This window comes from Drosophila kikkawai, chromosome 2L, assembly GCF_030179895.1.
Source record: "Drosophila kikkawai strain 14028-0561.14 chromosome 2L, DkikHiC1v2, whole genome shotgun sequence".
Classification (NCBI taxonomy): Eukaryota; Metazoa; Arthropoda; class Insecta; order Diptera; family Drosophilidae; genus Drosophila; species Drosophila kikkawai.
The window spans coordinates 28,643,149-28,709,574 of record NC_091728.1 but is presented as its reverse complement, the minus strand read 5'-3'; the positions used below and the strand labels follow the sequence as shown (position 1 = coordinate 28,709,574).

At 41.8% G+C, this 66,426-nt stretch overlaps 18 protein-coding genes and 1 pseudogene across 18 annotated transcripts; 12 read left to right on the top strand and 7 right to left on the bottom strand.

Annotated features, from left to right (window-relative positions):
* The first annotated feature begins 303 nt into the window (after nucleotides 1-303).
* On the top strand, nucleotides 304-1,053 carry LOC121502467 (histone H1-like). Its single transcript, XM_041776097.2, has one exon. The coding sequence runs from the start codon at nucleotides 304-306 to the stop codon at nucleotides 1,051-1,053; it is 750 nt and encodes a 249-aa protein (XP_041632031.1).
* An 827-nt stretch (nucleotides 1,054-1,880) lies between these two features.
* Nucleotides 1,881-2,348, bottom strand: LOC108071382 (histone H2B). Its single transcript, XM_017162125.3, has one exon. The coding sequence runs from the start codon at nucleotides 2,298-2,300 to the stop codon at nucleotides 1,929-1,931; it is 372 nt and encodes a 123-aa protein (XP_017017614.2). The 5' UTR covers nucleotides 2,301-2,348; the 3' UTR covers nucleotides 1,881-1,928.
* A 160-nt stretch (nucleotides 2,349-2,508) lies between these two features.
* On the top strand, nucleotides 2,509-2,930 carry LOC121502888 (histone H2A). The gene has a single exon (XM_041776933.2). The coding sequence runs from the start codon at nucleotides 2,525-2,527 to the stop codon at nucleotides 2,897-2,899; it is 375 nt and encodes a 124-aa protein (XP_041632867.1). The 5' UTR covers nucleotides 2,509-2,524; the 3' UTR covers nucleotides 2,900-2,930.
* Nucleotides 2,931-3,349: 419 nt separating this feature from the next.
* On the bottom strand, nucleotides 3,350-3,714 carry LOC138929660 (histone H4). Its single transcript, XM_070289100.1, has one exon. It carries the CDS (start codon nucleotides 3,681-3,683, stop codon nucleotides 3,372-3,374), a length of 312 nt encoding a protein of 103 aa, XP_070145201.1. The 5' UTR covers nucleotides 3,684-3,714; the 3' UTR covers nucleotides 3,350-3,371.
* A 259-nt stretch (nucleotides 3,715-3,973) lies between these two features.
* On the top strand, nucleotides 3,974-4,411 carry LOC138929630 (histone H3). The gene has a single exon (XM_070289035.1). The coding sequence runs from the start codon at nucleotides 3,974-3,976 to the stop codon at nucleotides 4,382-4,384; it is 411 nt and encodes a 136-aa protein (XP_070145136.1). The 3' UTR covers nucleotides 4,385-4,411.
* Nucleotides 4,412-6,215: 1,804 nt separating this feature from the next.
* On the top strand, nucleotides 6,216-7,042 carry LOC121502468 (histone H1-like). Its single transcript, XM_041776098.2, has one exon. It carries the CDS (start codon nucleotides 6,216-6,218, stop codon nucleotides 6,963-6,965), a length of 750 nt encoding a protein of 249 aa, XP_041632032.1. The 3' UTR covers nucleotides 6,966-7,042.
* A 411-nt stretch (nucleotides 7,043-7,453) lies between these two features.
* On the bottom strand, nucleotides 7,454-7,902 carry LOC121502459 (histone H2B). Its single transcript, XM_041776089.2, has one exon. The coding sequence runs from the start codon at nucleotides 7,873-7,875 to the stop codon at nucleotides 7,504-7,506; it is 372 nt and encodes a 123-aa protein (XP_041632023.1). The 5' UTR covers nucleotides 7,876-7,902; the 3' UTR covers nucleotides 7,454-7,503.
* Nucleotides 7,903-8,082: 180 nt separating this feature from the next.
* On the top strand, nucleotides 8,083-8,508 carry LOC121502453 (histone H2A). The gene has a single exon (XM_041776081.2). The coding sequence runs from the start codon at nucleotides 8,100-8,102 to the stop codon at nucleotides 8,472-8,474; it is 375 nt and encodes a 124-aa protein (XP_041632015.1). The 5' UTR covers nucleotides 8,083-8,099; the 3' UTR covers nucleotides 8,475-8,508.
* Nucleotides 8,509-8,923: 415 nt separating this feature from the next.
* On the bottom strand, nucleotides 8,924-9,289 carry LOC121502464 (histone H4). Its single transcript, XM_041776094.2, has one exon. The coding sequence runs from the start codon at nucleotides 9,256-9,258 to the stop codon at nucleotides 8,947-8,949; it is 312 nt and encodes a 103-aa protein (XP_041632028.1). The 5' UTR covers nucleotides 9,259-9,289; the 3' UTR covers nucleotides 8,924-8,946.
* A 222-nt stretch (nucleotides 9,290-9,511) lies between these two features.
* On the top strand, nucleotides 9,512-9,986 carry LOC138929625 (histone H3). Its single transcript, XM_070289028.1, has one exon. It carries the CDS (start codon nucleotides 9,549-9,551, stop codon nucleotides 9,957-9,959), a length of 411 nt encoding a protein of 136 aa, XP_070145129.1. The 5' UTR covers nucleotides 9,512-9,548; the 3' UTR covers nucleotides 9,960-9,986.
* A 1,804-nt stretch (nucleotides 9,987-11,790) lies between these two features.
* On the top strand, nucleotides 11,791-12,617 carry LOC121502450 (histone H1-like). The gene has a single exon (XM_041776078.2). The coding sequence runs from the start codon at nucleotides 11,791-11,793 to the stop codon at nucleotides 12,538-12,540; it is 750 nt and encodes a 249-aa protein (XP_041632012.1). The 3' UTR covers nucleotides 12,541-12,617.
* A 413-nt stretch (nucleotides 12,618-13,030) lies between these two features.
* LOC121502461 (histone H2B) lies at nucleotides 13,031-13,460 on the bottom strand. The gene has a single exon (XM_041776091.2). It carries the CDS (start codon nucleotides 13,448-13,450, stop codon nucleotides 13,079-13,081), a length of 372 nt encoding a protein of 123 aa, XP_041632025.1. The 5' UTR covers nucleotides 13,451-13,460; the 3' UTR covers nucleotides 13,031-13,078.
* Nucleotides 13,461-13,679: 219 nt separating this feature from the next.
* On the top strand, nucleotides 13,680-13,997 carry LOC121502484 (histone H2A-like; annotated as a pseudogene).
* A 441-nt stretch (nucleotides 13,998-14,438) lies between these two features.
* On the bottom strand, nucleotides 14,439-14,802 carry LOC108076493 (histone H4). Its single transcript, XM_017169388.3, has one exon. The coding sequence runs from the start codon at nucleotides 14,771-14,773 to the stop codon at nucleotides 14,462-14,464; it is 312 nt and encodes a 103-aa protein (XP_017024877.1). The 5' UTR covers nucleotides 14,774-14,802; the 3' UTR covers nucleotides 14,439-14,461.
* Nucleotides 14,803-20,228: 5,426 nt separating this feature from the next.
* On the top strand, nucleotides 20,229-20,702 carry LOC108076484 (histone H3). Its single transcript, XM_017169376.3, has one exon. It carries the CDS (start codon nucleotides 20,267-20,269, stop codon nucleotides 20,675-20,677), a length of 411 nt encoding a protein of 136 aa, XP_017024865.1. The 5' UTR covers nucleotides 20,229-20,266; the 3' UTR covers nucleotides 20,678-20,702.
* An 11,190-nt stretch (nucleotides 20,703-31,892) lies between these two features.
* LOC121502485 (uncharacterized) lies at nucleotides 31,893-33,167 on the bottom strand. The gene has a single exon (XM_041776162.1). The coding sequence runs from the start codon at nucleotides 33,165-33,167 to the stop codon at nucleotides 31,893-31,895; it is 1,275 nt and encodes a 424-aa protein (XP_041632096.1).
* Nucleotides 33,168-40,538: 7,371 nt separating this feature from the next.
* LOC108074114 (uncharacterized) lies at nucleotides 40,539-41,596 on the top strand. The gene is made up of 4 exons (XM_070289101.1): nucleotides 40,539-40,714; nucleotides 40,774-40,982; nucleotides 41,038-41,101; nucleotides 41,191-41,596. The coding sequence occupies exons 1-4, from the start codon at nucleotides 40,626-40,628 to the stop codon at nucleotides 41,234-41,236; spliced, it is 408 nt and encodes a 135-aa protein (XP_070145202.1). The 5' UTR covers nucleotides 40,539-40,625; the 3' UTR covers nucleotides 41,237-41,596.
* Nucleotides 41,597-51,765: 10,169 nt separating this feature from the next.
* LOC121502486 (uncharacterized) lies at nucleotides 51,766-52,661 on the top strand. The gene is made up of 2 exons (XM_070285690.1): nucleotides 51,766-52,480; nucleotides 52,606-52,661. Exons 1-2 carry the CDS (start codon nucleotides 51,766-51,768, stop codon nucleotides 52,659-52,661), a joined length of 771 nt encoding a protein of 256 aa, XP_070141791.1.
* Nucleotides 52,591-56,959, top strand: LOC121502488 (uncharacterized). The gene is made up of 2 exons (XM_070285688.1): nucleotides 52,591-52,719; nucleotides 56,490-56,959. Exons 1-2 carry the CDS (start codon nucleotides 52,686-52,688, stop codon nucleotides 56,957-56,959), a joined length of 504 nt encoding a protein of 167 aa, XP_070141789.1. The 5' UTR covers nucleotides 52,591-52,685.
* Nucleotides 56,960-66,426: the final 9,467 nt, after the last annotated feature.

Genomic DNA, 66,426 nt, shown 5'->3' with positions numbered 1-66,426 from the left:
CAAAATGATCCAAAGAATAATTTCACATTAAAATAACTAAACATGTTTTATGAAACATTTAAGTGCTTAAAATAATTAAAACATTCTACCATTTAAAAATATAACATTGAGAAAAGAAGAAAATAAAACTGCACATCGATCAAACATAGGCAACGTAAATGAGCGCTGCCGAACACATAGTTATACTGCTCTCCTCCTCGATTCTCATATCAACGAGGGACGTCGGGTCTAGACCGCTCGCGCCATTTCTATACAAATAAAAGTGTTTTTCGTTAGCTTTCGAAAATAATTAGTGAAGCAAAAATGTCCGACTTTGCAGTGGCAACATCCGCGTCCCCAGTGGCTGCCCCACCAGCGCCAGTTGAGAAGAAGGTGGCCGCCAAAAAGGCATCTGGTTCAGGAGCTACCAAGGCCAAGAAGGCAGCAGTTCCACCATCACATCCGCCAACTCAACAAATGGTGGATGCTTCCATCAAGAACTTGAAGGAGCGTGGTGGCTCATCGCTTCTGGCAATCAAGAAATATATCACTGCCACCTACAAATGCGACGCCCAGAAACTGGCTCCATTCATCAAGAAGTACTTGAAGTCGGCAGTGGCTAATGGAAAGCTGATCCAAACAAAGGGAAAGGGTGCGTCTGGTTCCTTCAAACTGTCGGCCTCCGCAAAAAAGGAGCCCAAGCCAAAGGTTGCGGCTGCTGAGAAAAAAGTCAAAAGCAAGAAGGTAGTCACCAAGAAAGCCGGAGCCACCGCAAAGAAAGCCGCCGGAGCTGCTGACAAGAAACCCAAGGCTAAGAAGGCCGTTGCCACCAAGAAGACTGCCGAGAAGAAGAAAACTGAGAAGGCAAAGGCCAAGGATGCCAAGAAAACTGGAGTCGTAAAGGCAAAGCCAGCAGCAGCAAAGGCTAAGCCGGCCGCCGCGAAGCCAAAGGCAGCCAAGGCACCGAAGGCCAAGGCAGCAGCGTCCGCCAAGCCTAAGAAGGCAGTGAAGAAAGCAACTGCTCCGGCTACCGCTAAGAAGCCGAAAGCCAAGACCACGGCGTCGAAGAAGTAAATTAAGATAATCTTAATTATCGCAATTTTAGATTTCGAAATCTGAAATTTGAAATTGATTTAAACAAGCCCTTTTCAGGGCTACAAAACTTTTTTAAAAGAGAGCAAAATTATCATATTTTTAAAATTACAAATAGTGTTCCCGTTGAAATGGACCCGCTTCCTTTTAAACCCAGAAATATTTATTTATTTGTTAATAAATAATAATACTAATAAATTAATTTTCGGAGGAAAATAGCGTATCGCTGTCATGTCAGACCCTATAAACCATATTAATTTTTGGTCAGCATATCGATCTAAGTCGATTTTTTGGTAGAATTACTTTTTTTTTTCCAAATTTTTTAAAGGGGTCACATTTAAATTGTACAATTCCAGGAAAATTTTAATTCGAAATAGATTTTATATTTTACAGGACTAGAGGTTTACGCCGATGGTTAAAGGCATCGGCGGCGGCGTAGAGGTCAAAATGACTCGGCGGCGGCGGCGGCGTAGTAGTCAGAAAGAACCGGCGGCGGCGGCGCGTCAAATAAGGCAAAAAAGCCATTTTAATGAGTTATTTATTTTTTTTTAAGTTTTATAAAGAACAATGACACTGAAGGCCGCGCCGGTGCTGCGTCGATGCCGCACCAGCGGCGCGCCGCTGCGCGCCGTTATTTTCATAATTTGGCGGCGGAGCGTCAAATAAGGCAAAAATCGGCGGCGGCGGCGGCGTGGCGCGGCGGCGTATATGTCTATACAGGACAGCTTTTGGTTTTAAAATGGAAGCTTTATATATTTAAAGAAAAATTAGGCTTTTGAAAATTCAGATTCTTTGGTAAAACTTTTTGTGGCCCTGAAAAGGGCCTTTTTAATGCTTCTCCGCATCCGCGGGGAAATTTACTTGGAGCTGGTGTACTTGGTGACAGCCTTGGTTCCCTCACTGACGGCGTGCTTTGCCAACTCTCCGGGCAGGAGCAGACGAACAGCAGTTTGGATTTCCCGACTGGTGATGGTCGAGCGCTTGTTGTAGTGCGCCAGACGAGAAGCCTCGGCAGCAATGCGCTCGAAGATGTCATTCACAAAGCTGTTCATGATGCTCATCGCCTTCGAGGAAATGCCAGTGTCGGGATGGACCTGCTTCAGGACCTTGTAGATGTAGATAGCATAGCTCTCCTTCCTCTTCCGCTTCTTCTTCTTGTCGTTCTTAGTGATGTTCTTCTGGGCCTTGCCAGCCTTCTTGGCTGCCTTTCCACTGGTTTTAGGCGGCATTATTTTTTCACTTCACTTCACTTTGCGATTAACTCACTTTTCATAGCAGTCGGGCTTGGGTGTTCGCTCTTATACTTTTTTTCAAGCAATGTTTTCAGGTCTAAGGCGACCCACCCCTAACTGAACGCACAGGCAGAACTAAAAGTATAAATTCGTGACAAGCTGGGCAGCCGGCAACATTCGTTCTTCGTGTGTGTGCAGTGAATAAAGTGAAATAAGAGAAAATGTCTGGTCGTGGAAAAGGTGGCAAAGTTAAGGGAAAGGCAAAGTCCCGGTCCAACCGTGCCGGACTTCAGTTCCCTGTCGGCCGTATCCATCGTCTGCTCCGCAAGGGCAACTACGCCGAGCGCGTCGGTGCCGGCGCTCCAGTTTACCTGGCTGCCGTGATGGAATATCTGGCCGCTGAGGTTCTCGAGTTGGCTGGCAATGCTGCTCGTGACAACAAGAAGACGAGGATCATCCCGCGTCATCTGCAGCTGGCCATCCGCAACGACGAAGAGTTGAACAAGCTGCTCTCCGGCGTCACCATTGCCCAGGGAGGTGTGTTGCCCAACATCCAGGCTGTTCTGTTGCCCAAGAAGACCGAGAAGAAGGCTTAAGCGTTCAAAAAGCGTGCCAGCAACCTTGTACATAAAAACAAACTCAAACCCAAACGTCCTTTTCAGGACGACCAAACTATTTTAAAAGAAACTTACATTTTCAAATATGCCTAGCTAAGTTTAAACAATATTAATAATTATATAATAAATAAATTTATATATATATAATATACATATAATATTTATATTTTTGGTTATCGCTATGCAGAAACCAATAGTACAGTCGTCAGAGAAATTCCAGGACATGGACAATGAAGATTGTCATTGCAAGACAGTTTACGCTACCTAAAGATGTGATTGTCTTCCTACGGAAACCCCGACCAATTCAAATAAAGATATTTCCATTCTTGGGCTAGAATATTGAATGTTAAGATATATGCGAAATATAACTTGATAATTTTTCTCTTTTATGAAATTAAGTGGTGGTCCTGAAAAGGACCGATTGTTGAGAAGTACAGACTGTACTGATTTTTTAACCGCCGAAACCGTACAGGGTGCGGCCTTGTCTCTTCAGGGCGTAGACGACGTCCATGGCTGTGACGGTCTTCCTCTTGGCGTGTTCAGTGTAGGTGACGGCATCACGGATCACGTTCTCCAAAAACACCTTCAGAACACCACGGGTTTCCTCGTAAATGAGTCCCGAAATGCGCTTCACGCCGCCACGCCGAGCCAGACGACGGATGGCTGGCTTTGTGATACCCTGGATGTTATCACGCAGCACTTTGCGATGACGCTTGGCGCCACCTTTTCCCAAGCCTTTGCCTCCTTTACCGCGACCAGTCATTTTTCACTATTTTATTTTTACACTTCGAAAGTCACCACTGAACTAATGTAGAAGCCGCGTCGGCCGCTCCTATTTATACCTAAACTCTGCTCTGCACGAGCGAGCCCGAACGCTATGGCCTTCTCGCTCTGTGCTCGACAAACGAAATGGCATGTGCTTCGACTAGCTCTCTCTTTTCCACCCTCCACGTTTTGCTATATAAGAGGGTAGGCAATGCGCAGCTCGTTTATTGTGTTTTCAGACTCGTGAAGTAAACAGTGAACAGACAGTGAAAATAAGAAGAATCTAAAATGGCCCGTACCAAGCAGACCGCTCGCAAATCGACTGGTGGCAAGGCGCCACGCAAACAACTGGCAACCAAGGCCGCTCGCAAGAGTGCCCCAGCCACCGGTGGTGTGAAGAAGCCCCATCGCTATCGCCCCGGAACTGTGGCTCTGCGTGAGATCCGTCGCTACCAGAAGAGTACCGAGCTGCTGATCCGCAAGCTGCCTTTCCAGCGCTTGGTGCGTGAAATCGCTCAGGACTTCAAGACTGACCTGCGCTTCCAGAGCTCGGCCGTGATGGCTCTGCAGGAAGCTAGCGAAGCCTACCTGGTTGGTCTCTTTGAAGATACCAACTTGTGTGCCATCCACGCCAAGCGAGTCACAATCATGCCCAAGGACATCCAGCTGGCCCGTCGTATCCGTGGCGAGCGTGCTTAAGTTGAGATTGCTTCGACTAGCAAATAGCGTCAATACATTTTGTACAAATCGGTCCTTTTCAGGACCACAAACATATTTATAATAGAGATTATACATTTTCATATATAATTTACATACTACAAATAAAACATTCCCGGTTTTGCGTTTTTATGGTTAAATATCTTATAGTCAGAGATCGATCTTAAAATATATAAATACAAATATTTACAATTATTTAGATAGTGCGATACTCTATTGGTATCTACGGAATGTAGGGACATTTATATTATTTTAATTCAGGGAATTTTTAAAAGATTAAAAAGGTATATTAAAAAACCAAATTGTACCGTGTTTGATCAAATTGATGTGGTTTTAATCAAACACAATCCAGTATATTTACTTTAATTAGCTTAATGGGGGATATACATGTAAACCAAAATTTTTTTTGGTTTAAAAAATAGTTTGTTACTTAAAGAATATACTGTGTAAGTTTCGTTATCGAATTCCAACTCCAAGTGCCTCAAATCAACTATATACGCAAGGTATATAAGTGTTAAACGTATTTTTCTCTGCTTAAAATTTTTGCATTTTTACCTATGCTATGGGCACGATTCACAAAAAAACTATGTAACATATCGGAGTGAATCAAAAATTATTATGATCAGCATGAAATTATCTTCTATTTGAACCTAAATGCGGGTAATACAAATGAATATTACTATTTTTTAAGAGGGTGGGAAGTGAAATCTGATTACCTGAAAATGGCATTTTTTCTTAGGAAATTAATTCCTACATTAAAAAATTCACAAAAAATGTCTACATTTTGACCGTTTACATGTATATCCCCCTTAAGGCCTGAAGTTGGTATAGCTAAACTAAAATTTCGCGCAATTTGAATTACGCGTTAATTTCATAATAAATAAATAAATAATTAAAATATTTACTTAAGTTATTAAGTTCGAAAAAAAATGTATTCAAACTGCTTGATTTGAACATTTTATTTAAGTAATAAAAAACAAATCAATTTGTTTTTTCTATTTTTCTTAAGATATTAATATTACACTTATAAACTAAAAATCCATCAAATTAAATGCTTAAAAGATTTCATTTCCCGTCTCCTTGGGTACTGTGCTCAAGAAAACTCGAATATAAACGTTGTATGGGGAACATAATAGGCCATTTCCAAGAAACAAATGCATAAATTCAGTTTAAACTTTTATTAACTAAAACATGTGTCCTATATATTTTACAAAATTGACAAAAACTAATATATTTTAAAATATTAATATTTTTTAGGTAGCCAAAACCATACCCGAAAGTACCAAGAAAGCCGACAATTTATGTATGAAAGGGCCAATTTGAAAGTGGTCAAAAAATACCATAATTTGTTTAAAACGAAAATATTTTGAGTGTTCCCGCAAGTAAAAGGTTCAAATTTCACTCTTTCTAAAAAATATTCATAATATTCATAAATTTTAATATTTTAACAGATGATTTTTCACGAAATGCTTTGGTCAAAAATGCAAATCTTGAACTTCAGACACTTTTACAAAATGATCCAAAGAATAATTTCACATTAAAATAACTAAACATGTTTTATGAAACATTTAAGTGCTTAAAATAATTAAAACATTCTACCATTTAAAAATATAACATTGAGAAAAGAAGAAAATAAAACTGCACATCGATCAAACATAGGCAACGTAAATGAGCGCTGCCGAACACATAGTTATACTGCTCTCCTCCTCGATTCTCATATCAACGAGGGACGTCGGGTCTAGACCGCTCGCGCCATTTCTATACAAATAAAAGTGTTTTTCGTTAGCTTTCGAAAATAATTAGTGAAGCAAAAATGTCCGACTTTGCAGTGGCAACATCCGCGTCCCCAGTGGCTGCCCCACCAGCGCCAGTTGAGAAGAAGGTGGCCGCCAAAAAGGCATCTGGTTCAGGAGCTACCAAGGCCAAGAAGGCAGCAGTTCCACCATCACATCCGCCAACTCAACAAATGGTGGATGCTTCCATCAAGAACTTGAAGGAGCGTGGTGGCTCATCGCTTCTGGCAATCAACAAATATATCACTGCCACCTACAAATGCGACGCCCAGAAACTGGCTCCATTCATCAAGAAGTACTTGAAGTCGGCAGTGGCTAATGGAAAGCTGATCCAAACAAAGGGAAAGGGTGCGTCTGGTTCCTTCAAACTGTCGGCCTCCGCAAAAAAGGAGCCCAAGCCAAAGGTTGCGGCTGCTGAGAAAAAAGTCAAAAGCAAGAAGGTAGTCACCAAGAAAGCCGGAGCCACCGCAAAGAAAGCCGCCGGAGCTGCTGACAAGAAACCCAAGGCTAAGAAGGCCGTTGCCACCAAGAAGACTGCCGAGAAGAAGAAAACTGAGAAGGCAAAGGCCAAGGATGCCAAGAAAACTGGAGTCGTAAAGGCAAAGCCAGCAGCAGCAAAGGCTAAGCCGGCCGCCGCGAAGCCAAAGGCAGCCAAGGCACCGAAGGCCAAGGCAGCAGCGTCCGCCAAGCCTAAGAAGGCAGTGAAGAAAGCAACTGCTCCGGCTACCGCTAAGAAGCCGAAAGCCAAGACCACGGCGTCGAAGAAGTAAATTAAGATAATCTTAATTATGGCAATTTTAGATTTCGAAATCTGAAATTTGAAATTGATTTAAACAAGCCCTTTTCAGGGCTACAAAACTTGTTTAAAAGAGAGCTAAATTATCAATTTTTTAAAATTACAAATAGTGTTCCCGCTTCCTTTAAAACCCAGAAGTATTTATATATTTGATAATAAATAATAATACTAATAAATTAATTTTCGGAGGAAAATAGCGTATCGCAGTCAAGAGTCATGTCCGACCCTATAAACCATATTAATTTTTGGTCAGCATATCGATCTAAGTCGATTTTTTGGTAGAATTACTTTTTTTCCAAATTTTTTTAAGGGGTCACATTTAAATTGTACTATTCCAGGAACATTTTAATTCGAAATAGATTTTATATTTTACAGGACAGCTTTTGGTTTTAAAATGGAAGCTTTATATATTTAAAGAAAAATTAGGCTTTTGAAAATTCAGATTCTTTGGTAAAACTTTTTGTGGCCCTGAAAAGGGCCTTTTTAATGCTTCTCCGCATCCGCGGGGAAATTTACTTGGAGCTGGTGTACTTGGTGACAGCCTTGGTTCCCTCACTGACGGCGTGCTTTGCCAACTCTCCGGGCAGGAGCAGACGAACAGCAGTTTGGATTTCCCGACTGGTGATGGTCGAGCGCTTGTTGTAGTGCGCCAGACGAGAAGCCTCGGCAGCAATGCGCTCGAAGATGTCATTCACAAAGCTGTTCATGATGCTCATCGCCTTCGAGGAAATGCCAGTGTCGGGATGGACCTGCTTCAGGACCTTGTAGATGTAGATAGCATAGCTCTCCTTCCTCTTCCGCTTCTTCTTCTTGTCGTTCTTAGTGATGTTCTTCTGGGCCTTGCCAGCCTTCTTGGCTGCCTTTCCACTGGTTTTAGGCGGCATTATTTTTTCACTTCACTTCACTTTGCGATTAACTCACTTTTCATAGCAGTCGGGCTTGGGTGTTCGCTCTTATACTTTTTTTCAAGCAATGTTTTCAGGTCTAAGGCGACCCACCCCTAACTGAACGCACAGGCAGAACTAAAAGTATAAATTCGTGACAAGCTGGGCAGCCGGCAACATTCGTTCTTCGTGTGTGTGCAGTGAATAAAGTGAAATAAGAGAAAATGTCTGGTCGTGGAAAAGGTGGCAAAGTTAAGGGAAAGGCAAAGTCCCGGTCCAACCGTGCCGGACTTCAGTTCCCTGTCGGCCGTATCCATCGTCTGCTCCGCAAGGGCAACTACGCCGAGCGCGTCGGTGCCGGCGCTCCAGTTTACCTGGCTGCCGTGATGGAATATCTGGCCGCTGAGGTTCTCGAGTTGGCTGGCAATGCTGCTCGTGACAACAAGAAGACGAGGATCATCCCGCGTCATCTGCAGCTGGCCATCCGCAACGACGAAGAGTTGAACAAGCTGCTCTCCGGCGTCACCATTGCCCAGGGAGGTGTGTTGCCCAACATCCAGGCTGTTCTGTTGCCCAAGAAGACCGAGAAGAAGGCTTAAGCGTTCAAAAAGCGTGCCAGCAACCTTGTACATAAAAACAAACTCAAACCCAAACGTCCTTTTCAGGACGACCAAACTATTTTAAAAGAAACTTACATTTTCAAATATGCCTAGCTAAGTTTAAACAATATTAATAATTATATAATAAATAAATTTATATATATATAATATACATATAATATTTATATTTTTGGTTATCGCTATGCAGAAACCAATAGTACAGTCGTCAGAGAAATTCCAGGACATGGACAATGAAGATTGTCATTGCAAGACAGTTTACGCTACCTAAAGATGTGATTGTCTTCCTACGGAAACCCCGACCAATTCAAATAAAGATATTTCCATTCTTGGGCTAGAATATTGAATGTTAAGATATATGCGAAATATAACTTGATAATTTTTCTCTTTTATGAAATTAAGTGGTGGTCCTGAAAAGGACCGATTGTTGAGAAGTACAGACTGTACTGATTTTTTAACCGCCGAAACCGTACAGGGTGCGGCCTTGTCTCTTCAGGGCGTAGACGACGTCCATGGCTGTGACGGTCTTCCTCTTGGCGTGTTCAGTGTAGGTGACGGCATCACGGATCACGTTCTCCAAAAACACCTTCAGAACACCACGGGTTTCCTCGTAAATGAGTCCCGAAATGCGCTTCACGCCGCCACGCCGAGCCAGACGACGGATGGCTGGCTTTGTGATACCCTGGATGTTATCACGCAGCACTTTGCGATGACGCTTGGCGCCACCTTTTCCCAAGCCTTTGCCTCCTTTACCGCGACCAGTCATTTTTCACTATTTTATTTTTACACTTCGAAAGTCACCACTGAACTAATGTAGAAGCCGCGTCGGCCGCTCCTATTTATACCTAAACTGTGCTCTGCACGAGCGAGCCCGAACGCTATGGCCTTCTCGCTCTGTGCTCGACAAACGAAATGGCATGTGCTTCGACTAGCTCTCTCTTTTCCACCCTCCACGTTTTGCTATATAAGAGGGTAGGCAATGCGCAGCTCGTTTATTGTGTTTTCAGACTCGTGAAGTAAACAGTGGACAGACAGTGAAAATAAGAAGAATATAAAATGGCCCGTACCAAGCAGACCGCTCGCAAATCGACTGGTGGCAAGGCGCCACGCAAACAACTGGCAACCAAGGCCGCTCGCAAGAGTGCCCCAGCCACCGGTGGTGTGAAGAAGCCCCATCGCTATCGCCCCGGAACTGTGGCTCTGCGTGAGATCCGTCGCTACCAGAAGAGTACCGAGCTGCTGATCCGCAAGCTGCCTTTCCAGCGCTTGGTGCGTGAAATCGCTCAGGACTTCAAGACTGACCTGCGCTTCCAGAGCTCGGCCGTGATGGCTCTGCAGGAAGCTAGCGAAGCCTACCTGGTTGGTCTCTTTGAAGATACCAACTTGTGTGCCATCCACGCCAAGCGAGTCACAATCATGCCCAAGGACATCCAGCTGGCCCGTCGTATCCGTGGCGAGCGTGCTTAAGTTGAGATTGCTTCGACTAGCAAATAGCGTCAATACATTTTGTACAAATCGGTCCTTTTCAGGACCACAAACATATTTATAATAGAGATTATACATTTTCATATATAATTTACATACTACAAATAAAACATTCCCGGTTTTGCGTTTTTATGGTTAAATATCTTATAGTCAGAGATCGATCTTAAAATATATAAATACAAATATTTACAATTATTTAGATAGTGCGATACTCTATTGGTATCTACGGAATGTAGGGACATTTATATTATTTTAATTCAGGGAATTTTTAAAAGATTAAAAAGGTATATTAAAAAACCAAATTGTACCGTGTTTGATCAAATTGATGTGGTTTTAATCAAACACAATCCAGTATATTTACTTTAATTAGCTTAAGGGGGGATATACATGTAAACCAAAATTTTTTTTGGTTTAAAAAATAGTTTGTTACTTAAAGAATATACTGTGTAAGTTTCGTTATCGAATTCCAACTCCAAGTGCCTCAAATCAACTATATACGCAAGGTATATAAGTGTTAAACGTATTTTTCTCTGCTTAAAATTTTTGCATTTTTACCTATGCTATGGGCACGATTCACAAAAAAACTATGTAACATATCGGAGTGAATCAAAAATTATTATGATCAGCATGAAATTATCTTCTATTTGAACCTAAATGCGGGTAATACAAATGAATATTACTATTTTTTAAGAGGGTGGGAAGTGAAATCTGATTACCTGAAAATGGCATTTTTTCTTAGGAAATTATTTCCTACATTAAAAAATTCACGAAAAATGTCTACATTTTGACCGTTTACATGTATATCCCCCTTAAGGCCTGAAGTTGGTATAGCTAAACTAAAATTTCGCGCAATTTGAATTACGCGTTAATTTCATAATAAATAAATAAATAATTAAAATATTTACTTAAGTTATTAAGTTCAAAAAAAAATGTATTCAAACTGCTTGATTTGAACATTTTATTTAAGTAATAAAAAACAAATCAATTTGTTTTTTCTATTTTTCTTAAGATATTAATATTACACTTATAAACTAAAAATCCATCAAATTAAATGCTTAAAAGATTTCATTTCCCGTCTCCTTGGGTACTGTGCTCAAGAAAACTCGAATATAAACGTTGTATGGGGAACATAATAGGCCATTTCCAAGAAACAAATGCATAAATTCAGTTTAAACTTTTATTAACTAAAACATGTGTCCTATATATTTTACAAAATTGACAAAAACTAATATATTTTAAAATATTAATATTTTTTAGGTAGCCAAAACCATACCCGAAAGTACCAAGAAAGCCGACAATTTATGTATGAAAGGGCCAATTTGAAAGTGGTCAAAAAATACCATAATTTGTTTAAAACGAAAATATTTTGAGTGTTCCCGCAAGTAAAAGGTTCAAATTTCACTCTTTCTAAAAAATATTCATAATATTCATAAATTTTAATATTTTAACAGATGATTTTTCACGAAATGCTTTGGTCAAAAATGCAAATCTTGAACTTCAGACACTTTTACAAAATGATCCAAAGAATAATTTCACATTAAAATAACTAAACATGTTTTATGAAACATTTAAGTGCTTAAAATAATTAAAACATTCTACCATTTAAAAATATAACATTGAGAAAAGAAGAAAATAAAACTGCACATCGATCAAACATAGGCAACGTAAATGAGCGCTGCCGAACACATAGTTATACTGCTCTCCTCCTCGATTCTCATATCAACGAGGGACGTCGGGTCTAGACCGCTCGCGCCATTTCTATACAAATAAAAGTGTTTTTCGTTAGCTTTCGAAAATAATTAGTGAAGCAAAAATGTCCGACTTTGCAGTGGCAACATCCGCGTCCCCAGTGGCTGCCCCACCAGCGCCAGTTGAGAAGAAGGTGGCCGCCAAAAAGGCATCTGGTTCAGGAGCTACCAAGGCCAAGAAGGCAGCAGTTCCACCATCACATCCGCCAACTCAACAAATGGTGGATGCTTCCATCAAGAACTTGAAGGAGCGTGGTGGCTCATCGCTTCTGGCAATCAAGAAATATATCACTGCCACCTACAAATGCGACGCCCAGAAACTGGCTCCATTCATCAAGAAGTACTTGAAGTCGGCAGTGGCTAATGGAAAGCTGATCCAAACAAAGGGAAAGGGTGCGTCTGGTTCCTTCAAACTGTCGGCCTCCGCAAAAAAGGAGCCCAAGCCAAAGGTTGCGGCTGCTGAGAAAAAAGTCAAAAGCAAGAAGGTAGTCACCAAGAAAGCCGGAGCCACCGCAAAGAAAGCCGCCGGAGCTGCTGACAAGAAACCCAAGGCTAAGAAGGCCGTTGCCACCAAGAAGACTGCCGAGAAGAAGAAAACTGAGAAGGCAAAGGCCAAGGATGCCAAGAAAACTGGAGTCGTAAAGGCAAAGCCAGCAGCAGCAAAGGCTAAGCCGGCCGCCGCGAAGCCAAAGGCAGCCAAGGCACCGAAGGCCAAGGCAGCAGCGTCCGCCAAGCCTAAGAAGGCAGTGAAGAAAGCAACTGCTCCGGCTACCGCTAAGAAGCCGAAAGCCAAGACCACGGCGTCGAAGAAGTAAATTAAGATAATCTTAATTATGGCAATTTTAGATTTCGAAATCTGAAATTTGAAATTGATTTAAACAAGCCCTTTTCAGGGCTACAAAACTTGTTTAAAAGAGAGCTAAATTATCAATTTTTTAAAATTACAAATAGTGTTCCCGCTTCCTTTAAAACCCAGAAGTATTTATATATTTGATAATAAATAATAATACTAATAAATTAATTTTCGGAGGAAAATAGCGTATCGCAGTCAAGAGTCATGTCCGACCCTATAAACCATATTAATTTTTGGTCAACATATCGATCTAAGTCGATTTTTTGGTAGAATTACTTTTTTTCCAAATTTTTTTAAGGGGTCACATTTAAATTGTACTATTCCAGGAACATTTTAATTCGAAATAGATTTTATATTTTACAGGACAGCTTTTGGTTTTAAAATGGAAGCTTTATATATTTAAAGAAAAATTAGGCTTTTGAAAATTCAGATTCTTTGGTAAAACTTTTTGTGGCCCTGAAAAGGGCCTTTTTAATGCTTCTCCGCATCCGCGGGGAAATTTACTTGGAGCTGGTGTACTTGGTGACAGCCTTGGTTCCCTCACTGACGGCGTGCTTTGCCAACTCTCCGGGCAGGAGCAGACGAACAGCAGTTTGGATTTCCCGACTGGTGATGGTCGAGCGCTTGTTGTAGTGCGCCAGACGAGAAGCCTCGGCAGCAATGCGCTCGAAGATGTCATTCACAAAGCTGTTCATGATGCTCATCGCCTTCGAGGAAATGCCAGTGTCGGGATGGACCTGCTTCAGGACCTTGTAGATGTAGATAGCATAGCTCTCCTTCCTCTTCCGCTTCTTCTTCTTGTCGTTCTTAGTGATGTTCTTCTGGGCCTTGCCAGCCTTCTTGGCTGCCTTTCCACTGGTTTTAGGCGGCATTATTTTTTCACTTCACTTTGCGATTAACTCACTTTTCATAGCAGTCGGGCTTTGGGTGTTCGCTCTTATACTTTTTTTCAAGCAATGTTTTCAGGTCTAAGGCGACCCACCCCTAACTGAACGCACAGGCAGAACTAAAAGTATAAATTCGTGACAAGCTGGGCAGCCGGCAACATTCGTTCTTCGTGTGTGTGCAGTGAATAAAGTGAAATAACTGAAATAAGAGAAAATGTCTGGTCGTGGAAAAGGTGGCAAAGTTAAGGGAAAGGCAAAGTCCCGGTCCAACTGTGCCGGACTTCAGTTCCCTGTCGGCCGTATCCATCGTCTGCTCCGCAAGGGCCGCTGAGGTTCTCGAGTTGGCTGGCAATGCTGCTCGTGACAACAAGAAGACGAGGATCATCCCGCGTCATCTGCAGCTGGCCATCCGCAACGACGAAGAGTTGAACAAGCTGCTCTCCGGCGTCACCATTGCCCAGGGAGGTGTGTTGCCCAACATCCAGGCTGTTCTGTTGCCCAAGAAGACCGAGAAGAAGGCTTAAGCGTTCAAAAAGCGTGCCAGAAACCTTGTACATAAAAACAAACTCAAACCCAAACGTCCTTTTCAGGACGACCAAACTATTTTAAAAGAAACTTACATTTTCAAATATGCCTAGCTAAGTTTAAACAATATTAATAATTATATAATAAATAAATTTATATATATATAATATACATATAATATTTATATTTTTGGTTATCGCTATGCAGAAACCAATAGTACAGTCGTCAGAGAAATTCCAGGACATGGACAATGAACATTGTCATTGCAAGACAGTTTACGCTACCTAAAGATGTGATTGTCTTCCTACGGAAACCCCGACCAATTCAAATAAAGATATTTCCATTCTTGGGCTAGAATATTCAATGTTAAGATATATGCGAAATATAACTTGATAATTTTTCTCTTTTATGAAATTAAGTGGTGGTCCTGAAAAGGACCGATTGTTGAGAAGTACAGACTGTACTGATTTTTTAACCGCCGAAACCGTACAGGGTGCGGCCTTGTCTCTTCAGGGCGTAGACGACGTCCATGGCTGTGACGGTCTTCCTCTTGGCGTGTTCAGTGTAGGTGACGGCATCACGGATCACGTTCTCCAAAAACACCTTCAGAACACCACGGGTTTCCTCGTAAATGAGTCCCGAAATGCGCTTCACGCCGCCACGCCGAGCCAGGCGACGGATGGCTGGCTTTGTGATACCCTGGATGTTATCACGCAGCACTTTGCGATGACGCTTGGCGCCACCTTTTCCCAAGCCTTTGCCTCCTTTACCGCGACCAGTCATTTTTCACTATTTTATTTTTACACTTCGAAAGTCACCACTGAACTAATGTAGAAGCCATTCCATTCCATTTGATGTGTCCTTTATTGTCAGTTTAATATACGTACATAAGTATACTTATTCTATTTATAAAATTAGGCGGACAGGAACTAATTTTACAGTCTTTTGGGTTATTAGTATTGCCTTGCGCTTTGTTGCTTTTCTAGGCCTTAGATTTTACAGTTTGTTGTTTTCAATTGTTTGTTTATTGTTTGGTGGTATTTTAGTTTCTTTAGTTTTAGTTTGTATGTCTGGGAAAAAAAAGTATCTTTTCTTAAAAACCCAGGTTTTTCTCTTTGTTTCTCTTATTACTAGGGGTTGGGGGATATTTACAGTGGGTGAGTGGGGAGGGGGGAATATTTACATGGGGGCAAGCTTATTTTATAATGTTTCTATCTATTTGTATCTTAAACCATCATTGGGGTTTAGTGATTGATGTCTTCTATTGTAGAAGATTAGTTTATTGTTCTGATTATATATTATGTTTTTCTCTTTTAGATGTGCCAAGTGATTCGGTGTAACTAATTCTACTGGATATCTATGTGGTATTTGTGTTTGTTCTATTTCGTTGTTGTCTATAAAGGTTTCTAATATTTTAAAGGCTAATTCGTCTATTTTTATTGTATTAGTTAGTTTGTAGAGTTTTGCGTTCGATATATAGTGGGTGCCATTCCTAAGTGCATTTCTTTCGAAAACTCTCAGCTTTTCCATCTGATGCGAACTTATGCTCATCCAAGCTAAATGACCATATGTTAATGTTGGTTGTATTATTTTGCGATAAGCTAATGATTTGATCCTTATGAGTTTATTTGTATTGTTGGTGTTGTTTGTGTTATACACATGTTGGAAGGCTTTTGCTTTATTTACAGTGTGAGTTATATGTGATCTAAAGCTTAATTTTTCATCATATGTGATTCCCAGGTATTTTATTTCATTTCTTTGGTTTATGGGTATATTATTGAGAATATATAATTTTGGTTTATATTGTCTACAGTTTTTGTAAAGGTCGCTTGCTCTTGGACCTTTGAAAAAGCAGCTGACGCATTTATTACTATTTAGTTTAAGTTGCCATTTTGTAAAATAGTCACAGAGAGTATCTATGTAATTATTTAGTTCTATTTCTGTGCTAGACATGGATCCTCCTGATCCAAGTAGTAATATGTCATCTGCATAGATTAGTTGTGTTATTTCAACTGTTGTTCTTGGGTTTTGTGTATATATGGGTATATCATGCAAGTATATGTTATATAGGACGGGTCCTAAAAGTGATCCTTGTGGTACTCCTGCCGTTATTTTTCTTATGATGGAATTTTCATTTTCTGAGTTTGACACGTGAAATGTTCTGTTTGTAAGGTAGTTTAGAGTTATTTTAAGTACATGGTGGTTGAAATTTAATAGTTTCATTTTATGTATGAGTGCGTGTGTCCACACAGTATCGAAAGCTTTTTCGAAATCGAGAGCACAAGCTATGGTACCTCGTTTTCTATGGATGTTGCTGAATATGAAGTTGTTGGCTTTTAGAAACGCATGGTTCACAGATGTGTGCTCTCTGAATCCAAATTGGTTGCTTTTTAGTATATTATTATTTTTGAGATGTTGCTTTATTTTCTGTAGTATTATTTTCTCTCATAGCATTCCAAGGGCTGAGAGTATAGCAATTGGTCTGTAACTTCTTAACAGGTGTGGGTCTGTGTTTGGTTTGTGTATGGGAATAATTTTTGCGTGTTTCCATTCTGACGGGTAATGTGATTTGTTTATGCAGTGGTTAATTATTTTACTAAGGTGATTTATAACTGGTATGTTAAATTGTTTTATAAGGAAGTTGCTGGTCTTGTCTGGTCCCATTGTCTTCTTGTTGTTTTTGCTTTTTATTATATTGAAGAGTTCTTGGGGGTTTACGAAGCCGAGTTCATTTGCATTTTCCCAGTTACCATCTGCTGTTTGTATATTGTTGAATTCTATTATGGGTTCTATATTTTCTTCTAATTGTTCTATTGTTTTTTCTATTTTTGCTTTATGATTTCGTAGTGTTCCATTATTCTGTGTCATATTGTCATTTTGTTTATGTATTTGTTCAAATGACCATGCTAATGCATTTATTTTGTCGAATTGTGTTGCTAGGTGAGTGCTATTTGTGTCAAAGTCTATTGCTGATTTTTCTATATTATTTAGGATTATTGTACTTTGTAGTTGTTGTTTGGGTGATATTCGTGGGTTGATGCGTTGGAGAGATTTGTAGCTTAGTTTATGGGGTTTAATTGCTTCAAGGCGTTTTTCAATAATTTTGAGTTCAGTTTCTTCTATTATTGCGTTAATTTGGTAGTCTATTTCTTTGGACTTTTGTTTAATGTATTCCTTTTGATTAGTTGTTAGTGTCATTGTTTTGGAGTGCAGTATTCTTCTTAGTTTGCGCTTTTGTTTTATTAGTTGTATGCATTTTGGCTTCAGCTGAATCATTGAAGTGTTTGGTTTTATTATGTGTTTGGGTATAGCTTCTTCGTTTTCAATTCCCATTTTTATTGCATGTGTTGTATTTTTAATATGCTGTTCTATTTCGTCAATATCTATATTTTGGTTATTTGGTATGGGGGTTAGGTGCTTGAGGATAGTGGTGTTCCAGGCTATAGGGTTTATTGCATTAAAGTTATATATCTTTTTTGTTTCATTTTTTAATAGCCTGTTCTGACCAAGTTTAATTTCTATTTTTATTGCATGATGATCTGAATGATAGTCTTTGATAACTTCACAGCCATGGTACTGTATATTATTGTTGTCATAAGCTGTTTGTACAGTTGTTATAAAGAGGTCTATGGAGGAGTTATATTTTTTGTTTGGTCGTGTCGGCTCTTGCGGTGGGTTAGTTCTGGGTTATTTAAGATCCATTGCTGTAGAGTTTTCCCTGATTTGTTGATGTGATTCATTGAATGTTGTGGTTTGTTCCATGAGGGATGTTTCGCATTGAGGTCGCAGCCTATAATTACATGTTTTACATGTTGGATTTTTTTTATTGTTTCGTATATTTGGTCTAGATCTTTGGTTTTTAAGTTGTCGTTTGGACGTTTATATAGGGTAGCCACTATTATGTTTTCGGTGTTGTTCCTTTGTGTTTGGTATGAGATCTGTAGGGCTATTACCTCTAAAGTTTCCGGAGGTTGAAAGTGTAACTGTTCGTATTTAATGTTATTTTTAAGGCATATTGCTACTGAGTTATCTTTTTCCCTCTTTTTGGTCACGACGTTTTGTCTTATTAGTTTGTAGTTTTCTAGCATGGGTGAGTTTTTGGCGTTAAGGTGGTGCTCAGCTATGTGCATGACGTCTGGTTTGTGCTTTTTCATAAATTCATTTAGTTCAGCTCTTTTCCGTAACTGCAGTATTCCATTTACATTTAGAAAGATGCATTTTATTTTCATGTTTGATTTTGTGCGATGTTATAGATAAATTCTAGGATTATCAATTTTTTATCGTTTTCGTTTTTTGCATTTGGATAATTAATTAACGTCTTTTTCATTATTTCTATGCATTCGATAATGTCCTTTCCAAAGGCTTCTTTGGTTTCCTTGTTAATGGTATTTATTGCTTGTAAGGGTCTGTTGCTTTGTTTATTTGGTGGGTTTATGTTGTGTGTGTTATTTGGTTTATTTGTAAATAGTGATGAAAAGCTCCTATCCTGTGTTATCTTTTCTGTTCCAATATTTTTTAAGATTTGTGTGTTTACTGTTTCTTTAGTTTTGTTTCTTTTCTCTGACAGTTTTTTAACTATACTGATTCTAATGGGGCATATTTTTGCGTTGGCCGTATGGTCTCCCTTACAATTGATGCATTGGGATTTTGTGCTTTGTATTTCATTATTGTCTGGTTTTTTAATTTCACATTTCCCTGGGCCATGCGGCTGGATGCATTTAACGCATCTGTACGGCATATTGCAGTTACTCGCTACATGCGAGAAACGTTGGCAGCGTTTGCACTGCTTTATACTGTTAGGATGTGGCTTATACCCTTCTATACTTATTTTGCAATTTAGTAGATATCTTATATTAAAAATGCTCCTAATATTGGTCGATTTTTTAATGACTATTAGCCAGAATTTTTCTTTGAATGGTTCTACACTAATTATTTCTAGTTCTGGCACCGCTTCATTAAGTGCCTCTTTTACTTCATTATTATTAAATACTTCTGGGGGTAATTTCTTTAGGATAATGTTGTGCGGTTTAAGTTGTTTAGGGGTGTAAGTAAAGAATAACATGCTCTTTTTTGTAAGTGTATCCCTTGCCATATTTAGGCTTTCAATCGTATACGTTTTTATATGTATTATGTTTTTGCTAATTATGTTGAGTGTATGCTTAATATTAAGTGTATTTCTAAGTGTCTTAGCATCTACATTATATATTACGATTACCGGAAGGTTCTGAAGATGTTCGTTTTCTGTTGTTTCTGCTCCGTCTGTTTTTTGTGCTGATGTTGACGTTGATGCTGATGTTGCTGCTGCTGCTGCTGCTGCTGGCGACGTCATCTTCGTCTTTGTCTTTAGGGCTGGAAAATCACGAGGTATGTCGTGCTCTGCTATTTGTTGAATTTGTGTTGTTGTTGTTTTTGATACTGCTGTTGTTGTTGTTGTTTTTAGCATTTTTGTTTTTATTGTTGTTTTTGGTGTTGTTGTTATTGTTGTTGGTTTTATTTTCGTTTGCTTTGAGTTGGTTTTGAAGTGTTTGGTTTTGGTTTTGAAGTGTTTGGTTTTGGTTTTGTAATTGTTGGTTGTTTTGGTTGCTGAGTTTGTGTTTTTTGTTGCAGTTGTTGTGGTTGCTGTGTTTGGCTTGTTATAACTTCGATTAAATCATAGTATATTTGTTGTTGCTGGTTATTTTCTATTGTTTGATTGTTTGGTTGTTGAATATTTATTTTTGTTGTTTCTGTTGTTGTTGTTTTTTCTTGTTCGCTTTCCATTTGTTTATTAATGTTGACTTTTGCTTTTGTTTGGTGGTTTGCGGCTGCATAAGCAGCCATTTGCCTTTCGGCGGCTTTAATTTCGACGTCTTCCGTCTCACTCACTTCGCTTTGTTTTTCTCAGTCACTATCTGAATTAGGGATCCTCTTGGGGTTCCGTTCACTTCACTGTTGTCTTTCTCTTTCTTTTTCACAAGCCTTTGCCTCCTTTACCGCGACCAGTCATTTTTCACTATTTTATTTTTACACTTCGAAAGTCACCACTGAACTAATGTAGAAGCCGCGTCGGCCGCTCCTATTTATACCTAAACTCTGCTCTGCACGAGCGAGCCCGAACGCTATGGCCTTCTCGCTCTGTGCTCGACAAACGAAATGGCATGTGCTTCGACTAGCTCTCTCTTTTCCACCCTCCACGTTTTGCTATATAAGAGGGTAGGCAATGCGCAGCTCGTTTATTGTGTTTTCAGACTCGTGAAGTAAACAGTGGACAGACAGTGAAAATAAGAAGAATATAAAATGGCCCGTACCAAGCAGACCGCTCGCAAATCGACTGGTGGCAAGGCGCCACGCAAACAACTGGCAACCAAGGCCGCTCGCAAGAGTGCCCCAGCCACCGGTGGTGTGAAGAAGCCCCATCGCTATCGCCCCGGAACTGTGGCTCTGCGTGAGATCCGTCGCTACCAGAAGAGTACCGAGCTGCTGATCCGCAAGCTGCCTTTCCAGCGCTTGGTGCGTGAAATCGCTCAGGACTTCAAGACTGACCTGCGCTTCCAGAGCTCAGCCGTGATGGCTCTGCAGGAAGCTAGCGAAGCCTACCTGGTTGGTCTCTTTGAAGATACCAACTTGTGTGCCATCCACGCCAAGCGAGTCACAATCATGCCCAAGGACATCCAGCTGGCCCGTCGTATCCGTGGCGAGCGTGCTTAAGTTGAGATTGCTTCGACTAGCAAATAGCGTCAATACATTTTGTACAAATCGGTCCTTTTCAGGACCACAAACATATTTATAATAGAGATTATACATTTTCATATATAATTTACATACTACAAATAAAACATTCCCGGTTTTGCGTTTTTATGGTTAAATATCTTATAGTCAGAGATCGATCTTAAAATCTATATATATAAAAATCAATTGCTGTTCATTAGTCTCGCTAAAACTCGAGAATGGCTGAACGGATTTATCTTATCTTGGTCTTGAATTATTCGTGGAGGTCTAGGGAAGGTTTAAAAGGTGAGAAAAATTCGAATAATTGCCGGGAAAATCCTCAAAACAGTATTTTTCTATTTCCCATACAAACGTTTTCTAAATAAAATGTTTATATTATTTTAATTCAGGGAATTTTTAAAAGATTAAAAAGGTATATTAAAAAACCAAATTGTACCGTGTTTGATCAAATTGATGTGGTTTTAATCAAACACAATCCAGTATATTTACTTTAATTAGCTTAAGGGGGGATATACATGTAAACCAAAATTTTTTTTGGTTTAAAAAATAGTTTGTTACTTAAAGAATATACTGTGTAAGTTTCATTATCGAATTCCAACTCCAAGTGCCTCAAATCAACTATATACGCAAGGTATATAAGTGTTAAACGTATTTTTCTCTGCTTAAAATTTTTGCATTTTACCCTATGCTATGGGCACGATTCACAAAAAACTATGTAACATATCGGAGTGAATCAAAAATTATTATGATGAGCATGAAATTATCTTCTATTTGAACCTAAATTCGGGTAATTCAAATGAGTATTACTATTTTTTAAGAGGGTGGGAAGGGAAATCTGATTACCTGAAAATGACATTTTTCCTTAAGAAATTATTTCCTACATTAAAAAATTCACGAAAAATGTCTACATTTTGACCGTTTACATGTATATCCCCCCTTAAGGCCTGAAGTTGGTATAGCTAAACTAAAATTTCGCGCAATTTGAATTACGCGTTAATTTCATAATAAATAAATAAATAAGATATTTACTTAAGTTATTAAGTTCGAAATAAATGTATTCAAACTGCTTGATTTGAACATTTTATTTAAGTAATAAAAAACAAATCAATTTGTTTTTTCTATTTTTCTTAAGATATTAATATTACACTTATAAACTAAAAATCCATCAAATTAAATGCTTAAAAGATTTAATTTCCCGTCTCCTTGGGTACTGTGCTCAAGAAAACTCGAATATGAACGTTGTATGGGGAACATAATAGGCCATTTCCAAGAAACAAATGCATAAATTCAGTTTAAACGTTTATTAACTAAAACATGTGTCCTATTTATTTTACAAAATTGACAAAAACTAATATATTTTAAAATATTAATATTTTTTAGGTAGCCAAAACCATACCCGAAAGTACCAAGAAAGCCGACAATTTATGTATGAAAGGGCCAATTTGAAAGTGGTCAAAAAATACCATAATTTGTTTAAAACGAAAATATTTTGAGTGTTCCCGCAAGTAAAAGGTTCAAATTTCACTCTTTCTAAAAAATATTCATAATATTCATAAATTTTAATATTTTAACAGATGATTTTTCACGAAATGCTTTGGTCAAAAATGCAAATCTTGAACTTCAGACACTTTTACAAAATGATCCAAAGAATAATTTCACATTAAAATAACTAAACATGTTTTATGAATCATTTAAGTGCTTAAAATAATTAAAACATTCTACCATTTAAAAATATAACATTGAGAAAAGAAGAAAATAAAACTACACATCGATCAAACATAGGCAACGTAAATGAGCGCTGCCAAACACATAGTTATACTGCTCTCCTCCTCGATTCTCATATCAACGAGGGACGTCGGGTCTAGACCGCTCGCGCCATTTCTATACAAACAAAAGTGTTTTTCGTTAGCTTTCGAAAATAATTAGTGAAGCAAAAATGTCCGACTCTGCAGTGGCAACATCCGCGTCCCCAGTGGCTGCCCCACCAGCGCCAGTTGAGAAGAAGGTGGCCGCCAAAAAGGCATCTGGTTCAGGAGCTACCAAGGCCAAGAAGGCAGCAGTTCCACCATCCCATCCGCCAACTCAACTAATGGTGGATGCAAAGCCAGCAGCAGCAAAGGCTAAGCCGGCCGCCGTGAAGCCCAAGGCACCGAAGGCCAAGGCAGCAGCGTCCGCCAAGCCCAAGAAGAAGAAGAAGAAGTGAAGAAAGCAACTGGTCTAGCTACCGCTAAGAAGCCGAAAGCCAAGACCACGGCGTCGAAGAAGTAAATTAAGACAATCTTAATTATCGCAATTTTAGATTTCGAAATCTGAAATTTGAAAAATTATCAATTTTTTTAAATTACAAATAGTGTTCCCGTTGAAATGGACCCGCTTCCTTTAAAACTGAGTAATGACTGAGTACCTAGTGATCTGAGTAGCACTGAGTAGCAAAAGTGAAAAAGTGAAAAAGTGAAAAAGTGAGAAAAAACAATAAGAAAGTGAAAGAAAGAGAAAGAACAGAAGGAACAGCTTGAAAGAGAAAATAGTGAAAGAGAAGGATACACTAGAGCCCGACAAAGCTCTCGAAGTTGAGGGTTGTGTAGCCAACCCACGAGAGAGAGAGCGAGACGGCCGATGCCGCTGGGCACGCGCCCTCGGTTGTGAGGGCGGCTGCCGTACGAACGTTCGTAATTAAAGCAACACCGCGACCGCGATTGGTGCGCGTCTTTGTGAATCAGCAGCATTCGCTGAACCTTGTAAACAATATTAAACAAATGAATAACAACGTCAACAAAGACACAACTAACGAGTTAGCGTCTACGCTAACAAAGTGTAAAAACCAAATTATGAAAAAACAACACATTAGTCCTGTAAAGGGTAAAATGACAAAAATATTAAAAAGCCCCAAAGCCAAGGAAGCCAAAGGCAAAGGTCTTCAACCACGACAACCGCGGCTACAATGGCTGCGACGACATCAACAACAACAACAACAGCAGCAGCGGTTACAGCAGCAGCAACACTAACACCAGCAGCAGCAACAGCAGTTACAACAACAACAGAAGCTGCAGCAACAAGTCGGGTTTTCGGAAAAAGAGAAGTTGTGTGAGTGCAATAACAAATATCGTGGAAGACATTCGACAAAAACTTGACAATAATTGTGTGACTTTTTTGACCCTTCTTGACCATAGTAAAGCATTTGACTCTGTCAATCACCATATTTTAAGTACAAAACTAAAAAACCACTTTAAATTCTCGAGAACTGCAGTTCGATTTATAGAATCCTATCTTTGTGATAGGCTACAAGCAGTGGTTGTAGGTGCTAGGACTTCCGACTTTTGCCAACTCTCACGTGGTGTTCCTCAAGGATCAGTCTTGGGTCCATTATTGTTTTCCACGTATGTGAATGATTTGCCCAGTCTCTTGTCTGATTGTGAAGTCCACCTGTATGCAGACGATGTGCAAATATATGTTAGCAGTCCCATTAGGCAGTTAAATGTTTGTGTTAGTGTAAGTAATAATATGCTTAATGTAATTTATAAATGGGCAAAAGGTAATGGCTTGTGTATAAACCCTAGTAAATCAAAGTGTATAGTAATTGCCAAAAAACCGATTGATACAACGAACATTCCAAATCTAGCAATCAATGGCACGCTGATTCAATTTGAGCAGAGTGCAGTAAACTTAGGATTTACATTTAGTAACACCCTTAGCTGGAGCAAACATATATCCAAAGCTATAGGGCGAACATACGGTATGCTAAGGCAGCTGTCATATTCCAAGTCATTCCTCCCGATCCAAATAAGGCTTTTAGTAGCCAGGGTAATTTTAATACCAACTATGTTCTATGGAGGGGAAGTATTTGGACACTGCGATACACGCGATATGCACAAGCTGGCTGTAGGTTTGAACTCAATTGTACGGTATGTCTTTAATCTAAAACGACTTGACCATGTATCACACTTGACTAATAAAATTCTTGGCTTAAACTTGACCTCGTGGATTCGCTATAGGACTCAATTATATTTCCACAAAATTGTGATATCCCAAGAACCAACATACTTGTTTGACAAACTCAAATCTGCTACCTCAACTAGAACGAATAATTATATATGCCCAAGATATAATTCGCTGTGCTCAAATAGGCAATTCTTTACTAATGCTATCCGTCTGTGGAACAATCTGCCACATAGATATAAGACAATTAGGGCCGCAACTCAGTTTAAATCTCAAATAAAAGAATATTTAAAGTAAAATGTATTGTAAGAATAAAACAATTATTAACTAAAAGACATGTAGTAATACGTTATAGATATAAGTTCATATGTGTTAAAATTAAGTATATATTATTTCAAAATCTTTGTGACTAGCGCTACAATTATAAGTGTAAACTTGCTGCGCTAGGATAATATAATAAATAAATTGAAATTGAAATTGAACAACAGTGCTAGCAACAACAACAGCAGCAGGCGCTCTTTCCGCTGCCGTAAATCCAAACGAAATTGCAATAGTGGGTGCGACCCTCCCCAAGCTACCAAAACGGGGCAAGAGGAAGCACTCCAGCATTTCATCTACGACGACCTCCGCCTGCTCAAGCGCCAATAATAGTAGCAGCGATAGCAGCAGCAACAGTAGTGATGAAGCCATGAGCGAGGATCATGGGCCCGATGGCGAGGCTGAGCCAAGCGCCGTCAACGTCAGCAGCAACAACGAGAATCCACAGAGAATCATTTGCTACGCCAGCAACTGGCACAAATGAATAAACACGTAAACGTAAAGCAACAGCTGGCTAGTCTGGGACTAGCTGTCAACATTCGTCAGCTTACGGCAAGAGGTTTGCGCCATTCATTGAGGATGAAAATGAAGAAATCGATGGCGACGAAATGCTCAACTTCGAAGCCAGCGATTACTATGGCTATGATGCCGAATTCCCATCACTTTCGGAGAATGGCGGCAACAATCAAAGCAGCAACAACAACAACAATAGCAACAAAAACAAATACAACAACAACACAAAAATCAGCGGCAAGATAGTACAAAGCAACAAAAACAACAAAAAAAACAAAATCAACAAAATCAACTTTAACCAAAGGCAGAGCCCTCCCGCACAGCCTATGGACTTGATGGAAGAAGATGACAACGAGCCCTCCACCTCAAGGATGGCGGCCCTAAGGGCAGCAGCAGCGGCAGCAGCAGCAGCAACAGCGGCAACAGCATCTTCACCAACAAAGGGGGCAAATGTTGCCCTCTCCAAAGCTGCCAAGATGATGCAACAGCGGCAGCAGCAGCAACATAAAAATAAGGCGGCGACAGCAGCAACCTCCTCCACCAACTAAAGTCATAAGAAGAATAATAAAATCCCAATAATTGCGATATATACCGCAATACCAAAATTAATAACGGGTATGTTGAGAACTTTTATAAAAAGCGATCAGTTTATATTAAACATCATTAATAAAGACTTAATCAATGTAAAATTAAATAACCTTGAAGACTACCTTAAGACAAAAGATTTCCTTAAAGATAATAAACTAAATTTTTACTCGTACACGCCTGATGAACTCAAGCAATTCTCCTTATTTATTAAAAAATTGCCTGTTGAATCATATGAAGCAGATGATGTTCGGTCAGCCCTCATGGAGGCACTTCCGAACGTAGACATATCAACCGTAAAAGAATTCAAGAAGCGTTTTTGGCTTGTACAAACCAGGAGCCATGAACATATCAGTCAACTTATTCAATTAAAATCCCTTTTAAACTGTCGAATAATAGTTGAAGGCCTAAAAAAAGATAAAAATCAAATAAGGCAATGCTATAATTGTCAAAGGTATACGCATGTTGCAAGCAATTGCAACATAGAACATAGATGCGTCAAGTGCATCAATAAGCACTTGCCAGGGCAGTGTTTAGTAAAAAAAAACAGATGAAGTAGATAAAAATGGGAAACCCATCTCACGCGTTAAATGCGTAAACTGTTTAGGGCCACATACTGCAAATGCCAAAATATGTCCGATTCGCATTGAAATGTTAGAAAAAATGCGAAAAAAGAAGGAAGTAATGACAAACCAAAGAAACCATGTAATTGGCCGAGCCAGTTCAATAATTAATAACAATAAATCATTTGCTTCGTTATTCAACGGTGGGAATAACAATGGTAGAAATGGGACTACTGGCAGCACCCCTTCTCTCCCTCCACAAAAAATTGCTACTTCGAAGACAGCCCTCTAAAAACATATGGAAGCTAGATTGGCAGCCAAATCAAATACAAATCTTCGACCCGTTGCAAACACATCGTTGTCTCTAAACTCTTGTAACAGTGATGCTATCGAATTTTTTGGTACAGATATTTTCAATTGTCTTGACATAATGAAAAGTGTGGTAGGAAAATATGCTGGCATGCCAGTCACCAATCCGATGGAGCTCAAAAAACAGAAACAGCAAATCCTTCTCGACTTTCTAATGCAAATGGCCATGTCTTCTGCATTAACAAATGCGTAAACTCAAATGCATGTTCCAAAATGTCAACTCCATTGTATCTTTACAAAAGAGACACGAGTTTGACTGCTTGTTAAAATTACATCGTCCAAGCTTATGCTAATCGCAGAACACAGATTGAGTCAACGTCACCAAATTGAAAAATTTAAACCCGCTCAAGCATATTGAGGCTATTGCGATTGAACTCATCACAGATACTGGCTCCGTGCCGCACAAATCGATTGTTGCCGTTTCGCTATACAAAAGACCAAATGACCCGTTGACCAACTCTGATCTCAACTCGTTGATAAATGACATAGAATTGAACGCGTGTAGTAGTAATAGCTCAATCATAATTGGTTGTGACTTAAATGCCAAACACCCTAGTTGGCACTTCCCCTACCATATTAGCAATCATATAAATAGGGACGGCCGAATCTTATATGATTGGCTGCTAAGTCAACCAAATTTGGCATTGAGGCCAACCATAGAGCCTACACGGCGTAACATTCGAAATAATCATTCGTCAATTGATCTGATACTATCAACCGATGATCTACCACTTGACAATGGCACAACCCACTGCGACGTCATTAAGGACTTTACGTCCGATCATTTTGGGGTCTTTGCAAGTTTCATGTTAGGGCGCTATCTACCAACACAAATAGACCCAAAGATTGTCCTGAGTTTCGAGAGGATGGATCACTTGGCCTGGAATATGAAGATCTTGAGGCACTTTGGAAGAAATTCCAAATGATTCAAACTTGAACGCGTCCGAAATTGATGCGTGCGTAGGCAAACTAAGTGGTGTGTTCGACCTGGAAGTCAAACGGCCATTCCACGGCGAGTCATTGATCCGACCAAGCCAAGGAAGCAGTGATACTTAGTAGGGGATGCGTGAGACTGATTCACTGTCGTCGTTTATTGAGGCGTCGCCTGCATAGGCATCGTCTCACTTTGCCCAGTCGCGAGGGTGATGAAATCAGGCTGATAATTTCGATTTTGTCTCGGCTCATCGACACTGAAATTGAACGAAGGGTTAAGGACATTAGACCGAAAGACATCAGCTTGAAGAAACAGTTGCTCTCCGATTCGGCATATGAATTTGAGCAAACGATCAACTTGACGCAGGATGAAGTTAACAAGATAGACATTGATTCTCCCAGAATGCTAACAACTGCATTTGGGAATGTCAATGCTTTGGCATGGCAATATGAGCAAACGCACAAACAAAACGACGACTTAGCGGCAGATTCCCCAGAATCGTCGCGACCCGCCACGTTTGTCGACAACTTCGTCAATGAATTTGTCACACAGACATTGGATGTGCCAATTGTCGAATTCAATTAATCGCAAACAGCTGATGGCACTTGCACTAGGGCCATTGACTGCGGTTTTACCAACGAAGAGCAGCTAGTGGAATACATCAGGGCCAATAATGCAAAGAAAACCTTGGGACCAGATAGCACTAGCAATTTTCTAATGAAACGCTGCAATCTGATGGTTCTAGTCCACCTAGCCAGATTATTAAACAACTGTTTCAACATCGGATATTATCCGACTCAATGGAAAAGTGGCCGAATCATGCCAATACCTAAACTAAACTGTGAAAAGGACAAGCTCAAAAGCTACAGACCCATTAGTATTCTCTCGGCAGTAAGCCAACTGTTTGAAACTGAGAGTAGGTACTATTGAATAAAATCAAAAGGCAAACAAACAACAAAAACATCCTTCAAGATATACAATTTGGTTTCAGAGATAGCTCCTCGTCATCCATGCATTAGCTGTTGCAAATGACTTCATTTTCACGAATCTATCTGAGAGGAAGCCAACCATTGCATGCGCCCTGGATTTTGGGAAAGCGTTTGACACGATACGGACAAATGGGCTAGTCTTTAAAATGTCCCATTTGTTTAGGTTTTGCCCAAAACTAACAAGGATAATACTGTCATACTTAACAGACAGATCCTTTTTTGTTCGCAACCTCAATGGCATGGATAAATCCATGATCAGAAATATAACAGCTGGTGTCCCACAGAGTTCTCTGCTAGCACCTGTACTGTACAATGTTTACCTAGCGGACTTTTCAAAGTATCGTAGAAACCCTAATTCAAGCTCTACCGCAAGCATACTCTCCCTGATCTATGCTGACGACGTCCTCATACTGGCATAGGGAGCGAGGGTAGAAAGTGCTGAAATTGACCTAAACACCTATTTAGATCAATTACTTTAAAAAATGGAGACTAAAACTAAACAACAAATGCATAGGCTGCTTGCTGAAGGGGCCTAAGCTCAAAAATATTATTGCCAATGCCAGGAATTTTCAACCCCACATCTATATCAATAATAACACTCCTATCAAGATCGTCGACAGCTTCAAATATTTGGGAGTTCAGTACGATTGTAGGCTAAACTTTAAAAGAAACATTGAAAGTACCTTGATGCGCGCCAAGATCACGATGCATAATCTACACAATATTTTTGGAACAATGATAATAGGGCTGGCCCCAGAATCCCTCAAGTAACAAAAATAAAATCGTTAATATATAAAAAAATTATTCTACCCACACTAATATATGGTCACATTGGTTGGTTTAACGTACTATCCAATCTAATGGAGAAAATCCGACTATTTGAAAGAAAAATTCGAAGGAAATCATTGGGGGCTGCTGCCAGAGACCCGATCACTCACCACTATATAAATAACTCCAAATTATATCGAATCACAAAGACAAAAAGAGCTGATATATTAATTTTTAACATCATTACGAACTATATTGATAAAAACAAAGAAAGCGCTAATCAATTTATAGCCAACTCTGCTAGGCAAATCAACATGAGGGTTGACCAAACATTTTTTTTTTTTTTTTTTTTTTTTTGGGTTGAGGAGGGGGAATGCCTCACGCATCTTCCCCTTTGCCGTCGCAAAGAAAGAGTATGTCGGACTTGCACCCACTAAACCCCCCCCTCGTCATTGGCCGTGTTTCCACATCGGAAAAGCTTTCGCATTACTTCGAGGTGGCGCCAGTTAAGCGCTATACGCTCTCATCTTCTTACTGGGTCCAGGTTACCCAGCTGTCTCATCCAGATCAGGCTTCTTTGCTCGAAGGATGTTCTCCACGAATCTTGCGATGTGCTTCCATGCCGCTTCGCTGCCTACCATTTTTGTCACGATACTTTCAGGGGTTATTGTCCCAACCACTTCTTCCAGGGAACTACGCGCCGGCCCGAATATTGCGCATTGAAAGATGGTGTGTTCAGCACTGTCGATCTCCGCATCACCGTATATGCATCTGGCATCTGTTCTTTTCCCTATCTTGTGTAGAAAGGCGGCAAAGTAGCCATGGCCTGTCAGCATCTGCATGACGTAGTAATCCACGTCTCCGTGTTTCCTTGCGGACCATGCTACCAGGTTTGGTAGCAGCCTAGCTGTCCATCTGCCTCTCCCTTCTGCTGTCCATCTTTCCTGCCATTGTCGGAGGGTTTCCTCTCTGGTCCGCTCGATTAGTGTCCTCGTCGTGTCTCCATCTTTTCGTCTTTCGTATATCCTTTTTCGCGCTTTGGCTAAAAGGTCGATTGGTATCGTGCCTGCAACTACTAGTGCCGCCGGACCGGATACCGTTCGATGCGCGCTCGCGATTCGTAAAGCCATCGTTCTTTGCACCTCCAGTAGAGGTTTTGTCCTGCAGGCTGCCTCAAGGGTCCCTGCCGAGATCTCGCATCCGTACAGCATGATTGCGTGGTTTATCTCCATTAGAAGCTTTCGTCTTGATGGTAATGGGCCGCCCACGTTGGCCATGAGTCTGCTAAGCGCCTTTGTAGTCTCGGTCGCTCTTTTCTTCGCCCCTTGTATGTGTGCACTAAATGTTAGTTTTGAGTCAAGTTTTACTCCTAGGTACTTTATGACCTTCTGCGTCCTTATAACGTTTTCCCCTACTCTCATATCTATTTCTAGGGGGATCCTTCTCCTGGTAGCTAATAATAGCTCCGTTTTTTCATCCGCAAGTTTTAGATCGTGTGAGTTCAGCCATCTTTTTACACGTATCATTACTTGCGTCAGCTTGCGTTGTGCATACTCGGTATTGCGCGCTGTAATGACTGCGACTATGTCGTCTGCGTATCCCACGATAGTCGTGTCCTCTGGGATGTCTAGGTTTATCTGCATGCTTTTCTCCCCTGCTTTTGTTTGATACAGTAGTCGTCGGTTGTCAAGATAGTCCTGTATTATCCGTATCAGGTATCCTGGGATTTGGAATCGTCTTTTCAGAGCATCAATTATGTTGTCCCATCTAACGCTGTTGAATGCGTTTTTAACGTCCAGAGTGGCCAGGAGCACTACCGGTCTCGAGAAGTTGTTGCCCTGTTGGCTGCTGAGAGCTTGGTTCACGACTTCTTGGATTGCTCCAATGGTCGATCTTCCTGGTCTAAACCCATACTGCCTCGGGGAAAGACCCCCTCCTCTTTCGATCGCTGCTGCTAGTCGTGGCTTGAGCAATTTCTCTAGTAGCTTCCCGGTTGTGTTAAGCATGCATAATGGCCGATAAGCTGACGGGGTTAGGGGGTCTCCCTTGCCCTTGCTTATCAGGACCAACCGTTGCACCTTCCAAATGTCTGGGAATTTCCCGCTGGTAATGCACTCGTTATACATATCCAATAGGATATGGGGTCGGTTCTCCGCGATCGCTATTAGGATTTCTGCTGGAATGTTGTCGGACCCTGGGGCCTTCTTCCTTTTTAAGGTTTATGTCGCTTTCAGTAGCTCGTCCTCAGTGAAGAGCTCGATCTGGTGTTCGGCTATTGGTGGAGTAGTCCTTGCTGTGCTATTTGTATGGGCGGGAAATAGTGTTTTGACTATTTGGTCCATTTGCTCTTCCTCTAGATCCGGTGTTGGATTTCTTGTTCTGAGCTTCTTCATCACGATTTTATATCCGAGCCCCCATGGGTCACTATTGACATCGTTGCAGAGTCGTTTCCATTTCTCCGTTTTGCTTTTTCGGATGGCAATATTTAAATCCTTCTTGGATTTCTTAAATTGGCTCTCTTCTTCTGTAAAGATCCCTCTCCGTCTAGCCCTCGTAAGGCGGCGTCTGTTTTTTATACACGTTTCTCTGAGAGCTTTAATCTCTTGGGTCCACCAGTACGCTTCTTGTCCTTGTCTGCGACGATTGCCCATTTTAGGCATTGCAGCGTTGCAGGCCTGCCTTATGGTTGTCATGTTGTTGCTGATTATGTCACCGCCTCTCTGTCGGTTCAGCCTTGCGTCAATTTCTCGAATAAGCATTTCTTTGTCCAGTCGATTAGCGTTCCATCCTTTCCTCGATGGTGCTAATGTAGTCACTTCGTTTTCTGATATGTCAAACATAATATAGCAGTGGTCACTTCCGTTGTAGGTATCAAGGACTTTCCAGTCGGCGATTTTGTGCGCGCAGTTTTCTGTCACTAGTGTTATGTCGGGGATTGTGCCCACGTTCCCTACTCGATTGAATGTGGGTGTTGCACCTACATTTGCTGTTAGCATCCCGGTTCTTGCGGCCATGTTTAGGACTCTACGGCCTCGAGAGTCAGTTGATGGCATACCCCATTCCTGGGCTCTTGAGTTAAAGTCCCCAGCTATTATAAGGTTTCCACCTATATGCCTTGCGTTGTCTTCAATATCTTCAAGTTTCGTCTGGAAGGTCTGAATGTCGTCACTTGGGGTCAAATAGCAGCTGAATATCGTCCAGTTTCTAATTTGTGTAATGACGTGGCATCTTCCTTTTTTGTCACTTCTGTGTGGAGCCGTGGTGGGGTCCGGAATCCATATGGCCGCCGTCTTTGTGTATTGTTCGCTTATGATAACAACGTCAATTTGGTTTTCCAGCACGATTTGGTGCAGTAGGTAATTTGCCGTTCTGCTTCTATGCATATTTGCTTGAAGGATCTTCATGGCTTTCCTTTTCTTGTCACGCTGGGGCAATGCGCAGTCCCAGGGAGGTGTCCAACATCGCTCCTGTTCTCTGCTGTGCAGATACAGCATCTTAGAGCTTTGGTGCAGGTCTTTATTTTGTGACCACTTTCACCACATCTGATGCAAAGGTCTCTCCTATCCGGTCCTTTGCAGTCCTTTTGCAAATGTCCAGCCCCAAAACACTTGAAGCATCTCTTTATGGGTTGACCAAACATCGTTTAACCTGATGATTAAGCATATAGGCCATCTAAACAGGCTTGGTTGGATATACATATAACCAAAAAGGAGAGCTACAATTTTATCACAGAACGAGGCAAATGACAGATCCGTCCCACCTTATGTATAATATCAAACATTTGTATGGCAGCTATATGATATAGTCGTCCGATCCGGCCCGTTCCGACATATATAGCAGTTAGAGTATATAGAAGACTATATGCAAAGTTTCATTCAGATAACTTTAAAACTGAGGGACTAGTTTGCGTAGAAACGGACAGACGGACATGGCTAGATCGACTCGGCTGTTGATGCTGATCAAGAATATATATACTTTATAGGGTCGGAAAAGTCTCCTTCACTGCGTTGCAAACTTCTGACTGAAATTATAATACCCTACAAGGGTATAAAAATTATCAGGCCTGTTCTAGTTTCCACTTCCGTAAAATTTATTCGGATTCGGATTTCCCTGACCTGTTCTAGTGTTCACTTCCGAAAAATTTTTACGGATTCGTATTTCCCTCTGTTAAGTCTCTGTTAATTTGCAGACGAAACGCACGGAAACTTTCCGTGTGCCATTTGGCCGGCGGATTCAAATCCGCAAAATCAGAAATTAATTATTTTAAAATACAATGCGATTATGTATATTACAAATGTTAATTGTAATATATTCCTTGAAGTTTTGGGAACATTATTGCATAATTGAATTAGCTAATACTAACTTACTTAATTTACAAATAATTATTTTGTGGGTGCACCTTAAAATCGGTTTGATTCTAACCTTCAACATTATTGCAAATCCGCTGCCGCTGTGTCGTATTTAAGAGGGACCATTTAAGGGTTGTCAGCGTTTCAAAAAAAAACGGTATATATTTAAGATTAATTTCGAACAATTACTTTTTATGTTGTTTTACAATTAAAATATCTGATATTAGGTAAAGTATATGAAAAAGTGTTTTTCTTTAAAATACCAGCCAATTTAATCTACAAACTGAACTAAATCTTATGCGAAGGGAATTTTTTCTAAACCCTCGGCAACTCTACACTCGAGCATTTTGCGACCAGAACAGCTGATTGCAATTACAAATATTTCAAAATGTTTATTTCCAGCCGTAAATGCTTATTCCTTTGATTTTATTAATTAAATTAGTGCTTCATTACTATCTATGAGTTGGAGACTATAGCGGGCCAAAATTTGATCAGTCCCTTTTAGCAAATCTTAGACAAGGCAAACTCTTTTGTTGAAAGCGACCAGCTGATTTTGTTTGGGAATTTAAGGGAAATTAAAAAAAAAATGTCCTTAAATTTTTTTGTTCCGGTCATAACCAAAGTGATCAAACATTCCGTCAAATCTTGGTTTAATAATGACATTAAGCTAGCAATCAAATCCCGAAATGACGCATACCAAAAGTGGTATAGGACGCCAGAACACTATGGACGATTTAAATTACTGAGAAAGACGGTGACCAAACTAATTGACTCTACAAAGACTAACTTTTACAGCAGTAGATTCCAAACAACAGCATCCACCTCACGCACTTGGAAAGAAATAAAGTCATTAGGAATAGGCAGGAAACCAGCAGCGCCGGAACAGGTTGTTGACATAGAGGAATTAAACATAAGTCTGTCGAAATGCAATGTACCTGAAATCTGCGAAAACAATATGTACCTGAGATTAGTACCTCGAAACCTCTGTGATAGTAGATTTAGATTTGTTTGTGTCAATCAGTGTGAAGTGCTCGTCAATATTCTTAAAATCAAATCAGACGCAGTTGGACTTGACGACATGAATCCTAAATTTATAAAAGTGTTGTTACCAAAAATCCTAATATACATAACATATATATTCAACACGGCCTTTACAACTTCCACGTTTCCAGACCGTTGGAAAATCGCGAAAATTATCCCTGTTCCAAAGGCAAACAAAGAATATAGGCCCATTTCTATTCTCCCGTACCTATCAAAGGCCTTTGAGAATATAATGGCATCTCAAATTAACTCGTTCATCCATGATAACGCTTTACTGAATAATAACCAATCAGGATTTAGGAAACATCGCAGCTGCACCTCAGCAATTTTGAAAAATAGCAAATGATATACGAGAATATGCTGACAACTCCAATGTGACGCTTCTTGTACTACTTGACTATAGTAAAGCCTTTGACACCGTTAATCATAATGTCCTATGTGCAAAATTAGTAGGGTAAGGTGGGGTAAAGCCGACCTAGTAAATGGTTTTGGCTATAAAATGCTTATTTTACATCGGATAAAGTCGTTATATATACCAAATTAAAGGTTAGACTTTTGCGCAACGTTCTATGCATAGCATTTTATTCATACCTTTGAAAAGTTTTGAGATACAAGCGTTTTACGAAAAAGTTCATTTTTGCTATGTTCAAAAATGATGGGGTAAACCCGACCGCCTATGTTTTTGGTTGATATAGTACAGATATAACCTAAATATAGGTGTTGCAATGATAAATCAATCAATGTTATGTTATATAATGGTAAAAAAAGATAAAAGAATTAAAAAAATTTAAATAGCAAAATAATTAATCAGTATCTTCTGATTCGCTGCTCAAATAGCTTGCTGGCGTTTTTTGGTTCGAGTTGAACGTCTGGTTGACTGCGATGTTGATGGTTTTGGTGTGATTGTTGTTTTTTTTGGATTTTTTGCGGCAAGATTTACCCCGCTATTTAGAGGTCGGATTTGCCCCACCACGTAATTTTTCATAAAAACGCAATTAAAAAAGAAATTATGAAAAAAAATGAACCAAACTTATATGCACTTTGTAGGACTTTATTCAAAGAATCTAAATCCACTTACCTTTTCATGCGATAACTTTGACAAAAAGAAATATCCTGCAGTTAATTATGCACAAAAATGAAATTCAAAATTGTGAAAACAAACTTGTTGTCGTTTGACCATCTCAATGTTGACTAATAAAATGCTGTCATACCACCATTTACATTGTTTTCGATGCTCTACACGACAACACTAATATTATTTTGCGTAGTGCTTCCGATTTTCGAAAACAGAGGGAGGTCGGGTTTACCCACACTGTCGGCTTTACCCCACCTTACCCTAAATCAGTTCAACTTCTCAAAAACTGCTGCCAAACTAATGACATCATATCTACAAAACCGTCGTCAATCTGTCGTTGTGTCAAATGTGTCGTCGTCTTTTGTGTTTACAAAACGCGGAGTGCCGCAAGGTTCTGTACTTGGTCCGCTTTTGTTCACCCTTTATGTAAATGATCTTCCCTCCATGTTGTCAAGTTGTGATGTCCATATGTATGCAGATGACGTCCAAATGTATGTGAGCCGTCCCCTACATAGAATAAATGAGTGTGTAGACATATGTAAAAATGAACTGGTCAAAATAAGCAACTGGGCAAAAGAAAACGGACTAGGACTGAATCCGTCAAAATCCAAGTGCATAATTATTTATAGAAAGAAACTCAGTCTTAACATTGGGCCCTTACTTTTAAATGACAGCCCTATTGAATACGTAGAAAGAGCGACCAATTTGGGTTTTATTTTTAATAATACGCTAAACTGGAGTGATCACATTAACACCGCGGTTGGGAAAACGTATGGATTGCTAAGATCGCTTTATTTGGTTAGAAACTTTCTACCCCTAAATGTAAGAATGTTGCTTGCGAAAGCTTGCCTGATCCCAACATAATTCTATGGGATCGAATTATTTGCTAATTGCGACTCAAACAGTCAGCACAAACTTAAAATGGCCTTCAATAGCATTACAAGATTCGTATTTAATTTGCGATGATTTGATCACGTAACTAGACTATCATACAATATATTTGAACTCCACTTGGCAGATTGGATAAAAATGAGAGTGCTAGTTTACTTACAAAAAATAATTTTTTCCAAATTACCAATTTATTTGTATGAAACACTTAGATTCTCCACTTCACGAAGGTCAAATATTATTATACAAATAAGGCACAGATCCCTGCTTTCTGAACGACAGTACTTTATCTATGCTATAAGATTATGAAACCAATTACCAAGCTATCTAAGAAATATTAGCAGTGCCGCGCAGTTTAAGGCAAAACTTATTGCACACTTTCAAGAACAAAATGTGACGTAAAATAAAACAAAGCGACCGTAGTTTTTAATTTTAGTATAAGAATTACTAAAAATTGTATAACATATAGATGTGATCTGATAAGGAATAATAATATTATAAATCACCAAGGGAAATTCGCTTATGTTAAAGGGAAATCCGCAAATGTTATCAAATTCACTTCTAAGTGGAAACTAGAACAGGCCTGTATAACTTTGTTGTTTTTCAACGTATTTTAATCTACTTTGACACATGAGCTTTTGGTATTATTTCAAAATTTTGGTACACATTTTATGAAATCGGACAACTATATCATATAGCTGCCATGGAAGCGATCCGTAGATGTAGAGAAAATGTAAAGTTGGGAATGTATAACTGTAACTGTCAAACTGTAAACATAATAATTTTAGGTAAAATGTTATGAAACTCTGTTTAGTGTCTGTTTTCGGCATTATAATTTATAATATAAATATGAAAACCAATCTGCAAGGTCATACAAACTTCGGCGTGCCGAAAAAGAAAGAAAAAAAACAGTTTACTCAGTGGTCTATTGATGTTTATTCCAGACCACCATAAGATCATTCTGGCAGGTAGTTATTTTATAAACAATTTATTTCTGACCCCACCTCAGATTTGACAACACAATTTTTGCCGTGTTCAACCAGTTTTCTCGTTTTGGCGATAGGTCGATAAGTTCATCGAAAAAAGTTATCGCCAAGGTTGCCGTATTGTTGGTGGAACGAAACAGCCAGTTAAAAATACTTATAAAATATAAATGAATACATTAATAACTTTAAAAGAGCGCCACAATGGTTGTTTATAACTAATGCTGTTTAATTTGATTACTTAAATGGTTAAAATTAACCAAATAATTAATTGAGACCACCGGAATTAGAACTGTGAAAAGTGTGGCAGCATCTTAGATGCCTAGATTTGCTTAACTCTAGCATTTTTTGCCTTTTCTGGCTTAGAAAACGTGCAATTGTAAATATTAAAGACAGTACTTTACGTTGTCAGCTTATTACCAAAAACACAAGTTAGCTGCTTGAGCAGTGAGAAACGACGAGAAAACGAAACATACCGATAGCAAAAATTTGCCGAAAACCGGAGCAGCTAAAACCCAAAACGGTTCGTTTTCGCCCAAAACGAAATCGAAAAATTTTTACGATTACCGGAGCAGGCCTGATTATAAATCAATACCATTGTCGACGGCCAAACATTGTAATCGATAGGTAGAATAAGTATTGCAAGGAAATTCTAGTATTTTGTTAATACTGTCTTCCCACACAGCGCATTTGTGAGGAACGGTTGGGATTTCTAAAAGTGAAACTCGTGTTCCCACAGAGCTGCGTTAAAGCGCATCCGCCATCCGAACAGCTGATCAATCAGCTGTGGCCCATGAAAACGTAAACAAAGACTGTCGAATTGGCAGTTGCAAATTTGAAATGGAGCATTAACCAACTATTTTGGCTGTTGTACAACAGCAAAAGGCACAGATTGCGTCAGAATTTATCCGCACTAAATTTAAATGAATTAAATGACAAGGAATTTTAGTTTTTCTAATGATTTTTCTCTAACAAAGGGCAAATTCCCCGAAGAGTGTCTATAGGTGGTATAGGCATCCAAAATCTTTAAAATAAGGTAGAAGCAGGCGGTTTATATTAAATAGTAACAACTGGGGACATATTGGGGCAAGAATATACAGAAAAACGCTAACAACTATTTTGGGCATGCTTGTAGCTTTGGCGCCACATTTTAAATTCCAAATCTCATTTGATGACTAATAGGGTCTTCCCACACAACATTAAAGCACATTGTTGAATGGCATCCAAAATCTTTAAAATAAGGTAGAGGCAGGCGGTTTATATTAAATAGTAACAATTGGAGACATATTGGGGCAAGAATATACAGAAAAAACGCCAACAACTATTTTGGGCATGCTTGCAGCTTCGGCGCCACATTTTAAATTCCATATCTCATTTGTTTCTCGCCAAGTGTGTATACACTTTCGTAGTGATGGTCAAATTTTCAGAGTTGCACCGAAAAACTATCGCCTAACTATCGGCAAACAAACGGTCGTTACATTTTGATGCGCTTTGATGCAGGTCCATTTGGGAAAATTCGGAACGGCAAAACCTTATGGACCGTTTGTTCAACGGACTGTAGATGCGCTTTGACGGTGTGTGGAAAGACCCTATAACTCTACCATTTTTTGCCTTTTTCTGGCTTATAAAAAGGGCAATTGTAAATATAGTAGGCAGTACTTTACGTTGTTTTCTTATTACCAAAAACACCACCTAGCTGCTTGAGCAGTGAAAAACGATGAGAAAACGAAACATTCCGATAGCAGAAATTTGCCGAAAACCGGAGCAGCTAAAAACGAAAACGGTTCGTTTTCGCCCAAAACAAAATCGAAAAAATTTTAGGATTACCGGAGCAGGCCTAAATATAAAAAACGGTGTCTAAAAAGGAAGAAGAAGAACTTTTAGCCTCGTCGGTTTTGCTAGTACTCTGACGACGAAAATAATGCCTGCGAAAATTGAATGGCGTTGCCAGATCAAGATGGTAAACAGCTGATATCGCGCTGTCTAAATAATTCATATGTCCGTCAAATTAGCGTCGGTGAGTTAGCGTCGAAATGGAACGGTGGGAAAATGGAACACTGAAGGATTTTTTATTTTTAATTTATTTCGTTAATAAGACACTAATTTGAACAAAATAAAGTTTATAAATGCTTAAAAATGAATTTACTAATGATTTTTATTGGGGTTTGAGGGGATTTGACCTTTGGGTCTCTTGAAAAAAAGCATTTGAAAAATCGTGCTTTCGCAATTTTGATTATATCTCGGGTCAACGTTAAAGGACATTTATTGTAGTTTCACCCTGAAAAGTTTCATTAAATTCTATCCGTCAGTTTTTGAGCAAATTGCGTAACAGTAAACTAACCTCGGGTTTCGCTCCATACAAAATCGGGCAGAAAAAATTGTTGTTACGGAACTGCTTCTTGCCAGGGCAATGCCGGGCTAGCTCAGAGTGGCCCAGGGCGGGTTCGACCCGATGCCCGCAGTCCGCACAATCGAATACCGACAAAATATCGGACGTCTCGACTAACACCATCACTAACAAAACTCACATCACTACGTTAAACAAAGATTTGGACGACAATTTGGACGAATTGGTGGCTTAGCTGTGAACGCCACGACGCACCCTCCCATCCAGTGATGCCTCCTGGTCATCTCGGGGCATCACCCATTCTCCGGCGGACCGGAGTCTATTCCAGGCGGTCTGGCGACCGACTCATCTCCCCCAGGTAATAATGCTTACTCGGTGTTCATTGCGCTTTTTAATATGTTATAATTGTCGTTTCAGGTTAACTTGTACATGGCAGAGTCCGCGCCTCCCAGATCCTCAACGTGGTCGCGACCCTAGCCAGAGATGCGCTCGCGCCAAGGCTGCCGCCAAAGGATCAAAAGAAGTGGCCAAGGAGAAATGGCCAACGACACACCGGCCAACAAATTACTTTACGTACCCCTTTCCTACCTCGGGTCCCTACTGGAGCTCCAAAAGAAACCACAAGGGTGGGTCACTCGAAAATTCCTTCTTCTTTTCACCCTAAGAATTTTCAATCCGCAGCACTTGTGTTGCACAAATCCCGGACACAAGGCTCGAATACGCGGAGAAAAAGGTACGGCGACAAGTGAGTTACAGAATACAACAAAAACTATTACTTAGAACGAATAACTTAAATATTATAATTTTATTTCCTCTATATTTCCGGCGACTGAGAACGATGGCCAGAATGGGGCAGACGAAGCCCAGGATTGGTGACTAGCGGAATTCGGCCAGGACTAGCAGCAAAAAATGTAGGCCCTACAAGCGGCATGAACATTAGCCGACCACCTAGGTTAGGGCCGGCCGAATTTTGCTCGGAACGGACTCACCGCTGTCTTCCAGTTGCCGCTGGGTACGCCGCACAGTAGCGCCTTTTCTCATTTAGCGTTGCAAAAATCATATCTTTTGAACCAAATAAGGTAATCGAATAATTTAAACGGCATTGGACAAGTATTTGTTGTAAAATATATATATGTACTGCATAAAGTACCACGCCCACAAATACGCCTTTTTAAAGGGTATCAAAGTGAAAAAAGAATTTTTTTTCAATGAAAACAATTTTTAAACAAAAATTTTTATTTAATTTTTTATGTTTATTTTTATGTATTTGCTCAAATAAAAATAATTTGAAAACTGAAAAAAATTTTTTTTTTTAATTTGAAGTTAACCGCCACGCGCTACAGTTAGTATATTTCTTGAAATGTATGAAATTGTGTCGGTATTTTGGTATATTTTACCCTGAGTTGTTTTGGTTTTTTGCGTTGCATTTCCGCAGACGCAGCTCGACGCAGCCGATGAAAGTTAATTCTGATCCAGGAAAGATCCACGGAACTTGTAGTTATAGTGTAGTCAGTGGCCGGCATTGGCGTCAAAAGATATAGACTACTTTAGGCAGAAAAAGGTGAAAAAAATGGACACCTGGCAGGTAGCGATTTACCTGTAGAAGCCCAAACCAAAGTGTCGTTTTTTTAGGTTCTTTAATAGTTCATGAATGTATCTATCATTTAAAGTTAAAACCATGACCATTGGTTTTATGGTTTTTTTGTAATATTACCTGAAAGTCGACCAATTTACACATTTTTTTTTGTATGATGCAAAAAACGAAACAAAGTTCAACTTTAAATGCTCATAACTTCTACAAAAAAAATCTTAAAGATTCTGAATCCTTGTTAAATTTCCTGTCGAATAAGTATGGTTAAAATCGTTTTTGCGAACATGACTTTTTCGATTTTTGCAACGCTAATTGTTCGAGAGGCGCTACTGTGCGCCGGTTGCTTCCGGGTTCGGCTGATGCTGGCTTGTGCTGGCGGCCGCTGCTGCGCACAAGAGTCCTGGGACCGGATGTCTCGCAGGTGTCTCGGGAAATTAGGGGCTCGCCCAGACAAAAATCCACCGAAACGCTCGGAGACGGCGAATGCACCAACATCAAGAGAATAACGAAAAAAAAAGACCCGTGGCCCGTGTCATTCGTCACGGCCACGCTGTAAGAAAAACCATATTTATATTCACTATGGCTATTTTCTTTGGCGCCACTTCACTCACGTTTTTCTTTTTTTTTAAATCTTAAATTCCACTTTCCTCTAATCACTCGATGCTAACGCGCCGGCTGACGTCCCGCTAATCTCTCCCTCTTCCAGCCTCATGCCTCACTATATAGGCTCCGTTGTCCGAGTTCCAATTTTCGGCTTACCGTAATCTTGGGGCGCTCAGTGCAACGGCCTAGTGAAAAGGGTAAAAACCCTTTCTCTTAAGTTTGGTTTTTCCCGGTTCGCGCACCAGTCCCTGCCTCCCCCTGTTCCTACCGACCCTACCTCTATCGATATATCGATAGCCCTCCAGCCCATTCCGACTTGAAATGCAACATTGTAACTCCTATAACTCCAGTTAACGAATTTGTGCCAATATGCACGGTATACTGGCTTATTAAAGTGTAAACCCCTCAATTTTCATATGGTGCGCCTTAGTGTGACCAACTATTGTACAGTTATCGATAGGCGACCGATCGTAGATTTAAGTAGGATTTTGTAAAACAGAAAGGACGGTCACTTTGGATCTTAACAAAAAAGCGAGAACAACGTGATTCGGATCGAGAAGAGAAAAATTGTTAAAAATAAAAGCCATCCGTTGTAAATATTATTTAAAATAAACTAAGGAGTTTACAAAAGTATATTTGGTAAAACTTTCATAAGATTCTATCCGTCAGTTTTTGAGAAAATCGCATAGCAGTGGTCGTGTAGGTGGGCTGATAACAGAGGCGCTAACTTTGAAAATGGAACCAGCTGTGAATCTGCAGAGAACCAGTTGCCGAACCAGACAGCGGAACCATGTTAAAGAAATACTAGATTTAAGAACATTGGCAATTTATGGAACTTAATATTAAATAAATTAACTGCCCAATAAACGACATCGCCATTCTAAGAAATTTGGTAGGTGTCTCATCAAAATCCGTCCAGTCTTTTGGGAGAAATTAGCTATTACCCGACTTTTTAATTATTGTTGTAACCCCTGGTAACTAACACCATCTAAATTCGGCGCTAAATTTAAAAAAAATGTTGCAATGCTTAACGAATTTGTGCCAACATGCACGGTATATTAAACGAAAGGGCACATTTTTCTCTAATTTCGGATTAAGTCTTATTGAATTATACCCGGCAGATTTTGAGGAAATCAGGTGTTAATATTTCCGATCCCAATTAATTAACACTGGCGCATATTGACCCTAATGCCACGTGTCGTTCCCTATACGATATTTTCGGCGCTAACTTTTGAAAAAATTTTGCAGTCCTCAACGAATTTGTGCCAACATGCACGGTATATCAAACGAAAGGGGACATTTTTCTCTAATTTCGAATTAAGTCTTATTGAATTCTACCCGGCAGATTTTGAGAAATTCAGGTGTTTCTATTTCTGACGCCAATTAATTAACACTGGCTCATATCTACCCTCTCACCACGTGGAGTGCCCCATACGATATTTTCGACGCTAACTTTTGAAAAATTTTTGCAGTCCTCAACGAATTTGTGCCAACATGCACGGTATATCAAACGAAAGGGGACATTTTTCTCTAATTTCGAATTAAGTCTTATTGAATTCTACCTGGCAGATTTTGAGAAAATCAGGTGTTTCTATTTCTGACGCCAATTAATTAACACTGGCTCATATCTACCCTCTCACCACGTGGAGTGCCCCATACGATATTTTCGACGCTAACTTTTGAAAAATGTTTGCAGTCCTCAACGAATTTGTGCCAACATGCACGGTATATCAAACGAAGGGGAATATTTTTCTCTAATTTCGAATTAAGTCTTATTGAATTCTACCCGGCAGATTTTGAGAAAATCAGGTGTTTCTATTTCTGATCCCAATTAATTAACACTGGCTTCATATCGATAGGAGCGCTTTCCACACCCTATCGATAAGTCTCCCGCCAGAAAATATTTATATTGACAATTTGAACAATTGTGTTAATTATGAATACCCAATAAACGACATCGCTATTCTAAGAAATTTGGTAGGTGTTTTATCAAATTCCGTTCAGTCGTTCAGGAGAAACCCCTTTTTTTCTATTATTTACATATATGTACCAAGCGAATAATATATGTATACGGCAGCTGTACAATTTCGTCAAGAAGATAATTGCTCGCAGCTGCTACCAGCCATCTATTGATAAGATTGCATCTGGACGCCGCCCATCTACCTAAATAAACTCGGGAAACTCGCGATACCCGGGTCACGCAGGTCCGCGCACACATGTGTGATTCCGGGCCATAAACAGAATCCCGCGATCGGTCACGTTCTTCACACCAATTGCATGCAGACGTCGCAGGAATTAGTTATCTAAGTAGTTCCATGGCTGTATGTTTATGTTTTTATATAACCCAACAGTAGACCTAAGTAAATACCCTTTGACCCGAAAACATGTAAATTAGTAAATATTATATCTCAACTGTATATTGCCGGTGGCAATAGAGATTCCTCAGACGGTCCCTCGCAGTTGCAGATGTAGATCGGGAGCGGGTGATAATATTCGCCGCTCTGTTGCAGGCCGGTTGGCCTAAGACTTCTCGCAGTTGCAGATATAAATCGGGAGCGGGTGGTAATATTCGCCGCTCTGTTGCAGGCCGGTTGGCCTAAGGCTTCTCCAAGGTAAGTTACAGCAGATGATCCACAGGGCGCAGGGGACGTGTCCGCTGCGATGGTCACTAGCCGGTTGGCTGATGAATCTCCCAAACAAGTTATGAAGATTACGGTGGAAGGGGGACTACCCTTCTTTAACTACTGGCCTAGAGACTTAGAAAGTTTTCAAATGATAAATCTTTAACGACGGTAGTCGGAGTACGATAAATCGAGCAGCAGCTCTTTAATGTATGAATATAAAATCAGAACTGAACTTAAAAGCTAACAAAAGTGGCCGGAGCGAGCTTTCGGGCGGACGGTCATTGCCGTTGTCCGGCTGAGTTAGTTAACTTGTATATAAACCCCATGCAGTATCCAATAAAATCAGTACGAAAAGAACTCTTTGCGTAATCACTTCTCCACAGCCCAATTGGTATTGTTCTTATTGCGGCGACCATTGCCACTGGTACTGAACCTGAGGCACGCAATTAAAACTATTTCAGCATTAGGATTTATTCTGAATCCGCACATTTGGTGACCCCCGACTACGAACCGCACTCTGTTCGAAAGATGAATTAAACTTATTTTAAATCAAGTAAAAAAAAAAAAAATCACGATAGTAATTATTGGGTCAACATTTGGTGACCCCCGACTTCGAACCGCATTTTGTTCGACAGTTGATTACAAAAAAAAAAAAAAATTTCAAGTCAACTGAAGCAATCACGTTAGTGATTAATTGGTCAACAAGGCGACCAATCAGCATTTAAACAGAAGTTCACTTGGCGAACTCTGGTGCTAACTGCTATCAACTTGGCGATAGACAGTCAAAAAAAAAAAAAAAAAAGAAGCAATAAAGGTCAACAAGGCGACCTGGGATAACTCAAAGCACAGATTTGGTCAACTCGGCGAACCAATCTGCAATTTCTACGTGATTGCGATACTTTTACTGATATTAATAAACCACGGTGTGAGTCGAGGCACATCAATAACAAAATACCTCTTAAGGTTTATTTAATAAAGTAAAATGGCATCGTCAAATATCACCACTTTATTGGATGAACAGCAGGCGCTGGGCGAGCGCATTCAATCTCTGATAAGGAACTTCAAAAAGGATTCCGACAGCAGGAAAACCAAACCTCAATGTAGAGATAAAGTCAAAATATGGAAACTTTGTCCCAAGACTGGAAGCGATGGTAATGCCTCACATTGTTGCTGATCAACCGAAATATCCAATCTCGACGGAAAATTGGAAAATCCCAAACATCACGTTGGCTGACCCTAATTTCGGAAGTCCAGGAAAAATAGACTTGCTGATTGGAGCAGAGCATTATTTTGAAATAATGCTATCAGAGAGTCTACACCTCCACAAGGGACTACCACGACTGCAAAATACCAAGCTTGGCTGGATTGTAGCTGGAAAAATACTAAATGAAGGAAGAACATCGTCCGTTTGTGCAGTTCTCACGGACGCAGAGAAAGTAGATGAGCAACTAGAGAAGTTCTGGGAGCTTGACTTTCAACCCGAAAAGAAGTGTTATTCACCAGTTGAAAGGCAATGTGAGGCCCACTTCCTAGAAAGTATTCAGCGAGCACAAGACTCAAGATTTATCGTCCAGTTACCATTTCTGGAGCATACATCAGCCCTGGGTGACATTGCCCAGACGATTCTTATCCCTAGAAAAAAGGCTGCAGAGATATCATGTGATCAAGGAAGGCTACACAAACTTCATGAAGGAATAGCTTGGAATGAGCTTGGACACATGAAAGAAGTTCCTTTTGTAAATTTACCAAGGGCACACTATTTCATCCCACATCATTGTGTGTTGAAACCAGAGAGTCACACAACAAAATTACGTGTGGTTTTCGACGCATCAGCAGTGACATCCTCTGGAAAGTCATTAAATGATTTGTTGCACAAAGGCCCAACAGTGCAAAATTCATTAATGTCGATATTGTTACGCTTTAGAATACACAAATATGTATTCACTGCCGACATTGAGAAAATGTACAGACAAATTTGGATTAATCCAAAGGATCAACACTATCAAATGATAGTATGAAGAAATAGCCCATCGGAAACGCTAAAATATTACCGTCTGAAAACGGTGACATATGGCACAAAATCAGCACCATACTTAGCAACGAAGTGCTTAGAACATTTGGCAACTAAACAAATGCCGGTTGGATCCGGTTGGATCTCATGCACTTAAAAATGATTTATACGTGGATGATTGCATCACTGAGCAGATACAATGCCCGAAGCCCTGCAGATAAGTACTGAGCTAAACAAAATTTTGCTAAGTTCTGGGTTTAAATTACGGAAATGATGCGCAAACAGTAATCAAATACTACAGGGATTAAACAAAGATGACATAATCCCTGAAGTTCAGTTGGAAGATACTGCGTATGAAGATTGCAGTGTCAAAACTCTTGGAATTATTTGGAATCCCAAGATCGACAAACTTTGCGGCAAAACACAAGTTGCCACAAACTTCAAAATAACGAGACGCGATGTAGTCTCAGAAATATTTAAAATATATGATCCTCTTGGACTATTCTCTCCAGTTGTCATAAAGGCCAAAATATTTATGCAAGGTCTGACCAAAGAGAAATTTGACTATAACGAAGAATTACCGGAACATCTACAGAAGCAATGGATTGCATTCCGAGAAAGCTTACAGGCTTTGAATGAAATAAAAATTTCACGACATGTCTTCGAAGGGAAGACACCAACGACGAAGGAAATACACACATTTGTAGACGCTTCAGAAAATGCATATGCAGAAGCAGTATATCTTCGAGCAGTTCACAAGGATAAGAGGGTAACGGTCCAACTACTATGTGCAAAATCGCATTTGGCACCAATAAACACAATAACCCTTCCTCGATTGGAATTAAAGGCTGCAGTGCTTGGGGCGCAGTTAACGTCCACGGTAAAGGAACAGCTGTCCATGCAAGCAGTTCCTACGTATTTCTGGGCAGATTCCGAAATTGTGCTTTCCTGGATAAATAGCCCGACCACAATAAAGGACAAACTTGTGGCAACAAGAATTACGACGATTCAGGAAGCATCGTTACAAAAGGAATGGAGACATGTCCCATCAGAACAGAACGCCGCGGATGTGGCATCAAGAGGAATATGTGGTTCCAAATTCGCAAATCACAGTCTTTGGTTTTATTGACCACTCTTTCTGTATGGACCTGCGTCAAAATGGCCAGCACCGTTTATTGCATCTAAAATTGAGCGCATGGCCAAAACTGCAAAAACATCTTTAGGAGCAGTTAAAGAAGATAGCAGTCTAATATACAATATTAATCACGGAAATTCATTTTCCAAGCTGCTATGGATAGTACCTTATATTCTGCGGTGGAAAAGAAAACCACTAGTTGCAGGAGAAACAATAAACGTTGAAGAACTTGAACGAGCAGGGAAATTAGTTCTTCGCAGCATCCAGCAGAAGCATTTCATCGCAGAGTTAAAAAGTTTGAAGAAGTCTCGCGATGTCGAAAAGAGCAGCAACATAAGCTCTCTCACACCGTTTATAGACCAGGACAATCTCATCCGAGTTGGCGGAAGGTTGGAAGCAGCTGCATTATCATATGATGCTAAGCACCCAATACTGCTTCCATACAATGGCCCAATTGTCAAGCTTATCTTTGAAAAAGTGCACAAGGATAATATGCACTGTGGAGCTCAAGCACTAGTGGCCACTTCACGACAAAGATATTGGGCTATAAAGGCAAAAACAATTGCCCGAAATGTTGTACTCAGCTGTGTAAAATGTACCAGAGCCAAACCAAAATTGACGGAACAAATCATGGGGCATTTACCACCATTAAAAGTAACGCAAGCAAGGCCGTTCCTTAATGCCGGCGTTGATTATTGTGGACCTTTTAAAATCTACTATAAAATTCGTCGAAAGAAACCACATACAGCATACATTGCTATATTTTGCTGTTTCGCCACTAAAGCAGTCTATCTGGAGCTAGTAAGCGATCTTACAACGGAGGCATTCTTGGGAGCACTGCGTCGATTTATAAGTCGACGTGGAAGATGTCAAACGCTGCACTGCGATAATGCAACCAATTTTGTTGGAGCTAGGAATAAGCTTCAAGAGTTGGAAGATGCCATCTTTTCGGAGAAAGCCAGAAAGGTTATTATTGAGAGTTGCTCTAACAAAGGAGTCAACTTTTAATTTATCCCGTCAAGAGCACCTCATTTTGGAGGATTATGGGAAGCTACTGCAAAATCAGCTAAGCATTTGCTGCTGAAAAATGTCAGCACAGCGAATCTGACATATGAAGAGTTGGAAACAGTCATAGTCGAGATTGAAGCAATCTTAAACTCTCGGCCTCTAGTTCCAATGTCATCGGATCCAAATGACTTGACTGCAATTACTCCCGGTCATTTTCTTATTGGAGAACCACTAACCGCTCAAGCTGACAGCGAGCCTTCTCAGCAACCACAGTCATTGGGACAAAGATGGCAAGCTGTATCCAAACTAAAGCATGCCTTTTGGAGTCAATGGTCAACCGACTATCTTCAACAATTACAACAAAGGCAAAAATGGAGGCGATCATCAACAAATATAAAGGAAGGATCTTTGGTGTTGATCAAAGAAGACAACACACCAGTACTTCAATGGCCAATGGGACGAGTTGTCAAGATATTTCATGGAAAGGACAATTTTGTCAGAATAGTGGAGGTAAAAACCGCAAAAGGATACTTCAAGCGTGATATCCAGCATATAGCACCGATATTTCCGGAAGAAGAACCAGTACACAAACACCCCGTATCCGAAGAATCTGACGACAACAGCGTTGATGAACATGCATCGAAGAGGAAGAAGACATCAACTATGTCTACAGTGGCAATGACATTGATAGTAATGCTTCTAGTGTTACCATTAACTGTGGCACAATCCATTAACGTGACACAGTTTATGTCAAGGCCTGGAATGTTCTTCGAAAAAATTGGAAAGGGCCAACTTGCCACCACGGATTGGTCCATCGTTGTATATTACAATTTGAATCCCTACTGGCATGATATGAACACATTCTCAATGGGAGTTACAAAAGTTGGCCACGTATGTCCACAATTTCCATACAAGGAAGCATGTACTAGTATGTATCATCATTTGAAACATCTGGAGGAGGACCTGCAAGCTGAAAATATGCTACTAGCAAGAACTAGAAAACAAAGAGCCCCACTCGACATCGTAGGAAATATAGCAAGTAGTCTTTTTGGTGTATTGGATTCAACATATGCCAAAGACATGGCTAGCACCATAAATAAGGTTAAACATAATGAGGAACACTTATTAACCTTATTAAAAAATCAAACGTCCTTAATAGATTCAACAATTAATGTCATAAAGAGAGACGAAATTTCGAACTCTAAGCGACTTAAGGTGATTGAGGACTACATTGCTGACACAAGAAATGCCAGTAATCTATTTGATAAATGGTCGTGGTATACTTCACTGTCGACTCAGCTTGCGATAATGGCGTCAAATCTTCAACGTGTACAATCGGAAATAATTAATATATTAACCGATGTTCGCCACAACAAAATCAGCCCAATGTTGATATCACCACGACAGCTTAAGGAACAACTGGAGCAAATACGAAGACACTTAAAGACTGGACAAATTCTTCCAGTGTCTCCAAATAACATCCTCATGGCATACCAGATGATGAAGGGAGAAGGAGCTATTGTAGATGATCACGTCATTATTAAAGTCAAGTTTCCGTTGATTTCGTCACAAGATTTAGACATCTGCAAACTGACTCCCATTCCATTCATATCTCAGGATGGGATCCAGTCAATTGAAACAAGAGCACCGTTTCTGGCCATCAACAGTCATCATGATGAGTGTCGGGAGCAGCCGCAGCAATCAACTTAATATCAATTTAAAATCATTTATTGTTTGCCATTTGGTCAGCATCTCTGACAACAACAATGTAAACAAAAGCTCCCAATTATCTATTTTGCAAAAGATAAGCCGAGATAAGCGACTGCGCTCGCTGCTCTCTCGGACTTACGCGTTCTCATCTTTTACATTCGCCTTTGATCGCTGGTACGGAGCAGCTCGTTCGCTCTTGCTACCATAATAAACGCATTTAAAATCGAACCACATTCTCGGCTTTCCTTTTAACACCGTTCTGACACACGCATAATTCTCTCTCGTTAATTATTCGCAAAAAAAGGTGGCATAAATTAATGCCTCCTCTAAACATTTGGTGACCCCGACGTGATCGTGAACGTGTGTTAAAGTTAAGCAATTATTAAATATCGTTTTAATAATTCTACGCGCCCTTTGCATGTGTCGCTGCAGGGCCATACACACACAAACTCTTTTCGCATCGCTTCGCACGGTATTCGCATATACCGTCATACATACATACATACATTGTACAGTTAGAATCGGCTGCTGTACAGTTTGAATTTTTCTGCATTACGGAAGGTGCTACGCAACTTCGCTCGCCAGGCAGAAGTCGCTGCCCGTTGTTTTCGGCTCCTTCATTACCCTCAAATTCGTTCTTTGGTTTTCGCTGGCCCAAGTGCAGGTGCAGCGGAAATTTCGTGCGGTGACTTTCGTATACCCTACAAGCGGCAAATAAAAATTAAAAATGCCAGCCAAACATACGAAAAAACCTGAGCTCGCGCCTCACGCACCAAACGGCGAGGAGTTTTATCGGGCTAAGGCAGATTCTATGGTACGCCAGCTGGCGGCCCTAAATTCTTTTTTGACAGAGGAGCAGTTGGCCAAGTTCGACGAAAGTGAGTTGCAGGTGCGGTTGGACCTAATCGAGCGCATGTACTCTGACTTCGACAGCTCTCGACTTAACCTCGAACAACTTGTGCTTGAGGAGTTGGAGTCAGATGCGCGCTTAACCTTTACCACGGCATATTGTGAGACGAAAGGTAAAATCTGCCGCCATCTCAACAGCGAGAAGAGAAAGTCGTTGGCAAATTCAACTGAGTTGCATGGCATCCTCGGTGGACACGCAGCCGCCTTCAAGTGCAATTCGCGGCCCACCAGGCTACCGGAATTTCAGCTTCCGCGATTTGGCGGAGCATACATCGATTGGCCGGATTTCTACGCCATGTTCAACACTGTGGTGGGAAAGAACGAAGATCTAACAAAAGTGGAAAAGTTTCAGCATCTTCGTTCATGTTTGGACGGCATGGCACTGGACGCAATTCGCTCGCTGGAGCCCACGGAAGATAATTACGACAGGGCTTTGGAATTGTTAACGTCGAGATTCGATTATAAATTATTGCACTTTCAGGCACATGTTCGGTCTATATTCAAGCTACCAGGAGTGGAGAAGGGCTCCGCAAGTAGTCTGCGGCACTTAAGCGACAAGGCAAATTCTCATTTGCGCGCCCTGGCTACTATGGCCTCTACACAGAAAATATATGACGGCCTCTTAATTCATCTCATCGCTTCAAAACTGGACGTTCAGACCCAGGAGAGGTGGGAAGAAGGATTACCTTCCAAGGAGCTGCCAAGTTGGGATAAATTCTCATCGTTCTTGGACCTTAGATGCCGCATGATGGAAAATTTGGAATACGCTATGGTAAACCAAGCACCTAGCAAGCAGGTTGGAAAAGTAGCTAACAAATTCTGTCGTAGCACCCTCATTGCTTCATCATCAGCTATGCCATCATGTACCTTGTGCGAGTCTAGGGAACATTATTTGACAAAATGCCCACAGTTCTTAGGATTGAACCCCAATCAGCGGTATAGAGAGTCAAAAAGGCTACATCTTTGTCTCAATTGCCTACGAAAGGGACACAGCCTACAGCAATGCAAGTCTGGCAACTGTAGACACTGCCACCAGAGGCATCATAGTCTTCTTCATTTGGAAACAAATCCCGTTCCAACCCTGGCCCAGCCTGTTCCAGAAATACTTCCGCAAGGATCATCTCACGTCTCTGTAGCCTTGTCCAAAACGCCGCCGCTAGCTTCATCGTCAACTAGATCCGAATACGTCTTGCTTGCTACCGCCATAGTCTACGTGAAAAATCGCTCTGGCGTGTTCGTGCCATGCAGAGCCTTGCTCGATTCGGCTTCTCAAATCAATTTCGTCACATCTCGTTTCGCCAATCAGCTTCAGCTCAAAATCCATCGTTCAGTCATCTCCATATCAGGAATCGGTGAATCCTCGCTCGCTTCGGATAAATCGGTTCATATTTTCGCTCAGTCGAGCAACGCAAAGTATAGCACTTCGCTCTCTGCTGCTGTCACCCAATCAATCACCGATTACCACCCGCATTTCGATCTCAACGCGTCTGAATGGAAAATACCGGAAAATCTCGAGCTCGCCGACCCGCTCTTCTACAAAAGTCAACGCATCGACTTGCTTATTGGAGCAAGCATATTCTTCGATTTACTTTGTATTGGACAAATTCGATTAGGCAGCAATTTACCCACTCTGCAGAAAACCAGACTTGGCTGGATCGTCTCAGGGGGTCTATCGGTAGGATCTTCCATTCGCTCATCGTTAGTTTCTTTATCTCAAGAGCCCAGCACTCATTCGGAGTCGGATTCGATTTCTGAGATACTAAAGAGATTTTGGGAAATAGACAACTGCGCAGATTCCACAAAAACCATTGCAAAAGAAGAAGCTCTATGCGAGCAGCTATTTAAGCAGGAATACACTCGGCTTGAATCTGGCCAATATTCGGTACTACTTCCTGCCAAAACTAGTTTCGATGCTCTAGGAGATTCGTATGATCGTGCACTTATTCGTTTTAAATCACTCGAGACGAAATTAGCTAGAAATTTAGAGCTAAAGTCGCAGTATAAAGCCTTTATAGAGGAGTACCTGAACCTTGGTCACATGTCTCTAACAACTAAAAATGCTGCGCCTTATCAGTATTACCTACCTCACCACTGCGTCCAAAAATTGGAAAGTACAACAACAAAACTGCGAGTTGTTTTCGACGGCTCGGCGAAGTCCACTTCGGGATATTCGTTGAACGATTTGTTGTACGCCGGTCCTTCTATTCAACCAAAAATCTTCACTACCCTGCTTCGTTTTCGATTTTTCAAGGTTGCTTTGTGTGGAGATATTTGCAAAATGTATCGCTGCGTTCGGGTTACGCATCCCCATCAGTTTCTGCAATGTATTCTATGGCGCGATCGGCCAGAAGACGAGATTCCAGTTTACTCGCTTGACACCGTAACCTATGGCACGAAGCCTGCTGCTTTTTTGGCAATTCGTGCAATGCAGCAGCTATCCTACGATGAAGAAGCGGAATTTCCAGTAGCAGCTAAAATCATACGCACAAACTTCTACGTGGATGATCTAATCGCAGGAGGAGGAGGTCGTTGAAATTCGTCAACAAATCAAGGCGCTCCTGGAAAGAGGACACTTTCCAATTCGCAAATGGTGTTCCAACGAACCTGCTGCGCTAGAAGGAGTGGATGACTCGGATCGGGAGAAAACTTTAAAGTTCCACGACGGAACCGACGTTACAAAGGCGTTAGGTTTATCTTGGGACACGCTATCGGATAGCTTGCTTTTCAGCTTCTCAAACGAATGGACAGAAAAACCCTCAACCAAGCGCAGCATCCTGTCGGCTATCGCTAAGTTTTACGATCCCCTTGGACTAATAGCCCCAATCATAACCAAGCTTAAAATTTTCATGCAGGTCTTATGGAAGGATAAGCTCGACTGGGATGAATCTCTGCCGCAATCTTTGCATTCCGCTTGGTTGGAGCACATGTCGCAGATCGCCACAGTTGCTTGTTTGAGGTTTCCACGCTTTGTTCTACAGCATAACTCATCGTGCGAAATACATGGATTTTGCGATGCAAGCATGGCAGCTTACGGAGCTTGCATCTATGTTCGATCAGAGAACCAAGGTATCGTTTCGTCGAACCTACTTTGCTCGAAATCAAGAGTCGCACCCTTGAAGACCCTCACGATTCCGAAGCTAGAGTTATCTGCAGCTCTTTTACTCTCTGAGCTTGTCTCTCAAGTGGCACAAATCGCACCTCGATCTTGCACCTTTCATTGTTGGTCAGATTCGACAATAGTCTTGGCTTGGATCCGACAACCTCCATCAGATTTTAACATTTTCGTTTCGAACAGGATTTCGCAGATACAGGAAAGAACTAAGGGAATGACTTGGAGGCACGTACCGTCACGGCAGAATCCGGCGGACATCTTATCTCGTGGATGTACCCCTATTGAGCTGATGGAATCAAAACTTTGGAGTGAAGGACCGCAGTTCGTACTCACTGATTCTTCTACGTGGCCCGATGACTCGCCCCCTGTCAAGGAACTTCCTGAGCGTCGACGCAGCGCATTGGTGCTGTCGCAGGAAATGGACATCTCACACAGTTGCAAGTTTGGAAACTCGTTTTGGAGAATGCAGAGAGTCTTCGGATATATATATCGGTTCCTTCAAAGGGTCAGCAAGGATCGAGTACGGCATAAAGGAGAGCTTACAGTCGAGGAAATCAAAGGTGGGACTCATCTACTATTAAAGGAATTCAGCGCGTGCACTTTGCCGAGGATCACAAAGCATTAACCTTGAAGATGAAGCTGTCGCCGAGAAGTAAACTTCTGTCCTTAAACCCATTTATAGATGCAGGAGGTCTAATGCGCGTCGGCGGACGCCTTCAAAATTCGCAGCTGGATTTCGATGCCAAACACCCTATGATTCTTCCCAAGTCTCATCATATAACCTCAGCTATCATTGATCATTTTCATCGCAAGTTCCTTCATGCAGGAGCGCAGAGCTTGTTAGCCGCTTTACGACAGAGATTCTGGCCCATTGGAGGGCGCAAAACGGTTTCTGCTGTCATCAACAAGTGCATTCAATGTTTCAGATTAAAGCCCAAGCTAGTAGAACACATCATGGCGCCGCTCCCGGAGGACCGAGTGCAGCCGAATCGCCCATTCGTCATCTCTGGAGTGGACTTTTGTGGCCCCTTTTTGATTCGAAGTCAGAGGTCAGAAACAGGCCCCCTACGAAGTGCTACATAGCCATATTCGTTTGCTTCGTCAGCAAGGCCACACACTTGGAAGTCGTCGAAGACCTTTCAACGCAATCGTTCATAGCAGCCCTGAAGCGATTTATAAGCCTGAGGGGAAAACCTCAAACTATTTGGTCAGACAACGCAACGAACTTCGTGGGAGCCAAAAACGAGCTAATTGAACTTCGGCAGCTGTTTCTGAGCGATCCTCAAAACTTGGAGCTATGGAATTCCCTTACGTCGATGGAGATCCGCTGGAATTTCATCCCACCTCGTTCTCCGCACTTCGGTGGCCTGTGGGAAGCCGCGGTGAAATTTCCGCAATTTTAAACTCACGACCGCTCTGTCCCATTTCAGAAAACCCAGATGACATTAGTGTTCTTACTCCTGCACACTTTCTCATTGGATCTACATTCACTGCAATGGATGAGCCTGATGTCACCCATCTGAACATCGATCGCTTGAGCCGGTGGCAGCGCGTATGCCAAATGCAGCAAACCTTCTGGCGCAAATGGAGCGCCGACTACCTTTCGCTGCTGCAGGAGCGGACTAAATGGCGCCTTCCTGTGAGCAACGTACCGGCAGGCAGCATGGTCCTCATCAAGGAGGACAACGTACCCCCTTTGCGGTGGCGCCTCGGCAGGGTCGAGAGCACCGTCGCCGGAGAGGACGGCGTCGAACGAGTTGCAGTCATCCGAACCAACTCTGGACTATGCAAGCGGGCAATAAGGAAGCTTGCGGTACTGCCTCTGGAAACCACTTCACTTGGAAGCATGACTCTTCCAACGGGGGCAGCATGTCGGGAGCAGCCGCAGCAATCAACTTAATATCAATTTAAAATCATTTATTGTTTGCCATTCGGTCAGCATCTCTGACAACAACAATGTAAACAAAAGCTCCCAATTATCTATTTTGCAAAAGATAAGCCGAGATAAGCGACTGCGCTCGCTGCTCTCTCGGACTTACGCGTTCTCATCTTTTACATTCGCCTTTGATCGCTGGTACGGAGCAGCTCGTTCGCTCTTGCTACCATAATAAACGCATTTAAAATCGAACCACATTCTCGGCTTTCCTTTTAACACCGTTCTGACACACGCAAAATTCTCTCTCGTTAATTATTCGCAAAAAAAGGTGGCATAAATTAATGCCTCCTCTAAACAATGAGTTTGTAGAAATGTCTGAGACGGACTTTAAGACTTGCCAAGAACGGGCTAAGAATGATTTCATCTGCTACAATAAGCAAGCGATGTTCTCTTCAGAGACAAGTTGTGAGATGTTGTTTCATAATAAAACAGATGCTTCTTGCAAACTAATAACTACAAAAAGAGCATTTCTATGGCTTGGAACGTATGCCGAAAATCAATGAATCTTTGCTACAAATTCATGCTTAAAGCTATCTGCTGTGTGTGTAGATGGCGCATCTGATATAGAATTACAAGGCTCTGGATGGTTAACTGCCAGACCTGGATGTACAATTCGAAATACATTAGTGACAATCACGACACGAGAAGCCACAGATACTAAACTTCAAGCATCATATGCTCGTTTTGGAGACATCGACTTAACAGAAACTGTGACAAAGAGCTCCAATACTACGAATTCCATCGATGTAGGGACTCTAAATGTCAATGAGCTGCAACAAAGGAAAATGGAACTGTTCCCGAAGGACACATTCAGGCTACCACATAGTCTTTCACCTATTGAGCATCATCATATCGCCATTTATGTTGGACTAATATTCGTAATGATTATTAGCATCATTCATTTCGTTAAAAAATGTCAACATTGATGATTGTTGAACATCCGTTCAACGGGCGGGAGAATGTACAATTTCGTCAAGAAGATAATTACTCGCAGCTGCCACCAGCCATCTATTGATAAGATTGCATCTGGACGCTGCCCATCTACCTAAATAAACTCGGGAAACTCGCGATACCCGGGTCACGCAGGTCCGCGCACACATGTGTGATTCCGGGCCATAAACAGAATCCCGCGATCGGTCACGTTCTTCACACCAATTGCATGCAGACGTCGCAGGAATTAGTTATCTAAGTAGTTCCCATGGCTGTATCCAGCTGTTTATGTTTTTATAGGATAAACCCATGTAACCCAAAAGTAGACCTAAGTAAATAACCTTTGACCCGAAAACATGTATATAAACCCCATGCAGTATCCAATAAAATCAGTACGAAAATAACTCTTTGCGTATTCACTTCTCCGCAGCCCAATTGGTATTGTACTTATTGCGGCGACCATTGGCACTGGTACTGAACCTGAGGCACGCAATTAAAACTATTTCAGCATTAGGATTTATTCTGAATCCGCACAGCAGCCCTGAATTCCTATATATAATAAAATTAGATTTTATCTTTAGGGTAGATTGTTTCATAAACGACATCGTTTTTCTAAACATTTTAATCCATATTTTATCAAAATCCGTTCAGTCGTTTAGCGGAAAATCCATTTTTCTTGTTTTTCCGATTATTATTTAGGTACAAGTAGTGTTATTTTTTGCCTGTACCAACAAACACTGTACACTAAGTCACAGCGAAAATTCTGAATAAATTTTGGTAAAAATATCCAAACGTTTAGGACAGTAGTTGTTAAGAAAATTAGTTTTTAAGATCCAATTGTATTCATATGCTCCTGCAGCCCTGGCGTCTGCAGATTTTCACGCGAATACGGACAGCTCGGTGTTGCCAGACCGTCGACGATTACACTTGTCGATCAGCCAATCATATAAGATTCGGCCGTCCCTATTTATATGATTGCTACTATGGTAGGGGAAGTGCCAACTAGGGTGTTTGGCATTTAAGTCACAACCAATTATGATTGAGCTATTACTACTACACGCGTTCAATTCTATGTCATTTATCAACGAGTTGAGATCAGAGTTGGTCAACGGGTCATTTGGTCTTTTGTATAGCGAAACGGCAACAATCGATTTGTGCGGCACGGAGCCAGTATCTGTGATGAGTTCAATCGCAATAGCCTCAATATGCTTGAGCGGGTTTAAATTGACTCTTCTGTATTTAATGCCATTCGGAATGCAAATGGCTACTGAAGTGCTCTTGTTTTCCGGCTTTGCAGTCGAACTTCGCATATGTATATTATCTGTAGCGTCTACTAGTTGTCTTATAAATTGGTAATTTGTCAATTCAATTTGGTGACGTTGACTCAATCTGTGTTCTACGATTAGCATAATACTTGGACGATGTAATTTTAACAAGCAGTCAAACTCGTGTCTCTTTTGTAAAGATACAATGGAGTTGACATTTTGGAACATGCATTTGAGTTTACGCATTTGTTAATGCAGAAGACATGGCCATTTGCATTAGAAAGTCGAGAAGGATTTGCTGTTTCTGTTTTTTGAGCTCCATCGGATTGGTGACTGGCATGCCAGCATATTTTCCTACAACACTTTTCATTATGTCAAGACAATTGAAAATATCTGTACCAAAAAATTCGATAGCATCACTGTTACAAGAGTTTAGAGACAACGATGTGTTTGCAACGGGTCGAAGATTTGTGTTTGATTTGGCTGCCAATCTAGCTTCCATATGTTTTTGGAGGGCTGTCTTCGAAGTAGCAATTTTTTGTGGAGAGAGAGAAGGGGTGCTGCCAGTAGTCCCATTTCTACCATTGTTATTCCCACCGTTGAATAGCGAAGCAAATGATTTATTGTTATTAATTATTGAACTGGCTCGGCCAATTACATGGTTTCTTTGGTTTGTCATTACTTCCTTCTTTTTTCGCATTTTTTCTAACATTTCAATGCGAATCGGACATATTTTGGCATTTGCAGTATGTGGCCCTAAACAGTTTACGCATTTAACGCGTGAGATGGGTTTCCCATTTTTATCTACTTTATCTGTTTTTTTTTTACTAAACACTGCCCTGGCAAGTGCTTATTGATGCACTTGACGCATCTATGTTCCATGTTGCAATTGCTTGCAACATGCGTATACCTTTGACAATTATAGCATTGCCTTATTTGATTTTTATCTTTTTTTAGGCCTTCAACTATTATTCGACAGTTTAAAAGGGATTTTAATTGAATAAGTTGACTGATATGTTCATGGCTCCTGGTTTGTACAAGCCAAAAACGCTTCTTGAATTCTTTTACGGTTGATATGTCTACGTTCGGAAGTGCCTCCCTGAGGGCTGACCGAACATCATCTGCTTCATATGATTCAACTGGCAATTTTTTAATAATTAAGGAGAATTGCTTGAGTTCATCAGGCGTGTACGAGTACAAATTTAGTTTATTATCTTTAAGCAAATCTTTTGTCTTAAGGTAGTCTTCAAGGGTATTTAATTTTACATTGATTAAGTTTTTATTAATGATGTTTAATATAAACTGATCGCTTTTTATAAAAGTTCTCAACATTCCCGTAATTAATTTTGGTATTGCGGTATATATCGCAATTATTGGGATTTTATTATTCTTTTTATGACTGTAGTTGGTGGAGGAGGCTGCTGCTGTCGCCGCCATATTTTTATGTTGCTGCTGCTGCCGCTGTTGCATCATCTTGGCAGCTTTGGAGAGGGCAACCTTTGCCCCCTTTGTTGGTGAAGATGCTGTTGCCGCTGTTGCTGCTGCCCTTAGGGCCGCCATCCTTGAAGTGGAGGGCTCGTTGTCATCTTCTTCCATCAAGTCCATAGGCTGTGCGGTAGGGCTTTGCCTTTGGTTAAAGTTGATTTTGTTGATTTTGTTTTTTTTTGTTGTTTTTGTTGCTTTGTACTATCTTGCCGCTGATTTTTGTGTTGTTGTTGTATTTGTTTTTGTTGTTGCTATTATTGTTGTTGTTGTTGCTGCTTTGATTGTTGCCGCCATTCTCCAAAAGTGATGGGAATTCGGCATCATAGCCATAGTAAGCATTGAGCATTTCGTCGCCATCGATTTCTTCATCTTCATCCTCAATGAATGGCGCAAACCTCTTGCCCGTAAGCTGACGAATGTTGCCAGCTAGTCCCAGACTAGCCAGCTGTTGCTTTACGTTTACGTGTTTATTCATTTGTGCCAGTTGCTGGCGTAGCAAATGATTCTCTTGTGACGACGCGACTGGTCGTCACAAACTTGTAAATGTTTCTGTATAAATAATACTCCTATAATTAAGCTTAGAACTAATCATGTAAATATTATACCTAAAATTAAGCTTAAGTACACACACACACACCCACACACACACACATATACACATCTGCATCTGCCTGCTGGACACGATTGGCAAGGTCTTCGAGAGAGTGATCTCAACTCGGTTGGGCGAAGCCATCGAAGCCGCGGGTGGTCTCTCCCCTGAACAATACGGATTCACGAAGGGACGGTCTACGCTGGACGCCATTGCGAGGGTCGTTAAGATCGCGGAGGATGCCATTGCAGGAACCAGATGGAAAGGTGGAACCAAATCCTATTGTCTGGTCGTCACCCTCGACATCAGGAATGCCTTCAACTCTGCAGACTGGAGCCGAACGCTAGAGTCCCTGAGGAAATTCAACATTCCGGGGTACCTACTGAATGTAGCGCTCAGCTACTTCAGCAACAGGGTTCTCACGTTGGACACGAGCATGGGTTCCGGAGAGTATAATATCTCAGCCGGAGTCCCTCAAGGCTCCGTCCTGGGACCTCTTCTCTGGAACGTCATGTATGACGGCGTACTGAGGCTTCCGATGCCTGCCTGCACCAGCCTGGTTGGCTTTGCGGACGACGTCGCTATCGTCGTGGCAGCGAAGGAGATAGCTGCCGTGGAGGCGCGGGCGGACACGGCCATCCAAGCCGTAGAGGCGTGGCTGGCTCTCGCGGGGCTAGAGTTGGCGGCTCAGAAGACGGAAGCTGTCCTCATCTCGAGCCGGAAAGCAGTGGAGACGGCCAGCGTTCCTGTTGGAGGGACGAGGATCCGGTCGCAGCGGGCGATAAAATACCTGGGCGTCCTCATCGACACTCGACTATCCTTTAAGGAGCACCTGGAGTACGTCCACAAAAAGGCAAGTGGGACGGTAGGAGCGCTCTCCAGAATGCTGCCGAATACGAGAGGGCCGAAGTAATGTTCGAGGAAACTGCTATCGTCAGTTGTGACCGCGCAGATCTTGTACGCGGCACCAGTATGGGCCAAAGCTGCAGCTGTCAAAAGCTACATGCGAGGAGTGGAGGCGACCTACCGCTTGTGTGCCATCAGGATCGCATGCGCGTTCCGCACAATCTCTGAGGACGCGGCTCTTGTTATCGCAGGGCAAGTCCCACTGACGGAACTCATCCGGGAGAGGAAGGAGATCTCCGAATCCCTACAGGACAGGCGGTCACCGCTGTCCAGAGCCGAGGGGAAGCTTGCAGCCAGAAGAACGAGCATGGTGAATTGGCAAGCTCGATGGGACTCCTCTTCGAAGGGCCGTTGGACGCACAGGCTCATCCCAGACCTAGCGCGATGGGTGGAGAGGGCGCATGGGCAGGTGAGCTTTTACCTTAGCCAGGTGCTTAGCGGCCACGGATGCTTCCGCCAGTACTTGAAGCGCTTTGGCCATGAGTCGGAAGACTGGTGCCCGGAGTGCGGCACTGGCATTTTGGAGGACGCGCATCACGTTCTCTTCGAGTGCCGCAGGTTCGGCCTCGAGAGACACGAACTGGAGGTAGCAGCGGGATCACCGATTACCGCCGAAACATTGGTGCCGACGATGCTCGGGGACCCAAAAGCGTGGGAAGCGGCAGACGCATTTGCCGCCCACGTCATGAAGACCCTCAGGACTCTGGAGAGAAGGCGGAAGGAGCGGCCGGAGTAGGGGCCTCCGCGCCCGCGAAGCAATGCCTGGCGGCGGTACCGCACGGCGTGAGCTCTTATTCCCTCGCACCATTCTTCGTCTTACTGTGGAGCATTATTGTTATTATTATTATTAATTCTATTATATTAGGGAATAAATAAATATTTATCTGAATACAAAAAAAAAAAAAAAAAAAAAAACACATACACACACACATACACACAAAGGGTGTTTTTGTGTAGTCGCCGGGCACGGATGCGCCGCGGCGGTGCTCCCCCGATGTACGCGTGATGTGGGGGTTGTGGCAGGGCCCCTCACAAAATCGGATGCGGAGCGGCCGCGCGAAGCGGCTGAGAGTGCTTACCAGCGGCGTCACCCCTGTGATGTCCATGGCAAAAATGGCGGCTAGACGAACGAGCTACAGGAGCTGGCAAACCAGATGGGATGCCTCGTCCAAAGGGAGATGGACCCACAGCCTGATCCCCAATATTGAGGTCTGGATGGAGAGGACGCACGGGCAGGCGGATTTCTACCTGACCCAGCTGCTGAGCGGTCACGGCTGCTTCCGTGGCTATCTCAAGAGGTTCGGCCACGAGAACGAGGATGGCTGTCCGGAGTGCGGATCCGGCATTCAAGAAGATGCGCGCCACGTCGTCTTCGAGTGCCGCCGGTTCGCCGAAGAAAGGGCAGAGCTGGAGGCGATAGCAGGAGCGGAGATCTGCGTGGGCACGCTGGTGCCGCTGATGCTGGAGAGCCCAAGGACGTGGGAAGCGACGGCGGAATTCGCGGCGAAGGTGTTGAGGACACTTAGGCGTCTGGAGAGGGACAGAAACGAGCGGATGGACTAAGCGGCCTGCCACTGTGCGAAGCAATGCTTTGCGGCCGTACCGCACAGTGAGGGCCATGGTTTCGTCCGCAAGAGAGATAAAGATATAGCATCCATCCTTTATGTTATTGTATGTTGTAAATAATAAATATATATAGTTGTAAATAATAAATAAAAAACTGAATACAAAAAAAAAAAAAAAAAAACACACATACACACAAACATACAAGTCCTACAGCGAGGTGCTTGCAATGGTGACGAGGAGAGAGGACAAGCAGCTGTCGGACCTGGGACGCTGTGTGTCAAAGCTTCGCCGAACCAACAACGGCAACCTGCTCCTGGAGGTGGCGAAAGGTAGCGCCGAGAGCGCCACGACAATGAGGGAGAGCATCGAGAAGGTGCTCGGAGATACAGCGTCGGTGCGCGCAACGACAGAGGACTCAAAAGTCCTCGTCTTGGAGGTGCGCAATATCGACCCGATCGCGACGAAGCAGGATGTCTGCGCCGCACTCGCGGGCCAGTTTAACTTCGAGGCGGAGAGGGTGAATGTGCGGAGCATGCGCCGCAGCTTTGCTGAAACCCAAACTGCGATAATCAGCCTTCCCGTATCCCTTGCCAAAGCCGTCCTCCATAGAGGTGAAGTTCGGATTGGATGGACCATCTGCAGGATCCGGGAACGACTTGGTCCCGTGAGGTGCTTCAGATGCCTAGAACCAGGGCATATTGCGATCCACTGCAAGGGCCCTGTGGACAGGAGCGGTTGCTGCATTAACTGCGGCGAGCCGGGACACAAGGCGGCTTCGTGCAACAAGGAGCCGTCTTGCTTCATATGCTCTGCGGCTGGAAGGAAGGAGACGAGGCACAAGGCAGGCGCCAGGGGATGTCCAGCCTCGAACAGTGGGTATGCGAATCCCAAGCCTGCATGCAGTTGATTCAACTCAATCTGAATCACTGCAGGGCTGCGCAGGATCTCCTGTCGCAGACGGTGCGGGAGCTGAACTCGAAGGTGGCAGTCCTGAGCGAACCCTACAGGGTCGGTACCAGCCGCGTCTGGGCCACTGACCGCTCTGGCAAGGCGGCCTTGTGGCTCTGCGGAGCGGATGCTCCGGAGATGTGCGACACCAAAGCAGCGGAAGGCTTTGTCCGGGCGAACGTCGGCGGCACTTGGCTGTACAGCTGCTATCTGGCACCCAGTCCCTCATTGGAGGCGTTCGGCAGGATTCAGGACGAGCTGAGCAGCGATCTGCGTGGGCGGAGCAACGTCGTGGTTGGTGGCGACTTCAACGCCTGGGCCATGGAATGGGGATCCTCCCGGACCAACGCCAGAGGCCGAGCGCGAAGCAATGCCTGGCGGCGGTACCGCACGGCGTGAGCTCTTATTCCCTCGCACCATTCTTCGTCTTACTGTGGAGCATTATTGTTATTATTATTATTAATTCTATTATATTAGGGAATAAATAAATATTTATCTGAATACAAAAAAAAAAAAAAAAAAAAAACACATACACACACACATACACACAAAGGGTGTTTTTGTGTAGTCGCCGGGCACGGATGCGCCGCGGCGGTGCTCCCCCGATGTACGCGTGATGTGGGGGTTGTGGCAGGGCCCCTCACAAAATCGGATGCGGAGCGGCCGCGCGAAGCGGCTGAGAGTGCTTACCAGCGGCGTCACCCCTGTGATGTCCATGGCAAAAATGGCGGCTAGACGAACGAGCTACAGGAGCTGGCAAACCAGATGGGATGCCTCGTCCAAAGGGAGATGGACCCACAGCCTGATCCCCAATATTGAGGTCTGGATGGAGAGGACGCACGGGCAGGCGGATTTCTACCTGACCCAGCTGCTGAGCGGTCACGGCTGCTTCCGTGGCTATCTCAAGAGGTTCGGCCACGAGAACGAGGATGGCTGTCCGGAGTGCGGATCCGGCATTCAAGAAGATGCGCGCCACGTCGTCTTCGAGTGCCGCCGGCTCGCCGAAGAAAGGGCAGAGCTGGAGGCGATAGCAGGAGCGGAGATCTGCGTGGGCACGCTGGTGCCGCTGATGCTGGAGAGCCCAAGGACGTGGGAAGCGACGGCGGAATTCGCGGCGAAGGTGTTGAGGACACTTAGGCGTCTGGAGAGGGACAGAAACGAGCGGATGGACTAAGCGGCCTGCCACTGTGCGAAGCAATGCTTTGCGGCCGTACCGCACAGTGAGGGCCATGGTTTCGTCCGCAAGAGAGATAAAGATATAGCATCCATCCTTTATGTTATTGTATGTTGTAAATAATAAATATATATAGTTGTAAATAATAAATAAAAAACTGAATACAAAAAAAAAAAAAAAACACACACATACACACAAACATACAAGTCCTACAGCGAGGTGCTTGCACTGGTGACGAGGAGAGAGGACAAGCAGCTGTCGGACCTAGGACGCTGTGCGTCAAAGGTTCGCCGAACCAACAACGGCAACCTGCTCCTGGAGGTGGCGAAAGGTAGCGCCGAGAGCGCCACGACAATGAGGGAGAGCATCGAGAAGGTGCTCGGAGATACAGCGTCGGTGCGCGCAACGACAGAGGACTCAAAAGTCCTCGTCTTGGAGGTGCGCAATATCGACCCGATCGCGACGAAGCAGGATGTCTGCGCCGCACTCGCGGGCCAGTTTAACTTCGAGGCGGAGAGGGTGAATGTGCGGAGCATGCGCCGCAGCTTTGCTGAAACCCAAACTGCGA

Bases quoted from the DNA above. Each gene is read 5' to 3' on its own strand.
- LOC121502467 (XM_041776097.2), top strand. From the start codon at position 304: ATGTCCGACTTTGCAGTGGCAACATCCGCGTCCCCAGTGGCTGCCCCA.
- LOC108071382 (XM_017162125.3), bottom strand. From the start codon at position 2,300: ATGCCGCCTAAAACCAGTGGAAAGGCAGCCAAGAAGGCTGGCAAGGCC.
- LOC121502888 (XM_041776933.2), top strand. From the start codon at position 2,525: ATGTCTGGTCGTGGAAAAGGTGGCAAAGTTAAGGGAAAGGCAAAGTCC.
- LOC138929660 (XM_070289100.1), bottom strand. From the start codon at position 3,683: ATGACTGGTCGCGGTAAAGGAGGCAAAGGCTTGGGAAAAGGTGGCGCC.
- LOC138929630 (XM_070289035.1), top strand. From the start codon at position 3,974: ATGGCCCGTACCAAGCAGACCGCTCGCAAATCGACTGGTGGCAAGGCG.
- LOC121502468 (XM_041776098.2), top strand. From the start codon at position 6,216: ATGTCCGACTTTGCAGTGGCAACATCCGCGTCCCCAGTGGCTGCCCCA.
- LOC121502459 (XM_041776089.2), bottom strand. From the start codon at position 7,875: ATGCCGCCTAAAACCAGTGGAAAGGCAGCCAAGAAGGCTGGCAAGGCC.
- LOC121502453 (XM_041776081.2), top strand. From the start codon at position 8,100: ATGTCTGGTCGTGGAAAAGGTGGCAAAGTTAAGGGAAAGGCAAAGTCC.
- LOC121502464 (XM_041776094.2), bottom strand. From the start codon at position 9,258: ATGACTGGTCGCGGTAAAGGAGGCAAAGGCTTGGGAAAAGGTGGCGCC.
- LOC138929625 (XM_070289028.1), top strand. From the start codon at position 9,549: ATGGCCCGTACCAAGCAGACCGCTCGCAAATCGACTGGTGGCAAGGCG.
- LOC121502450 (XM_041776078.2), top strand. From the start codon at position 11,791: ATGTCCGACTTTGCAGTGGCAACATCCGCGTCCCCAGTGGCTGCCCCA.
- LOC121502461 (XM_041776091.2), bottom strand. From the start codon at position 13,450: ATGCCGCCTAAAACCAGTGGAAAGGCAGCCAAGAAGGCTGGCAAGGCC.
- LOC108076493 (XM_017169388.3), bottom strand. From the start codon at position 14,773: ATGACTGGTCGCGGTAAAGGAGGCAAAGGCTTGGGAAAAGGTGGCGCC.
- LOC108076484 (XM_017169376.3), top strand. From the start codon at position 20,267: ATGGCCCGTACCAAGCAGACCGCTCGCAAATCGACTGGTGGCAAGGCG.
- LOC121502485 (XM_041776162.1), bottom strand. From the start codon at position 33,167: ATGCTGTATCTGCACAGCAGAGAACAGGAGCGATGTTGGACACCTCCC.
- LOC108074114 (XM_070289101.1), top strand. From the start codon at position 40,626: ATGCCTCCTGGTCATCTCGGGGCATCACCCATTCTCCGGCGGACCGGA. The intron at 40,983-41,037 runs GTGGGTCACTCG...TTCAATCCGCAG, and splicing joins CTCCAAAAGAAACCACAAGG to CACTTGTGTTGCACAAATCC. The intron at 41,102-41,190 runs GTGAGTTACAGA...CCGGCGACTGAG, and splicing joins AGAAAAAGGTACGGCGACAA to AACGATGGCCAGAATGGGGC.
- LOC121502486 (XM_070285690.1), top strand. From the start codon at position 51,766: ATGCCAGCCAAACATACGAAAAAACCTGAGCTCGCGCCTCACGCACCA. The intron at 52,481-52,605 runs GTAGTCTGCGGC...CTGGACGTTCAG, and splicing joins AGTGGAGAAGGGCTCCGCAA to ACCCAGGAGAGGTGGGAAGA.
- LOC121502488 (XM_070285688.1), top strand. From the start codon at position 52,686: ATGCCGCATGATGGAAAATTTGGAATACGCTATG. The intron at 52,720-56,489 runs GTAAACCAAGCA...GTCCCATTTCAG, and splicing joins AAAATTTGGAATACGCTATG to AAAACCCAGATGACATTAGT.